This window comes from Acanthisitta chloris, unplaced genomic scaffold, assembly GCF_000695815.1.
Source record: "Acanthisitta chloris isolate BGI_N310 unplaced genomic scaffold, ASM69581v1 scaffold36650, whole genome shotgun sequence".
Taxonomy (NCBI): domain Eukaryota; kingdom Metazoa; phylum Chordata; class Aves; order Passeriformes; family Acanthisittidae; genus Acanthisitta; species Acanthisitta chloris.
In genome coordinates, this window is record NW_008651723.1 from 1 (window position 1) to 51,030 (window position 51,030).

The following is a 51,030-nucleotide window of genomic DNA, read 5'->3' on the forward strand; positions in this document are numbered from 1 at the left end:
TATCTGGTTGGATTTTAATTCTGACCCAATTTGTGCAATTATTTCTCAGATGTAACTTAAATTGGTGCCAGTGTAAAATTTCTTCATGGTTTATGGGAATAGCTGGAAGAGTTATCTTCTTAATTGGCTTGTCACGGTACAGCTTTTATTTTTAAAGGCTAAAACAATGTGGCAAACTAAGAATACACAAACTAGGTAATTTTAAAAGAAATTGTAAATCACTTCCAATGAGCACATGGGTGGAAGCAAAAATTGCACTCTGATTAGCATCACTGAAATGCCTAAACTGCAGTTAATGAAAATGCACAGTAAGTAATCCCTCTGATGATTAAGATGTTCCTTTAACAAAATGTATTTTCGGTGTTCCAGGAGACACTTAGTAACAGAGAATTGTACCTCCACCTACTGGCAAATAAGGTTAGAGCTGTAATAGCTGAACTACTGCTAGAAACCTGTTCCTAAAAGCAGGAAAATAAGTTTTAGTGTAAGCAGGAACTGCCTGTGCAGGATTTAAACTGCATGCATGGTGTCTCCTTAGTATAAGACCTGCAAGTGTTCTTTACTTCTAAGAGTTTCTTGGTCCTTCAAGAGGTTCTTGTGGCACCAAGAGCTGTTGACTGTTCCAAATGATACAAATGTAATTTACCATTAGAAAAAAAGTGTGAAACCTATGATCAGATGTTACAAATTTTTTTACTGGAAAAGGGCAATCAATAAAAGTGTTTATAATAGTAATAATTCCAATATCAGCTCCTTGTATTACAGATTCTGTTCAAAATAATATTCTATAATACAGAATTTTAGTTCTTTAGATTAAAATATGCACATATTTTAATTCTGATCATTTTGTTTTTAAATTTGAACTTGTAGCAATAGACCATTGAAGAAAATACACTTAGACTGTCTTTCTTTCCTCTCATAGTGATGTCTGCTGTATTTTTGCTTAACTTCAATGCATGCTTGAATTGTTTCATTTGACACTGAAGCCTACACCTCTTTGAAAGGATTTTTTAGAATTAGCATTTGAGCATAAGGCTGTAGACACAATTCAGCATTTAAAAATAACATCATACAAGCTTCTTGAATAAACAACAGTTATTCCTGGTGAAGATTTTTGACGTCTGGTGTTAGCAACAATGAGTTTGGACCAGATGACTTTGAGGTCTTTCCCAATCAACATCCCAATGATTTTGTATTTTTTGAACCATCCACACAGAAATCCTGGAAATCTCCAAGATATCAAATGGGAAAGTCATGCAATATTGGTTACAGCTTGTGAGGAAAGTGAACTAATGGCCTCTGCATGCTACAAACAGATTGTGTGTGCTACAAAATGACTAGTGAACACTAAGTAATCCATACTTGGCATAGTGTAGCATGTATCAGAAACATCATGCATGTCATTAATTTCAGTGATAACTATAGCAGAGCAGATGCAGTGGAGTAGCACCACTGAAAGGTTTTAGAGGATAAATGTCAGATTCATCAAACATTATGTATTATGTGATAGGCTTATGCAGAGATTTAGCTTCCCAAATGATAGAGATTAAGGAGGATTTATCATTTTGTCAGTCCTCGTTGGCTTAGGTTAGAGATGGCTTCTCAAAACATGCTGACACAGCTGGTCACTATCATCATTTTAGGTATATCAACTTCTCTTTAAAGCATGCACAAAGAGAAAAACTCCACAGGTGCTGGGTATTTAGATAAAATAATAACTCAAACTAAGAAAAGAGAATGAAACAAAGGTGGTAGAAAGTATCAGCTGTCACAACAGCCAGCCCATTTCAGTACATAAAAATAGCTCTTAGTAAACATGTCCCTAAGTATTTTACACTTTCCAGTTGGCCAAAAGGATGAACATCTGCTAACCTTCTCAGGCAAAAGTGTAGTAGCCTTCATGAAGAATGTGGCAGCTGAGACACAGAGCATGAGTGTGCTAACAGGGCAGTATCACAAATGGAGAGTCTCTTAGGTAGCAGGAGCCAACTAGCTGGGCCTAGGGTGACCTCAATCACTTACAGCTGTAATGTATGCTGGAAGGCAGAACATGGGAAAAAAACAGTGTTCCATAGGTACAGCTGACACACACTGAACAAGAAACACTGTATATTATCTCCACACTGAGTGTTTGCAAAGCACAGTTGACAGGTCACCAAATTGCATCCAGCCTCACTAAAACCAATGAAGGTATCAGTGCTGGTGCTAGGATAAGAAATACCTTGTTCTGAATTAATATGAATGAACCTAGCAGAGGTCATGTGTGGAGGAAACAACAGCTATATATTCTCCAGCAAAGCTGAATATAAATATCTGGCTTTAATCTCAGTGACCTTGCTTTAGCCTCACTTGCTTAGTGAGAAATAGACTCAACTGCACTCTGAACTCAGTGAGAGCAAGATGAAAGTCCAAAATCAGCAAAGCATCCTTATTTGGCAGAGTTTAGAAGCCTCATCTAGATTAAAAATTGGCTTAATATGGCCCTGGACTGCAGGGAAAGACTGCAGTGCATTTATTTGAGGGCTTTCTTAAATCAGAGCCATGCATTTGTGTCCTCAGAGTATTAAAACCAGCCCATTAATGACTTTTCACTAAAGCTCTTAATCATCTGTCGATCAAGAAGAAAAAAACCAAAACCAGGAAAATTATATTCATTAAGTATGAATTGTTGGGTAGAGTCTTTTCCAAGACTAACAAAATATAATTTGTATTCCATGCCTTCCAAAACACCACAGACAAAGCTGGAAGATTCAAAAGCATTCTGCTAGAAACATTAAAGACATACTGTTATCAAAGTATATCTGTATGTTTAAAAAACACTCTGAAGTTGTTTATCAAGCAATTTTTCTTTCTTTAATAGGCCACCCAGAAATCTTTCCTTTAGTTATAACTCCAAATACCCAGGAAATTTTTAATTGCCGAGTTGATGAAGATGTCACAGAAGAAAATTGTTTCAAATGTATTAAAAAAGAGGACATCATTCAGGACCTGAAAACAAGAGCTAAAGTTTCTGATTTCTACCCTGTGAAAAAAGTTGTCTCAGTATGTAGCTTATTTTGTTCTCTATGTAAGACTTCATGCTCTCAGAGTATATATTCTTTTAAGGAAGAGGTCTGTCCTTGTTTGGTTCTGTTTAAATACACTAATGCTGTAATATCCAAATGCTATAGGTCACAGACCATTGTAAACTCAAAGTTGCTCATGGCTTGCCATGCACCATTATTTTTTTTACTAACTTTAGATTGAAAATATGCTAAAAATAGCATAAATAACAGTAGTTTTGATTGTGTCAACTGGTAAAGCTTCACATATTTGGCTTCCTCTAAGTCATGGCCTGTTTATTGAGAATTGTTAAAACAGTTTCTTTTTCTGTTTAATTCTCTGTATAAAAGATTAGCTTTGCCTCAGACTTATTTTTATTACAAAATTAAATCCATCTGTTCTTTTCAATTAGCACATGAAATTCTCTGTTAAGACAACAAAGTTAACCTAAGGTACTAAATTTACACTAGTGGTAACTTTTCCAGTCATAACCTCATGTTTGGTTTTTGTGCTGTTTTCAATTTTCCACTACTTGTTTTAATCAAAACAGGAATATCCAGGGGAAGAACTCTTGCTAGTTTTTGATGCAAAGCTCCAGTATGGACAGAACTTTTACATTGTTGCTTCTGAAGAAGCCAAGGAAAACCTTTTAAAGGTAAAAGCCAAGTATACCACAGCATTGCTCTATCTATGGATATTTCAGAATCTAGTCTTAAACATATACCTCAGGAATGTCACTTTGTTCACAAGCATCTGATGTTTCTCTAATGGTTAATCTGATCATGGAAAAATTTGTGACTCACTGTAAAAATATCTCCTATTCTAAGAAGGACTGAATTAAATGTATTTTACTTCAGAAGGCCAGTATAACCCCCACTGCTGCTTTTTTATCATCAGCATTCATTTTCTCTGCCAAGACCCAGATTCCTCAGCCATAAAAGATATTATATTGGGAATCTTCAAAGAAATATTATAATTATTTTTCACAATGTGCATGGATACATTCTTCAAATCATACATTTAGATGCTCTTGAGTCCTAAATAGCTCTAGATACATAGATCATTCCCCTTCTGCATAGCACTATAGGGGAGAGTTTATAGGAAAATTATATAATTTTTCAACACGAGTTTGTCATTCAGAATCAGGAAATCAGGAGAAGTACCAATTAAAAAAAGTGAACTGCAGTTCCAGGCAGGAAGGCCTACTGTAGGAAATCACTATAAATTCTTGTTGTGTAAAAGTAATTTGCTTTCAAGACAACTGTCTCTCTTTAGTAGCTAAATATGTAATATTTATTGGAAAATTCTAATGCACAAATGAATGGGACCTAACCCAGTCCTACCCAGGGGCACAAGTGCAGCCACAGTCACTGCACTGTGACAAAAAAAAAGAACGTGTGAATGAAGACTGAAAACTGGGCTTCTAGTTCATACTTACATTTCAGTACCAAATCTTTGAAAAAGTACCATTTCTCACTGTTTGATGTCACAGCCTCCAGAAACTGAAGAAGAAGAAGAAGAAGAAAATATAGAGGAAACTCTAGAATTCCATCCTTGTAAGGCTCTTGTCCCCAAACCTTGGGTTTCTCTTGGGAGTGAAAAGGAAGTTGAAGAAGAATCTGTTAAAGACACTGTTACAAAGGTCAGAATCAACAGATGTTAGTCAACCAAATATATATAAACCCCCAAATTTATTTTCCTTAAAAATAAATCAGGAAACTGGAAGTTGCAAACCTAGTTTTGCTTGGGGTATTTCAAGAAAACTAACAAAAGGAGAAAGAGAGAAATACCTCATCTTTAACAAAAACTGAAAGTGCTTCAGAATTTTAATTTTTTTTAAACTCTGTTCTAAGTCCTGCCAATAAGGCATATGGGACTGCATGGAACAAAACTACTTTTTAACGTGTAAGTTCAAAAGTCCTGATCATCTTTGGTCATTGGCACCTCTGACACTTTTTGCTCAATTTTCTATGTGGTTGGATTACACATTGAGTCATTGCTCTGTTTCCCTGAGACTCAGTGAACTCTGCTTCATTTTATGGATGACATTTAAGCAGCATGCAACACTTTTAAGTGTTACTGACTACAGGTATTACAAGCTGACTTTACAGAAGGACATATTTTATTAATTACATCTACAAATTATACTGAGAAAATTGTATATCCAGAAAGTAGATTCACTCACAGGTGTCACCTAACTTGTGATGTTTGGGGCATCTCCGAACATCTAACTGCCCATCAGTGATTTTTGCTCAATACCTAAATCCCTGTTCAAGGAAAACTAACTAAGGTTTGATAGTTCTCAGCAACTCTAGCAAGTTTTGATTGGTCTCACCAACAATGTCCAGTTTCTGGATACTTTTATATGTAAATTTTTATACTTTAAAAGACATTACATTGTTATACATTAAAAAGACAGTATTTATACATTCATCATTACATTTTTATATATTAAAGAGACATTATTTATACATTAAAAAGACATTATATTTTTATACTTAAAAAGATGTCTGATTGTTCTGAAGCTAATTCACAGTCACTAAATTGAATACATTCCCAGTCCAAGTATTCTTTATTCTACCTTGCTGGCAAGGTCCACTCAAAAGTATTTTTAGCCTACTTTCCTTGCCAGTTCTGTGGAAGGTTCTGGGAAAAAGTACCTGGCTATAAATCCAAGACAAAGTAATACCTCTAAAGTTCATGAAATCAAATGCATACTTCTCTTTGTGGGCAGAAGTCAAGCCACAGCCCTTTTCCTTCCTAGTTCTCACTGTAAGGAACCTCCTTTACACAAATTTTAGTGGATCCTCTTTGGAGTCCTTTTCTCTCCTTAGACATTGCAAGGAAAGCTAAAATTCTTCACCCAAAGTTGAGAATTGCACTAAGAGGGAAGGGCTGAAAAGTCAGATCTTGGAAGGCCAATTCAGTACTAGGCAATTGCAATTCACATAGTATCAAAATGTGCAGTTTAGATACTGCATGAATTAGGAAATGTGATTCTCTTGTCCTACTAGTATTAATCCAAAAATATTACCTAAAGGCAAGTTCTTGTTTTAGAAATTGAAACCTGTCTTCTATTGCATATGTAGGTTATTTATAAGAGCACTTCAGAATTTCACATGCAGAAATATAAGTAAACTCAATGCAGAGATCATCAACATAAATAATTCTACAATTGTGTGAATGCTGCCATTCTGCAGAGTAAACTTCCTGAAAACTTTCTCTCCTGCTAACCACAAACATATCTTTTGCAGATTCAGTATAAGATTTCTCGAGCACGCAGGAAGTTTGGTGCACCAATTACATTTACTGATAAGAATGCTTCAGATGTAAACGATAGTTATGCTGAATGCACATCCTATCAAGACACAACTTTCAGTATTAAAATACTTCAAAAAGATGTGGGGATACAAATGGTTCCTAAAGTCAGAGAAGCTAGTACTCAGACAAAATGGTACGTGTGAGAAAATATTTATCAGCTTATTAATCTATGCACTTTCTTACCTCAACTAAAATTCTGAAGTTAGTCACTTACAAATTAATTAAGAGAACAAAACTGGATGTTCTGTTTGCATCTTTCCTCTTTCACTCTTTTCCAAAGAGATTCTAGAAAAACTGAATATATTTAGTTTTTAATTTTACACTTGAAATGGTTTCTATACTTACGTTCACATTTACTCCGATTGGTTAGGATCTATCGAAAAAATGCAGCCACCCAGTATTTCTCTAGGCAGTTGTCAAATGAAGAGGAAGCAGAGAGTCTGTCACCTGAGAGCCTGAAGGAATTTCTTACAGCAGTACATTTAAGGTAAAGTCACTGCACTCCTTCAGGCTACCTGAAATAATACAGAACACAGGCAAGAATTCTTGTCTGAGTGGATCATTGGTCTGGTCAAATACCTTTTTTATATTTTGTTCCTATATAATTTTTTCTTATTATTGTAGTATTAATAAATATTAACATGTATTTCTATGAAAATTAATATGAAGTCTATGCCATACGAATGTTGGTTTCAATAGATATTAGAACTGCTAAAGTTGATAGTGATACATCTTTTCAAACAACCTGCAAAGCTGATCTTTCAAGCACTGTTCACTCAAGCAGAGAGTTATGCAGTGAACAAAGGTGCTGTCCTACCCATGGCTATGTCTGTAGTCATGGGACAAATCCTATTTGCTGATGCTTTTTGCACAAGGATTGGACAGTTGCCCTGTGCTTGGTCCACACAGAGCTAGAGTTAAATTCTTGATACAACAGCTATTTCTAGTTAAAGGGAAGAGGGTTTCCTTGCAATGATGCATCACTGAGGAATTAATACTCGATTTTTCTAACTGCTGTGGTCATAATTTTGTGTAAAACAAAAGCTGCCTCTTTACAGAATATTTGTGATTCTACTACTGAGTAGTCACATCTGGATTACTGAGTGTTAAATGTTTTTTTTGCAAAACAGAATGGAAATTGCATTGCAGCAAAATGAAATTATGAATCCTTTTTTTGATGACTGGAAGGCCCTAGCAGAAGATGAAAGCGGTTCTGGTGGCAAGCCAGATGTTTATCTTAAAGCATACCAGTCATTTACAGATCTGCAGTACCTCAAGGACAGAACCATTAGCTGTGTTCGCTGGCATCCAACCCTTTATGGTAATGTGGTTACAGTACTGATTTGAGACTTCAATGATGGGTATTATATGACAGCTATAAAATACACATCTCTCATAAAATTATCAGCTTTCAAATTTAAAAACAAATCAAAACTGATTTGCTATGCCTGTTTGAATGGCCGATGAGACAGACAAATTCTTTGTAAAGCCATGCAAGCTCCTTCAAGCTAATGTGTAAGTGGAGACCATAGGAATGAGAAATTTCTTCCTTATGAGGCTCATTCAAGCAGGGCTGCAACCATGCCAGGTCCTTCGGGTGGCTCTGCATACCACTGTCCCTCTGCCCATGGCTGGCTCTTGTAGCACGCCTAGTCCTTGTGAGGAATGTTACAGCCACAAAGGGACACAGCTCTGCTGAGTGCCAGGGAGCACCACGAGACAAACTAAATGTCAGCTCCTGCTCCCTGCTGGGGATTATTGCTCTACACAGCCAGGCTTAAAGGCACAATTAAGTTCTATATAAACGCCCCGGCTGCACAGCATACGACTAGCCAGCACTGCAGCCTGTGTAGAAAATTAATTGGGTTACAAAAGATTTGTTTTCATCATGGGTGGCCAGGACTATATGCTTGTCACGTCGTTTCAGGTGCAGTATTGCACCACTGAGGAGCAAAATAAGCTGCATTTTATCCTGATGCTTAGGTTCTATGACTCATTCTAAAATAATTTTAAGTAACAAATATAGTTTCCTCAAAGCTGATCTGAAAAATAAAATAAAAAAAATAAATACATGGTTGGTTTGTTTTGGGGATTTTGAGGGGTTTTTTTGCACTGTATCCAGAAGATATAAATATAAGTCACTTAGAATAATTAACAGCCTGTTGAAACTTGAATTGTCTCTTTTGAGAAAATGATTTTTCTCTCTCAATCAGGGATTATAGCAGTGTCAGCAAGACAGCAGCTTTCTCATGAAAAGCAAGTTAACCTGTCTAATAAATCATTGCTGTACCAGTCAGTAATACTTTTTTGGAGTTGTTTCGACCCTACCTGCCCTCAGGTATTTAATCAAGACTTTTAAATATGCCAAGTGTTTAAATAACAAGGTCACAAACAAATGGTGTGACTGAATTTCTCGACTGTTTTGTTTTCTTCTTTCTAGTTAATGCTGGAGTGTCCTGGAGACATTTACTGCTTTCAGTTCAGTCCAGGCAATCCAAATATCATAGCTGGTGGCTGTGTCAATGGACAGGTATATAGCCTTTCAGTGGTTTGCATCAGACTAAAGAGAAAATCCTTCAAAGACTTCATAAATTCTAGTGCAGAGTGAATTTATTTTTCCCAAACCCTCCACGTTTTGAAAAAAAAAAGTGTATTAATAGACAGGATGAAATAATTCATAACGTACTAATTTCTCATTGCAGGTTGTACTGTGGGATATTTCTCAACATGAAGAAAAACTGCAAAATGCACAACCTATTGCGGATGAAATCAAAGTATCAGCTGTTAATGTGGAAAATGCTGGCAGTATATCTGTATGTCTGTGGGGGGAAAATGGGTGGAGGTATCCTGACTCAAAAGAGAGGAGTAGATAAACTTTGCAATGGGAGACTAGAAAGGATAAGAAACCCAATGAGTTCATGAAATAAAGCCATTATCACAGTATAATTTCTACCTGATTAGTCCATCTTACTAGCTTTACTGTATTTTGTGCCACATAGGCTTCAATGAGCCTATTCTACAATGGGCACCAACATACCCTCCTTTCGTGCCTTACGAAGCCTATCAAATACAGATAGTGTCTGTTACTGAGTGTAATGCTGAAAAGTGTTCCAGAAATTAATGGGCAAAGAAAAAGTAGCTTAAAAGAGGAGCAGCAGATTTCAGTGGAAGAACACAATAAAGAGGATAAGCAGAAGACAGACCTAAGAGCAGAGGAGAAACTAATAACACATGTGGATGTGTGTGTGCCTGTGGAGGCATGTTGGAATTCTTTTTAGTTTCATATCCAAAGGCCTGTTTTGATGCTTTTTTTTTCCAAAAGGGTAGATGTTAGACCCCTAGAAAGTCCTATAAACTGAACTGAGATGTGTGAAGAAGCATTAACAGATTGCAAAGTAACCTCTATTTTATTTGACAGGTATACTATTTTATTTTGGAAATACACTAAGATATCTCTTTTTAAAACATTTCTAGCCATCACCAGTGCAAGTCCAGCAGAGTAGGACAGAGACACCTCTAGTGACATACTGTGCAGTCTCTTCCAAGGACTATAGTCATAAAAAGCCAGTAACAGATATACACTGGCTGCCAGATCATTTTGAGGTGAGCTGAAAAATTCACTTTTCTTCTCTTTATTGTTTTCCTAATCTAATACCTCAGAAATTCTAGTGTAAGCTCAAGATAAAATATTAAAGAGCCAATTATTTGTAATAGCCTTCATTATTTCTCACTGCATTTCCTAAATATTAAATAATCTGGTGCCACTTGTCCTGTTCATTTGCTTTACAACTGTGCTGAGATCTCAGTCTGATATGAATCTGCTCATGCTGGAAGAAAGTTCTGTAACTTTAATGAAAATTATAATTCAAAATTGCAATAAACCTTCCATACCTAAAATGTGTAAAATTTCTACAATGAGAAATCTGGCCTGCTGCCAGGAATTCCAAGAAGTAACTCCAATTGCCTAAATATCTGGGTGCCCAAGAATGGTGTTACTGTAGTGACCTTAATTCCACTAGGTGCTGCCTGTGTACTCAAAGCTTACATTTCCTGGGATGGTTTTAAAGCTCCATAGTACTTAGGGTCTATGTAGTCACAGGGTCCAACACTTTTCCAGGAGTATTGGATGCTCAATCACAATCAAAGCATGGTTGCTAGATTAATATGTAATGCAAATGTAGTCAAAAGCAAAATAAAGACAGTGGAAAAGGAAACCAAGAGGAAAAAAACCCTGAAATATTTGAAAGGTTTCTGCAAAGTAATATATCAATAAATTTTTGAAAAGAAAACTTGTAGGACCTCACAGATATTGCAGTTCTTAGCAACATTACCAGAAGAGTGAGGAAAAGGGTGTAAATATATCAAAAAAAGAAAGCTGATACAACTGTTCATCATCATCTTATGCTACAGTAATACCCATGGATACTAATTGGTACCAGATGTAAAACATGAAGAAAGGGATTGGATAGCAGAACAGTGTTGTGGTTTTTGTTGTTTGGGTGGGGTGTTTTTAGCCAAGGTTTAGGCCCAGAAAGCTGTTTATATGTTTACAAAGGAATCACTTCCTCAGTATTTAGCAACACATACTGGAACGTACTTTTTGTTATATAATCATGGAATATACCTCAGCCTTTGCACAGCATTGCAGTTGTTATGGGGCAGTTCCTAAAATCAGCAGTTTTTATACTTATATATTAATGAAAAAGCATTCAAAATTATATCCAGAACCTAATTCAGCTTTGCCTGGTTGCAAGACTTGATTAAGACTCCAGGTAGACCAACTCGTGAACGAAAATTACAGTAGGATTTAGCCTAAAACAAAAAGTGTAGCTGAAATTTTGCCACATGGTTGACAAATACAGATTCAGCCAAAAATAGATGTGTTTTGCATATACTGGAAATTATATTTGATCAGGGCTTACCCTGCAATCACTTGTTACTCCTGGCACCTTTCCTTTATTTTTCTGAGTAATTCAAATTAATCTGGTATAAACCAATAACTGCTTGGTAAATAATAAGTGGTATAAAACCTGCAGAACCTCACATATACAAGCTATCAATAACTAACATGTGAAGGCAGCACTACTATCCCACAGTGAGGTCCAGCCAAGGGATAATTTAAGATAGATGACCCAGAGTGTGAAGTTGGCAGAGATATATCACTCCCATTACAATGAACTGTTTAAGATAAAATTTTCAGTGATTAGCTCTTTGGTTAAGCTGCGTAAAAGAAGTTACAAACATGGCAACCTAAGGAGGGCTTGACTTGCAGTGATGCCACTAAGGATTTATCCTGCTGAGTTGATGTAGAATTTTAGGTGAGTAGCAGGCAAAGCTGCTATCAGTTCATTTGAAGTATATTTGTAAACTAACATGACTTTATAACTACAAATTAGTAAGTCCTGATTTTCAAATCTTGCCCAAGCAGAAAGAGTGACTTAATTTCTAGTAGCCTGTTTTGTGTGTTGAAGTACTTGTGTAGCACAGTGTGATTTTTTTGTCTCATCACCTTTCCCTGTATTAATTATTACTGTTATTTTCAGAACAACCAAACGGGTGATACTTCTGAAAACAGAGCTGAAAGTTTCCTGCAGCTTGTAACCTGCTCCCCTGATTGGTATATACAATATATAACCTACAAGACGTTTTCTAGTTTACTTTGGCAAGTTTTATGGAGTATAATTCATGGTGTAGCTAACACACTTCTCGATTCCTATCAGCATATCCTGAATAGCTGAAATTCTGTATGCAGAAGACAAGCACTTCAAGTTCTTGTCCAGTTAAACCCTTTACAGTACTGGCATTAAGGGATAATTAACCAAAAAACCTTGCATATATACATTTATTTCAGTGTGTACTACCTTAAGAAGAGTGTTGATCACACATGCATTAGCTTGGAAAGCCACACCCCCACTTATATTTGATTGTGTGGCATGCACAAAAAGCTGTTAAAAGATGCTAAGGTGACAGAAATAGGGCAACCTATATATAAACTTTGAGACTTAGCTAGCAAAAATATTCTGTATGAATCTCATATTTTGTGGGCTGAATAGTCATGACAGTTATGACCAAATATTATCCTCTGGGAAAGATTGGCAAGGGGGCAGAATGCCAAAAGTGGAAAAAAATGTTTAGCTTTCATGATGTCAAAAGGCTTAAGGCTGCATGGCTGGGCTCAGTCATATATCCATTAGTTACATCAAAAGGAGTGTCAGAGAGAGCAAAATTAGATAATGATCCAAAGTTATTGTCCCTAATCAAATAACAGAGAAGGCTTTGAAGAATTAAGTTAGAAGAAAGATTGCAAACACAGCTGTTAATAAGTTTGCAGTGTAATGAAGTAATATACATAGAACAATTATTTGAACTACTCACACACTGAAAGTATTTACCTAAAGTAACAGAGAAGTCACTGTAATATCATACTTGAAGAGCACAGATCTCTGAGCAACTCCTGTTAGAAATTAACAATGAGGAAAGTTATCACTGACTATATCAAATCTGTGACTGAATATCCAGAGTAGAGCAAAAGGGACAATCAGAGGGCTGAAAACTCCAATGAGATGACAGATACAAGTGACCATTTGCCTTGAATGTCAGCAAATAAATTAGTACATACAGAAATTGGGACCAAACTTTAATTTGGATTACTAGATTGCCTTCTAGAGAATTCTGCCCAGTTCTTTCAGCCTCCAGTAAGTTCACCCAGGAACTGTCCATGAGCCAACTGTGTGAATACTATCTAGCTGCTTTAGTAGAAATAACTGATGAAATGATGAATAAAGAAATATATTCCATCATTTACAAAAGAAGCAATTAAGTATCTTGTATTTGTCTGCTTTTCAGAGTCTATATTGCACTACAAAGTTTGAAGATGAAAGGTTAAAAAACCCCAGACTTTAAAAAGTGTGGAAAACTGCATCTGACTTCAAATCAAAACCAGGGGATAACATTATACAATTATTTTTCAGCTCAATATTATTTTGGGATATTCCAGACATCAAACTTAATGAAGAACCTTCATCTGAGAACGTAAACGAGGAGAAAAACTTTTATATGCCCCCTGATGTTCCAGACACTTTTGGGCTTGCAGATCTCTGCTGGAAACCTCTCATAAAGGTAGTGTACACAAATATAGAGATCTAGCCAACTGTAGATATAGACAGAACTCCATAGGAATGTATTCTTTTGCTTCCCAACTCCAATTTTTCCAGCAAATTGTGACTTCTTGTGATTTTTCTTCTAATTATGAAACTAAACACTTCAACAATCCTTTGAAACGACAATAAAATGCCTTTTAAAAAGCTAATTCATGAGAAACAGCATGGCTGATTCTTAAGAACTGAAGTAGGTGAAGTTGTGTAAAAAGTGCAAGTTCCTGTCAGCCTTTCCAACTGCTCTGCTGTCTGTCTCAGTGGGTCCCAAATGGGTGAAACATGGTCATGGTCAACAGACCCATAATTACTGGCAACCCAACATTCAGGCTCATGAAAATGGTCAAAGCAGTTTGTGAAAAAAGTGAGGCAGAAAACAATGTTAGGTAACAAAAAAAAACCCAAACCCAACCAACCAACCAAAAATTATAACTGTGGGCATGCTGAACTGTGCTGCTCAGAATAGCTGCAGCTGGTACAGTTGTTGAACAAGCATGCTGACCACTGGAGCTGGGATTTTTTGATAGAAACAAAGCAAAATTCTTATAGGAAAAGGATAACACAGAGAAACCACAGGTTTGCATTTTCTCTGTGCTTGCACGTGAGGTAGCAAATACTGTTTGTGGAGTATTACAAACACTCTGCAGGCTGAAAGAACTGTTCCATTACAGCAGAGTAATGTAGAATTGTACCTTGAAGGTCTGACAAAATGGTTTAGCAAATGCACTTCTTTCTGAACAGATAGATCTGCGTGAGAGTGATACCAACACAGGGTACAGTCCTGTCAGAATTAGTTTAAGGGAACTGCATTATCATTACAAAACCCAAGGTAACATTTTTATTATACCTTATTGGGGAAAGTGTTTTCAATAAGCTTGTATTTCAGTGTACACATCAGGAAAGCTGGGGAACAAAATGTTGTATGTCTAAACACAGCTGGGGAAAAGGGTTTCTTAAATATAGGAGTATTCAAAGTGCAGCCTACATGTATTGACTACAAAGATATTCATGTGTGCTGAATCCAAACTGAGCAGTACCACAGTAACTCTACCTGGTTTCACTTAACACCCCATGCAAGTCTCCCACCCCATCCCTTTAGCCCTGAAACAGTATGCCCTTTCCAGCTCCTACAGGATACTTTTTTAGAAACATAACCCATTCCCCGGAACAGAGATGTTAGCTCCTGGTTGCAGCAGCTACAGCAGATGTGTAAGGCAGTTCCCATGAGACACTGGTGGTGTGTAAAACTGGTGAAGAACAGGATAGTGCTACCTTACGTAGTTTTCTGGGCATGGGAAGCACTGACTTCAGAGCAGCTGCAGCAATGGGGAGATTCTATTAGAAAACAGCTAACCTGCAGAACTGCTGCTTTACTTGGCAGTCTTTCTTCATCTCTTCTCTTGAAATTCCCCTTATCCATCAACTGCCTTTATAAGACAAAGGATTTGCTTGGTCTGATAAATTCCAGAGTATAACAAATAGATGCAACCATATTGCTTCCCAGGGAAGGGAGAGTCTCAGAACATGCTAAGAACATGCCCCGAAGAGAGCACACACACAGAGATGAGTGCTTCTTCAAGCAAGTACCTGAAAATGATACACAGTGTGACCACAGACTTTTTTGTTGGAAATGAAGTAAGTGAAAATAATGCATTACCAATGAAAATACTAGTTCAAGATACCTGAAAGACTGAACAATTAAATAACAGAGTTTTCACTTGCATGTTTTCTTCAGGAGTAACTTAAAGGATCTTTTTGAACATGCCACATTTTATTTCCATTTTAATGCTTTTAGCTACATGCTTAAAGTAGGTATTGAACCCCCAATATTTGGTATATGATGAACCCTTACTTCAAGGGCAAATTGGAAGGCATTTCCAAAATCTGTTGAACTGAACTACCCATCAGGAACCAAACAGTATTTCCTTATTCCAGAATGCATAAGACCAGTAAGATTTTTTTAGTGTTTTCCCAAATGCTAGGTGAAAACATTAACACGAGTTTCTGCCCCAACTTAATTTTACTTCGAGAAGTCTCAAGCCACTCATTGCCCTCTGCCAACCCTATGCATGCAAAATTCACAAACCTTTCCTAGTTTTGAGTTCCTATGGAAATATAAACTTAGCTTCTAGCTACCTTTTTGCTTCTCGTCACCTTGTCCCCAAATAGTGGAGCAAAGCATGAACAGGCACCAATTCTGCAGGAAAGAAGTATAGGTGCCTACACACATCATGGTAAGAAAAGCTGCTTTGGCAATACATACCTGAAAAATGGTGATCCAAAATTTTAACATGTTTTCAGTTACTAGCTGCAAATTCCAGTTTTAATTTACTCAGACTATATTTAATGATCATTTTAATTAGGTAAAATCACAGCTTAAAAACAAGTCGCTTTCATATAAGCCACCAAGCTCTAACATTGGCATTTACTTCATTTTTCTGGCATTACAGAATGGAGAAATTATTTATTCTGACTGGAAAGTGGAAATCAATACTGATTCAGCAGAACCAGTTAGTAAGTTCAAGTTTCTTGATACCTCTTTAAACCTTAATATATCACTAACTCTTTAAGGCTCTAGAGCTCATCAGCTTTAATAGTCTATCTCCCTGATGACACCTGGATTTAGCAGTACACCCTTAAAAGTGTGGGCAGTTTAGCTGGCATGACAGAATAGCACTAACTGCTTGAGTCTGACAGGGGCATCTCTCTGTACCTGTAGGCACAAATCATGGAAGTAACCAGATTTGTGGCAATTCTAATTCCCATACCTATAAGCAAAAAAATGAGGCTAGTATCTTCAAAGCTGGGTCCTGTGCTCTTGACTGTGAATCATTAAGGCACTGGTTACAAGCAGCTATCTTTTTCATCCATTAGGTCAGAAGCAAACTCAGAAGTACACCCTCCACACTGAACCTGTCAACACTCTCCAGAGATCTCCATTTTTTAAAGACATCTTTCTAAGCATTGGAGGCCAGAATTTTGCCCTTTGGAAAGAAGGGGTTACAGTAAGTTACTTTAACACAGCTGTGACATAAATGATAGACATACAAGACAGGGCTGTAACAGCCTCAGAGACTGTATTTTCAGAAATGTTTCTAAGTCACAAAACTTCATAGTTTAGAAACAAATCATGTATAAAAGAAGCTTTCCCTTCTTCACATCAGAAAACTATTTTAGAAATAGCTTTGTAACATTGTCTTTTGCAGAAAAAGGAAATGAAGTGACTGTCTTCAATTCCAATCTTGTAAAACCCATAGTTTCTCAACTAATTTCTGCTGCTAGGGAAACAAAAGAATAAAGGAAACAATGTGCTAAACAAGTCTGAAGAACTTGTATTTAGGATGCAGTCTTTTAATCACATGAAGACAAATGTGGGGGTTTTATACAGTTCCTCTCATGCAGGAATCCAGGTTAGCTGCCCCTGAAAAAATCTCGACTGCAGGTTTCAACAGCAGATAGGGACATTAGTAGACTGGAAGTGAGATACCAGGATTTTTACTTCCCCACAATTCTTTATCTGAGGCAGGTGGTACCAATTGTACCATTGATATTATTTTTGTAATAGGATCATTTAAATTGCAAACATTCTCAAAAGACAGGAGATCTGAAGTAGTGAACTGATGGTACTGTTTGGTCTATCTTTTGTTTGTTTTAAAAAGAATGGACCAATCCTTCAGTCAAGCTGCTCATCAGGAAGATACACTGCAGGACAATGGTCCTTAACAAGACCAGGAGTTTTCTTCATTGGCAGAGATGATGGAACTATAGATATTTGGGACTTACTGAAGAAAACTTATGAGCTGTCTCATTCCCAGAACATCTCCAAATCAACCATCACTTCCATCAGCCCCTGGATTGCCTCACGTATGTTGATGGTGATTGCACTTTACTGTGCTACCCTGCTAGCAAAACAGCCCATGACTCCAAGGCTCATAAATCTTATTACAAATGATCTCAAACAAGTGCATACTTCCACCAATTTAGCACTGCACTGTATCTGCAAAAACACATTCATCAGTTCCAAGTGTACTACCATGGCATAAAACCAACTGAAAGCATTTAATTAAAACAAAAATAAAAGATAAACTAGAAAGGGAATTTCATTAGTTAATAAAATAAGAGAGCAATCAGGGTGACTTTTTTGCTGCAGTGAACAATAAGCCAGAAAGACCAGAACAAAAATGAACCCTCTGTATCTTGTGCTTGGGTGGAGGTTTGCTTTGCTGTTGGAATTTGGATTGTTTATAAGTTTTTTGTCAAATATATTTCAGCAGAGCAGCATTTTTTAGTTGTTTCGGATGATCTTGGAGTACTGCATGTTTTGGAAATCTGTCAAACACTAAGTCATCCTTCGAGGAATGAGGTTGGTAAGAATTTTTATTAATCTCTGTGACACTTTATCCTGAAAACTCCAACACAGAAACAGGCCTGCCTGGAAAAACTTGCCTTCAAATGATAGCAATTAATTTGAGATCAATATGGCCTTATTCTCCAAAGAGCCAAGTTGGCTTTTCACAGAGCTCAGACAAAAGCCAACAAGGGAAACATCTGTGACACTTGGTAGAATTCCACTGTCCCAACCTGGCTACATGAAATCACAGTAGAGTCCAGCTCTTTTTGTCACATCCATAAAAATGACACCTGTTTTCATGCATCAAAACAATGCTATATAGTGCATAGTAATGTAAATAAACTGAATCTCTTTTTCTTTACACCTTCTTGCCCACATTTCCATCATTTTTTCCCCTGTAGATTTGGTACTTCAACTTAGATATCTTTGTATCTGCTCCTAAGCTTAGATAAAGCACATTTTGCAAACTGTTGCTAACATTCCCACTCGTTCATGCTCTTTTGAAATAAGGACTGTCTGTACCAAAATGCCATGAGAACAATAGAAAAGGTTTAATTTCTCTTTATCTCTACATCATTTTCAGTTGTTCTTCTCCCCCACCTCCCAGACAGTCTAGCTTCAGTCTAGCAGTCTTGCCTGCTATCTAGTCTATTATTTTTACATCACAAAATCATCTTCCCACTCTATTGCAGTTTTAAGTATAAGTAGGCACTTAAACAGTTTATAAACATCCCACAAAGGTTTGCCATGCAAGATCTGCATGAAACAATAAAACGTCAGGTCAGCAGCCTCATTTTAGTAAAAATAACCTTTCCAAAGCAAGGCAAGAGCTAACTAAGTGCTATAACATGAGGAAACACATTCTGCACAAGTCACCTGTGTTTTGGAACTACACTGTTCAGGCTGCAAAATTATTAACATAGGAGCAGTCACTGATATTCAGATTACAGTCATTCTAACTGAAGTATTCACTGAAAAATATGAGGCTGTTAAAGAGACTAAGGAAAACTAAACCACAGAATGACAGATAAATGCACAATAAATACTCAAGTATGGTATTTCATAGTTTCTTTGTGTCTGAAGTTGGACACATCTTTATATTGTTTTGCTGCAAATTATTGGGATAACTGTAGATTTTTATATTCCAAATGAAGATAAACTAATAATATTCAGATCATCAGCAATAATTCTGTGTCCTTGCATGTGTAACAACCCTTGTTTGTTATTGTGTTAACAGCATGGCCACATACTTGATTACTTCGAAAGAGAAGTCAAATATCTGGAGTACTGTCAACAGGAGTTTCAAGAGTATCAGAAGTTTCAAGCCAAAACAGAATTGAAATGGAGCTGGAGGCACAGAGAGAAAAAACAGTATGTTATACTTGGAATTAAGAAAATTTCCTATGTTTCTTTGGGTCTTTGAAATGCACCTGTTTTGGTAGGCAGGATTCCCCATTTTCAGAAAATCAGGATGGACATAATCAAAACAGCTTAGCAGCACTATATTTCATATTTGCAGTTGCCAAGAGTGGTAAGGATGGTCCTAGTTCATGTGAGTGCAGTTCTTGGTCAAGGGAAACTTCTGCTAGAACATTAAAGTCTATGGACATTCAACAGCTATAAATTTGCTTTTCATTTTACATCAGTTGCTCACTCAAAATGTCACATTTTGCCAACTTCCCTATAAACACTGCTTCTTCAAGTGAGGATGGACTCCAGCCATCCATTCTTTACTCGCATAAGGACCTGCCTATCCATTCTTTGGTAAATGGTTTAAAAACATTAACTAACTAAATTGTCAATTCTTTGGCTGATTGATGTAGCCCTAGGTAATGCCTGTCTTCATTAATTTCTGACAGCACTGATCCACTGTGCATGGGGTCACATACAGGTTTCAAAGCTTAGCAGTGCATTAATTATTGCCTGGTATGTGTTTTTCCTTCAGAGTATGACTACTCTACAGAGAAAAAAAGGAGAGATGGAGGAGCAAGAAAATGCAAACTATACTGTGTTTCTGGACCTGGAGAAGCAGATAGTGATGCATTCAGAGACAAGAAATACTTTCCTCACTGGATGCTTAGAGCCCATTATCACCTTTAGAACCAGTGAGCTGTTTTACAGCTCTCTATTTCAGCAGAACATTTGGAAATAAAGCACCTTGCAGTTAGAGATTACTGTTTTATTAACTTTATCCATTTGTTTACTCACAGTGTGTTTAAAGAACAGTTGTTTTGTGCACACTTCCCCCACTAATTCTGTTTAAATAATAGTTTTCAAAGTTCTATCTGTCAGGACTCTGAACCACTTTCACTTGCCATCATCAGATTACAAAATAATTGTTACTTAATCCTGGCAAATGCTTACAAACAGAAAACCAAATCCATTAAAATATATTGTTCCCTCAAATAAACCAGTATTACTTAGAACAAACAGCTTTTACCAAGCACACTGTGGCTGTGTATTGCTGTCAAAAGACAATTATTCCTCAGAGAGATCAAATGGTGTTCTACAGAAGTTTTAATATTTACAAGTGTAAATGAGTAACAGCTCATGAATATTAACGCTCATCCTCCATCCACAGAGACAGCTCTTTGGTAAACAGTTCTGCTGGCTGCTGGGTTTCAATAGCCAGGTCAGACACCATGTAACTGAGCAGAGCCTGTCAAGCAGAAATTAAATCTATCAGAGGAGGACAGATTAAACTCTATACGGGTGAGTTCACTCTTTACCATGACTCACTGTTTGAGGGTCACAGACTCCTGTCAAACAAATGTCCATGTGGTCACAGTAGACACTAAAGCACAAAAGACAACTGACACACAGGGGATTTGCAGAGAGGATCTTCGGCTGACAAGCGATAGCCAACCCCAGTGCTCTGCTTCGTCAGACTAAAGCACAGCCAAATACAAAACAGGATCAGTGCAAGGCTCCTGTGTCCCAAAATAAACATCACAGACTCCTGTCAAACAAATGTCCATGTGGTCACAGTAGACACTAAAGCACAAAAGACAACTGACACACAGGGGATTTGCAGAGAGGATCTTCGGCTGACAAGCGATAGCCAACCCCAGTGCTCTGCTTCGTCAGACTAAAGCACAGCCAAATACAAAACAGGATCAGTGCAAGGCTCCTGTGTCCCAAAATAAACATTGCAAATTAGTTTTAGGCAGTGTTAAATACATGCCCCTTCAATTTTCTATAGCTAGGAACCCCTCATCATGTGCTCTTACCACTTCGGTTGAACTTTGGTCAGATTTAAGAGAGGTTTAGTGCCACCAGTTAGGACTTGGTTTGAAAGAGTCTCTTTTGTTAGTATAAAGTTTAAATATTAAAGCAATATTCCTTGCCCTCCATACTGAACTACCTCTAAACTAAAACCAAGGAACACTCAACAAGCATGTCCTTGCCACCTGCAGCACAGTGTTGAACAAACAGGAAGAGAACACAGTTCCTCTGCTAAATCAATATTTAACTAACAGCCTGCCCTATACAGATATGTAAATATCACACAACCAACTAATTAAAAAGCTCAGCTCTCTGTTATCAGGCCTGGACTTTGTTAGTACACCACCTCAGATCATCTTCTGCAGATTTTTTTGATTAACAAGGCTGGAAACTACATATCCATTCAAGTCACCCATATGGCCATGGCTTACCTGGAAAGCACAGTCATCTCCTCTCCACTGCAGCTCTGTCACCTCCCCCAAAAGAGGCAGCAGCCTCAATGGGAGCCTTGTTCCCCACCACAGAGGCACTCCTGAGAGTTTTGATTACAAAAATATTCCAGAAGACAGAGAGATTTCAGCTGGGTTTTCCTAACACTGAGGCCAAGGAGGCAGTAGATCAGGGCTTTGCTTAGCAGATCCTCTCCCTCACTAGAGAAAAGTAGTTTGGGGAGCTGCAGGAATACCACAATGGAAAGAGAGTAGTCTCCTGAAAAGCCATTTCCTCCTCAGCTCTGTTCCCAAGTAACACCAGAGACATGAGATTATACATCCCATCACAACCTTCTATCCTCTCTAATACAGTTCTAGACATTCAAATACCTGGTGGGTCAGCTTCACGAGGTCTCATGTCTGACCACTCCAATTTTGACCACAAAATTCTGTTGTTAAGACACATTACAGGTTTTCCTGCATGGCTCTGAAAAGGTCAAACAGAATGAAACCAGTAAATTCATTGTGTAGGATAACACTTTAAAAACAAATGTGTCATAGTTACATCAAAGTGTAACATCAGTCCTCTCCCACTCAAACAAAATAACCATCTTTCAGCTGTTGCTAGCTCCACAATGTGAGACAACAGCTCCTTATACCAAAATGCACTTTTATTGTAAAGAAAACCCTTTAACTTGGGATGGGGAGGAAGGTGAAGGGTTAAGATCCAGCAGCAGAAATACCAGATATGTCTCTGGCTTACCAGATTTATAGGTTTATTCTGCAAAAAAACCTGAATATCTGTTGGGGATGTTTCCCTCTATTTTTAGAACACATCTGAATAGCAGCAGTTACATTCCTTGCCTGGTACATTAACAAATATACACATATGGTACACATTTGGGAAAGAAATCTAAAACCCTGAGGTTTCTGTGGATATAAGTCTCCAGCAGCTCAAGCCAGCCCAAGGTCACGCTGCCACCCCTACTGCTCAACATCCCACACCATCCCTACCCATCTCTTGCAAGCTCCTGTAATAAGCCACTTTGGGAAGCTGAAAAAGAAGAAGCAATTCAGTGTGAGACAGCTCAGCCATGCAGCCCCAGCAGCATTTGGAAAATCCTGTTTAAACAAACAGGAAAGGATGAAAACTGTATGAATGGACCTAGTCTATTCCTGAATCCACATAAGCATATCATATCCTTAACACCTGGCAGCAAAGAATTGCACAGACCTAACTTTGCATTTCTGCTTTTCCCTGGGGACTGCAAACAACAATTCTTGGTTGTGACCCAGCCCAGCACTTGGCCATCACTGGCCTATACTTGCATATATCCATTTACATGTGACTTTGGTGCAGGTCTGTAAAAGCACCTGCATCCATTTCCTTTACCTGGAAAGCAGAGGTCACACCTCACAAAGTCCATGCCCTCCAAGGATATCTGCTCTCTGAACTCCACCACAGGCTCTGCTCTCTGCTTTTAACCTCTTCTAGTCCCTGGTGAACAGGAGCTGTTCCTGACATCAAACCAAGTTTCACCAAGCAGACAACAGCGAAGGTCAGGGCAGTAAGGGAGGCTCCTGGCTGTGCCATGGGGTTTGACAGGAGCTCTGCCCTGTGAACCACACACAGCCCAAGGCTGCTCTTCTGTGTGGAAAAAAAAGTCCATTACTGCTTGGGTAGAAGCAGGTTGTTTGACTCTTCCAATTTCATGCTTCCAGATTAGGGTAATTCCCACAGGAACCCTATTCCTTAAGAATCTGTAACAACCATAAAAAGAATGCAGTTTGACCAGATTATAAAATAATTGTATGAAATATAATGATATCTGTAAGAATATATATAAGGGATAACATATAACAAAACCACCACTTGGGAAATATCTCATTAAAAGAGGATTTCTAAGATACAAAATGTGTTCTACAAATTGTCGTAACTAAATTAACAGCAAATGTTTTATTTGAATAACACAAATACATTACTATATTTTAAATACCTAACTAGATTAACATTAATATCCTTTATCAGGTCATTCATTTCTGCTGTTGTAAGGTTATAATAACCAAGCTGACAGAGCAGTGCATTGCTGCCCTGAGTTGCAGACCTCTCCTGCAGAAGCAGCTTCCATGTATTCAAGATCTTACATGATCTGCATTATTACAGGCAATGAAAACTTAGCCTATCATTTATCAAACAGCTTGAAATGCAAACATCTCTCAACTAGTGTCAAATGAGTAGTGGTTTGGCTTGCTTTTTAATTACCTAGCTCAAATGTTGGGTCAAAGACAACAGAACAAAACACCTGAAAAGCTAAAGGTCTTTATGGAATTAATTCACATGTGCAGCCACTGCAAATCGGTGGCATCAGCTTAGCCAGGTTTAAACAATCACTAACTAGGCATAGACAAATTTTGTTCTTAATTCAAATTTTATTTAGAATTTAAATTTATAGTTTAAAAAGTATGCACATTCTGTAGGTATAAAAGTTTAAAAAAATACATCGATTTATTGATAAATGCTTCAGGTTAAATTTACATTTTCATACATTATCATTATATTGCAATAATTGTTTTGCATCTTTTAACACTTATAAAAAATAAATTAATGAGATTGAATAAACCATTGGAACCATGCTAAAAGAATTCCTTAGAAAAGAGGGGTGAAGTTTGCCATAGCAATCCTTAATTCCTTGCTACTGTAAATAAATAACTCTTCCATTAAGCAGGATAAGGAAGTACAGTTTAGCAGAAAAGCACTTACCCACAGGGTGAATGAAAAGCCATGGCAGGCTGCCAAAAATTGTACCAAAACCATGTAGAATTAATTCCTACCCTGCCAGCTGGCAGCAACTTGGTGTTTGACCTCTCAATATGCAAAACCCTCTCACCCCTGCCCACCCAAATCCCCTTTCCTCGGGAGAGGGGAGGGGTGGGTGTGACCTGTAGTGGACAAGGAATGACTCCACATTCCTTCTGGTTAGAGGGACTATCAAAACATCCGTATGCAATTTGGTAACTCTATTTCATTAAATCAAGAATGTGTTTCCTTAACATGAAGTGTTAGTTGCTCACCATAAATGACTAAAGATAAAAGACGGAGCAGATGGTGATAGTTGAATCTAGTAAGATCACAGTGAAGTGAAATCCCACCCAAACTCCCCAGGAGTAGTATCACTCAACCCATTCAACCTCACGGGACAACTCAGGTTTTGTGCAGAACTTGAGTCCTGCATCCCCAGAACCACAGCCCTTCAGAGAGGACTCCAACAAACCTAACTACCAACAGCCAAAGATTCTGCAACAAATGTACAAGGAACTCTGGAGAGAAAAGAAACGTACAAAAATATGAAGAAAAAAAAGTAACAAGTTACAGAGACAAACCAGAAATATTTTTTGAAAAGTAAATAACCTCCAGACATTCTTTATATATATTAAAAAAAAACATGGAGGAAGAAACAAACAATGAATAAAAAAAATCCAAACAGAAAGTGTGGTGTGTGTGTGTGTGAGAGAGAGAGTTAATAGTCAACACCTGCAAGCCAATGTCCCTGCAATACACAAGGTCACTTACATTAATCATTCACCCTGCTTTCTCTCTGCCCATGTATCTGTGCATAAATCAAACGTTGTGCTACCCAAGGGGCAACCTCCTGGCACTACTAAACACATCTTCCTAGAAACGAGGACATTTCATAATTCTGAGACCTCTCTGAAGGTGACTTACAGACACATGCACTTTTATACATAGATATATACAAACAAGGTTAGAAAAATATTTATTTTTTGCTTGTTTAAATAATTACTGAAAAGTGTTAATACAGGAATATGTTAATATTTGTACAATTAAAACTTTATATATAAATATTATATAAAGCATTTTTCATAGCAGCCATTGCATATATAGTAAAACAAGTCTATCTGAAGTCCATGCTGCAAAACTCAGGCCAAGCAGCGTTCATCCTCTTCCCAGAGGAACGTCTGTACCGGAGCCAAGATTTCAGGAATGAGGAGTTCTGCTGCCATTGACAGCAGAGATGTTGCTTTTACCTTCTACCAGGTATTGTCCAGGCCACCTAAGTGCATAGTGTTTTTGGGAGAAATGCCACTATGTGGAATCATTTCACAGCCTCTAAGTTTGTCTCCAACACTCAAACCAGGACAACACTTTCTTCTAACAAAAAGGCAGAAACATTAAGGAATGGCTTAAAATGTGCTAATGCAAGGTGGGCCATGGCCTTCCTTACCACAAGGCGCTGAGGGGCACCATCTCTCCTCACACAGCTGGGGGAGCTTGGAGGCACGAGGAGGAGACGTCATGCAGGACAGGATTTAATAACTCATGTTCAGCTTGTTTTTATTGAGTTCCCTTTCCAGGTTTCCTATCAGCGTATCAATACTTTCCTGCAGATCTTTGAGGTTTGCTCTGTGATCCACCGCAGAGTCTATTGCTTGCACTGTCAGATAGCTCTGAAAGGTGTGATCTCTGGGGATGGGCTGAGGGTGTCCTCCTGGGGCTTCCATCTCCTCAGCTTTGCTGCTGTCATCCCCACTCTCTGTATCTTCTGAAGGGACATCATCGTAGTCTGCTTCACTCAGGCAGTCTTTGGGGTTTAAGAAGTAGTTCTCCCCACAACTGCTCCAGTCCCCAGCGTAGCGGTTGCTCGATGGGCTGTCTAGACCTGCTGGCCTTGGTCTGAGTACCCCAGACATCTCGGTACCACTGAGATTCAGCATCTGAGGTCTCTGCCTCTTGGGTCTCAGGTAATTCAGGGAGGATGGGTGCTCAGGAAATGCATTCAGATGGGCTGGTTCTTTGGCAGGCACGTGATGAACTAGAAGAGAGAAGTTAAACCAGTCAGGACAGAATCCATGCTGCAATAAGAGAAGCCCACGACAGATGCTCACTTTCCTTCCTTGATGTCACAATGCTAATAGCATGCATGAATACATGCAAGCTTACAGCCAACACATTCCACTGTTACGGGTTTTTGCCAGTGTTTGATACAAGATAATTAGAAAAACTACTGTAAAAGGTCAGTTCTGAAGATTCATGCCAGGTTCAAACTGCAGTAGAGAAGCCTATCTGAAAGTAGAAACTCCCAGAACACCAACTGAATTCCCCATGCGAGTTAATCACCATCCACCTCTGGGTCAAAGACAAGCAAACAGCTCAGCTCACACACTTCATCCAGGCTAAAGGAATCACAGAAGCAGCACATCAGAAGGGGTTAGAACACAACCAAAATATCACTGCTGAGAAACACCTAAAGAAGCTGTGACACACCAAGAGCTGAACTCTTGTGCTTCTCTTTTGCCCTCATGTTCTCTGCTATGAAAGAAGCTCATTTGCATCAATTTTTCTAGGCAGCCTCTACCCCATGGCAGACGTACACTCACAGAGGTTTGATGGCAATGTTACCTGAGCTCACAATTAGACAGTGTAAGCTACTAACAGGCTCCTCCGCTGTAACCTGCTTCCTACAGCAAACAGCACAACTGTTTTTACTGACCTGTGCTTATTACCTATCTGAGCTGCAAAACCCCTTTTGGTTTTATAGACCATTGCCTCTTGTAATAACCAGCAGACACTTTTTATTGCCATTCACTGCTGAAAAGGTGGTGCAGACAAACCCATGCAGTTCACAATCTGCCCCCTTCCTTGTTTGACTCCTCACACACAAGCACAAAGGCTCAGTCCTGAGATGTGCTCAGTCCTCTTTCTGAGTCCACATTACAGGTCTCTCCAGGGGATTTCAGTCTTACTTTACATCTTGCACAGGAACATGCAATAACTCTCACTGCTTTTTCTTCCCCTTTTACTATAACAAAACCCCTTCTGTTTAGACTATGCTCCATTAAAACAAAGGGCCATGGGTTAACAATAACTTGCCAGTGTTACACAGTTTAACCAAACAAAGGCTATTTGTTTTCAGTTGGAAATATACGGAAATTGAAGTATTGCACAACATGTTGATTATCAAGCTGTCTCAGTCTACAGAAGATTAAACGTAAGGGACCAGACTGTGATCATTCTATTCAGTCCAACTGTTCTGTTTACACTGTGTGGTGTTCACCTACTCCCTCACGTCTCTGCATTTGTGTTCTACCTTCCTCTTAGCACAATGTCCTGTACAGTTCTTGCAAGCCAAGGGAGAGCATTCAGCTTTTTCTTCAAAGTGAAGGAAAACTCTACCACTTACCCTACTCCTGCCCTGTTACAGCAATGCACACTCCTACGGGCAGAACTACATCCACTTGCTTTTGTGCCCCACAGCTGCCAAGCCATAAGCCTTCCCCAGGGTTTCATCATTACCTCCTGCACAGTATGTGCTCTTGGTCTCTCTCTTTCTCCACTTCCATTTCCTGTCTCTCCTGAACAAACTCATTGACCTGACTGAAAGCTTCTTTGAATTTTTGGTGGTCAGCAGCACCCTTCAGGGTGGGTCATCACAATCCCCAAACTCCCTCATTCAGGTGTGGAAACCTTACTGTCACTGGGGTTTTTTTCCAGTGTCTTTACTCACATAAAGTACACTTCACCATTTCTTACGTTACACTCAAACTCTGCCATCTGGTAAGAAAGCAATTAAAACAATGAACTTCCCATTAAACAAACTGGCCAAATACAAAGAGTAGATTATAAAATTCTCATTATTTCTTTCGATTAATAGGTGATGCCATTGTACCTCAAGTTTTAAGAATCCCAATGCTGCTCAGTCATCCTGTGAATTAACATATACTGTCACACAGTGAAAACACAGCAATGCTTTGACTTTTTCCCTTGATCAGATTCATGCAACAGTACCTGGCCACAACTGGAGTAAATAGTGAAGAACCTCTATGTGCTTTTTGAAGTCCAGGGCACTAGCAAGTTCTTCTGAGTCTGTGAAGACTCTGTTGTTGTGGTTGGTGGTCTCCTGCCTCTGGCTCAGTAACACAGGCCCAAAACATACAGCTAAATTCTGGCAGGTCATCTTATTTACTTCGTGGTAAGAAGCCACCAGTTTCAGGTGATCCAGCAGCATCTTCAAGGTAGCCTAAAGAAACAAAAAACTGCTCAGGAAACAAATACTAGACAAAGACAGTGCTGACACACTAACGGCACTGCCTCACCAAAATGGGCTAAGTGAGGTTTTCTACAGAGATGAATTTGGCAGGTAACAGTGCACAGCACGGAAAATAAAGGCTTTATTGCACATACTTAGGAAAGATGAATGCATTTTCCCATGCAATAATGATATACAGATCAGAGAGACCCACAGAAGTGGAGCAGGACACCACACAGCAATCACCATTGATCTAACAATGTTAAAAGTAGTGTTCACAGCTTTTCATTCAGTTTTACAGAGGCAATATAAAATGAAAACTAGAATACATCCAGCAATGCAGAGCCTCTAATTCATGCAAGCACAGAAGTATTTCATGTGGCACATCCTATATCCAAGTGAACCATTAAGTCCCATTAAACAGGCATACACATTTTGAGACATTTTATATCCAGTGTGAAAATGTTCCTTTATTTTCTGAAGCATGCCATTTACTCAAACCTGCTAACACTGCTCACCTTCTCAACATCTGGCAGGCAATCCAGAAGGGCTGCTGTGTGCTCAGAGTCACTTGGGTCATTCTCACAACCACTTGCTGTCATTTTCAAGGGATTTTTCACCATGGCATCCAACACTGCTTCGTAGAGCTGCTTGGTTATCAGGGGAGAGGGCAGCTCTCGCAGATAATCCTTCAGGACACCTTCACAAAAGACACAAGAACAGTTGCCTTTAACAAGCTGCAGATTTACTTTCCAGCATTCTTTGGGAGCATTAAGGCACAACAGCTTCAACCATCCCATGAGAAAATCCTCTGTGTCAGTGACAAACCTTGCCCTCAGGAATGAGGCATGTGAGGACAACAGCAAAAGGGCACAGCAAAGAGGGGCTGGGGCACAGGGGCTGCTGCCTGCGCAGGATGGGGATGCTGGGCACAGGGTGAGCATCTCTCCAGGCCTCCCTCATGATCAGGGTGAGGGAGAGGCAGGGTAAGGGCTCTTAGCAGTCCAACATCCATCCAAAGAAAGGAGCTCCTACAAACACCAAAGTCTTCAGCTTGATGACCACTCCACTTTTATATACGCCTGGCGGTTAGTTTTTCTGTTCCATTTGTTTTCAGCTATAAAATTATGAGCAAACATTCCAGTGCCAGTGGCACATACAGTAAAGCACACAGAGTCTTCTCACCTACCAAAGCATAAACCAAACAGGTGTTCTCATGAGAGGGAAACACCAATTCCCCGTTGCCTCGGGGGAATGGGGAATTGGTGTTTCCCCAGCACACTACTCACTTTTGCCATGACAAATACAATTCACATCCACAGGAGACACTGGCTAAAACACGCAGACACCGAGCCCTCTCTGTTGCAGACATACTGCTCCATGTCAGAAACTGGGGATATACAGCAGGAGAGGCTGTTCCCAGGGGATGCAACAACCAGGCAAGTACCTCACTAACTCCTGTTCCTTGCAAACAACCAAAAAGGAATTAGCATTTGCATTCTTGTTAAACTGGCTTTGGAGGCTGGCTGATACCTCATTTTGAGAAGGGTTTCAGTGATTTTTAAGAATAATAATTAAAACCCCCAACACATTAAGATTTCTAACAGCAACCTCCAAAAAGGACCTAACAGGACACTACCCAGGAGCAACGTATCCAATACGACCAACAAAGAAAACCAGCAAAGAAGGCTGCTTCCCAGCAGCTTTTATTTGCCTCAACATACATGCATTCCATGCCACAAATATCTACACATTTCAGCTAGATCACAACCGAATTCAAATACTTTGTTAAGAAGAAATGATGGATTAAGAAAGATTGTTTTTAAGCAGGCACTGTAGTTAACAAAGCAGGTACTGTAGTTCTCCAAGCAGGCAGAGTTGGAAAAGTAGAAGACTTTTTAACATGCAGTCCTCCTAGCCTTGTAAAATCCCACATCACAGCAACGACCATCACTCTGCTATTTAACAAAGCAACAGTGTTCATTAGCTCAGTCTGTATGACCATGCTGTAAAATGAACTGCACAGCAGTGGGCTTCGTGATGAGGTTGTTTCTAAAAAACATACAGGGAATGGAAGTTAACGTTTTGCCCTTCGTAGCCATACTGGCACACAGAAAGCAAGCCATAGTTGGCTTCTACCTGTACATATATTTTAATTTTAAAACAATACTGCACACAGCAGTAGTGCAGGTACTGAAGCTGAGTTGTGGAAGCATCACTACCTGAAGCAGCATCCCTCCCTGGAGCTGCCAGACCATCTCCCTCTGCGGCATAGGCACGGGGCAGTCAGGCAAAACTTCTGTCTCTGCAGAGCACCACACAGCTCCCAGGAGCTCACTCTGTGCTTAAAATAGGAACACCCCACCAGGAACAGAATATATGCAAGCAACCATCCACATATTTTCCTAAACGACTATTTCCCCTGGTGGTTAGGTGGGTGTTTGGTTTGTTTTAAAAAGAATATGCCACTTCTGGTACCGTTCCACTTAAGTGGCTAGATTTGTTTAGCAAGTTACTCAAATTCCTCCCTCCCCACCAAATATTATTCCTTCCCCGGATTTAAAAGCTCATGTTCCATATGTGGATTAGCTGGTTAAAATATTTATGAGACAAATGTGGCAGATGCTGGTGCTGTACAACACAGTTTGGGATATTGTTCTTTTTTCCTAAGTAACACACTAGCAAGAATTGTTGACTTTTATCAGGAACTTTGATTCAGCTGTGCTTTTATTTTTTGGAGGGGGAGGCTGAAATCAGGATCAGCTTACAGTAGGAAATGGTATGTTGTAATCAAATCAGCTTATACTGTTGAAATACAACCATCTATTAATAATTATTTAGCAGGAATTCCTGTAATAGCATCCACAGTCATAGGACTACCACCTGCCAAAGGCCTTGCTCCTGTTCAGCCCTGAATAACAGGATGGTTTGGGAGCCATGAATGCCCCTTGACCTTTCTAAATCCTTTTGCTATTCACTCAGCTAAATTAGCCCTGTAAGAAACTGCTGTTATTTTTTTTCCATGAATCTCTGCTTCCCGCTGCTGCCAGCCCACTAGCACATTCCTCTTGACACCACCACACACAACAAATTTAGACAGAGAGCAGAAATTGCCATCCACTTCATTAATTCCTCATTTTTCTGACCCACTGAACTGTTAAAGAGTATTGCAAGCTTTATGCAGAGATATGAATTCACGTGGATGTGACAGACAAGATGCAACAACATGACTACTGGTCAGCTCCAAAAACCAGCTGCATGCTTCAGTCTGAGCCACAAGCACACTTAATTGTGTGTAAGCCTGTGCCAATCCCAAGAGCATTTCTCAGTCAAGATTTAATCATTAAATGTTCATTCTTTAGTCTTTGGAGAGCTGTCAAAAAAAATTTTTTTTAATCTTTTTGGAACAGAGAGCTACTCAAATTTCAAAAGGACATAAGGCAGCACTTCTCTTCAAATCAGCCAACATGTATGCTGAAGATTCATATTTTATGCAACACATGTTTTGGCTGATAGAAATATGAATCATGTGCATCAGCCCCTGCATTAAACAATCAGGGGAAAAACTGCCCTTCAACCCAACTCCTCAGCATACGCAGTAAGTTTGGTGGGCTCTTTTATTCCTAGTTCCACTATCAATCCAGACTAAACAGTTTAAAACAATCAGAGTGGGCTGCATTTTGGTCTGCAGAAATGTTGGGTGCAAACACCCCTTCCCTCCCTGCTCCCCCAAAACCCACACAGGACTCCTGTTGTCAGTCCTTTCAACACAACACTGACGTGGGCACTACAGACAATCATACAGCACAACTGCAGGGCTCCCGGGGGAAGGAATTAAATTTTTTATGTAATTTCTTAAAACTATTCTTCCCTTGTAAGGAAAGCAGCATGTAAGTAAGCTCTTGCAACAGAATGCTTACAAAAGCATAGCCAGTAGTCTGTTCCTAAGGCAGACACCAAACTTGTAGTCTTTTCACTCTTGCAATACAAACTCTGCATGCAAAATGTACTTCAGTTGTACCACCAACAAGCAAGACCTGCATGGTCACCAGAAGTTCACCCCCAACAATGAGGCTTGCAGCAATGAATATTCTAAACTTTCCTATTTGACCACTAAAGCACAAACGTGTGATGGAAAGATCAGTCAAGGCTGTGCTGCTGCCCTTTCAGGGCTTTGCATCAGTGTTGGGCTCTCCTGCAGTTCAGGCTTTGGTTTCAGCCAGTTCTGGTTGGTACTGAGTGCACAATGTGCTTGGGAAAATCAAAATGCTTAGCAAATGTTACAGGTTCTTTTGTATATGGATGAGTATTAAATTCCTATACCCTTTCCCTGGGATACTCCTGAGCCATTTCTACAAATACTGTTTTATTTCCATGATGACTTGTAGCATGGGAGTGCAATGTCATTTTTAGTATTCTAGAATTTTAAAAAACCCAACAAAGTCTTCCAATAGCCCAAAGTTTACAGAAACAAAATAGCAGTTTTCCATTTATCCGCTCACAAGTCAGTATGAGACAGCTTCTGATGCTAGGCAGAAAGCAACTCCCTTTTGAGTTGATTTACAAAAATTGAGAAAATAGGACTTCGGTAATTTCACAGAACAATCTGATCTTGGAATTTCTCACCACTTTTTGTCATTAATTTATTTATAAAGAGAAGAAAATTGTCCAATTTGAAAGACCTTTTATACTATTTACCTTTACCATACACCTCATATAGGTGCCTGTATAGGTTGTGTACCATGAGGGTAAAACAGTGGTGGGTTAAAGGTTGGACTTGATGACCTTAAAGGCCATTTTCAACTGAAATGACTCTATATTGTATAAATACAAGTTTCTGCTGCTGTGAATGCTGGTACTTGGGAACAACACTGAAGTCCACAGCAAAATTAGCCAAGGCAAGTAAGGCAAACCAACTAGCTGCACATTCTGAACCCAAATGTTTATGTAACTCAGTAAATGTCACCGAGTAATACCTTCTGATGCTACAATGTGCAATTATAAAATATAATGAACAAAATTCATTCTAAATACACTGAAATGAAATAAACCACTGAACAGGGTATAACTCTTCCATACAGGTGGATGTTGGATGTTACAGAAAGGGCTTTGGCACAGAAAATTTATACCCCAACTACTGTTGTTACATTTTCCATCCCTTGATATACAGGCAATGAATGCTTCCGACTAATTTCCCGGAGCAATTGGCTTACTCAGTGATGCTTGAAATTAGATCAACTTTGGATTACATAACAAGTATCAATAGTTATAAAACTGTTCCACTTTTAAGCAAACAAAAAAAACCCTCAACAACTTCAGTTCTGCAGTGCAACTCCAGTGAAGAGACCCACGTAAGGAGCTCATGGAGACAGGCTTCCCAGGGCCTCATGCTCCTGCACTTCCAGCTCTTCTTACCCATGCTGGGAGCTTGCTGCATGGCACAGCAAGTAAAGGGCCAATCCAGGAAGCAGAAGAAAATTGCTACTTAATAAGGTTTAAAAAAGAATGTTATCAAATGAAGGCACTTTCCTGCAGGTCTAACCAGCCTGTACAAGATCATGGGAGATGTGTTTCCATAACTCCTGCAATCACCAACATAAAGGGGAGAACAACAGTTGATCCAAGATGGGCCTTGGGTCACAAGGTCTGGAGCCACCAGCACAGCAGAGGTGCCTGAACACAACCAAGTTTTCCCAGATGCTCAGTCAATACAAATCAATGGCAGAGGTTTAACCAGCTCCTTTCAGATTCCCACTTCGCTCTGTAACAGGTGAAGCAGGTACTGAGTGCAGCTCCTTCGTTGTTCTCCTCCCTACAAGTCTCTGCTACTTCATTCATACTTCCCCAGTTCCTGCACTCGCTCCCACCCAGCTTTCAGCAGTACAAAGCAGCAGTTAAAAACTTGTCTAAACGACAGCAGAAAACGAGTTCAGAGCACGACTTCAGGTTTTAAAAGGCACATTAGGTAAAAGGCACAATTCTGTATTAAAGAAAGGCAAGTAAATGTGTTACCTGTTATGACATTAATATCTGGGTACTGGCTCTCACAGAGGGTAACAGCCTTGCTGTCCCTCTCAAATGCCTCTCGAAGCTCTTTCTTAACGGCGGCTGAGCCACACAACCGGTACAGTCCTACCACCTGGAAGCAAAAACAATGACCCCACGTCAGTCATCTGCCTGCAGAGGGGACCCATGATTGACATCACGTGTTGCCTCATCCAGAGAGTGCAACAAAAACAACCATTTGGAAATGCATGTTAGGAAAACCCAAACAGTGCAATCATCAGTGTCCCCATACACAGTATGGGACATTCCACAAGAGACAGCTGGGGCTGTCAAGCAATAAGTGAATGACGCTGGTATTTTCACAACACTGAACACGCTGAGCAGTGTTCTATTGACAGAACACAAGGTTTAACTTGGAATTGTTCAATGTTTTGCTTTTACAAAAAGTCAGGGAAGAAAGAAATGCAGATGAAATGTAGTTGCTTCTTGCCCTGCTCATTCAGATCACCATAATTTTTCCGAGGATAATTGTTTAATTATACAAGACAGAATTGGAACTTCAGCAGAAAGAGGTATTTAGAGCTTTATGTAGACAAAATTAGAGTACATCAAAATACAGTTATTAATCATGAGCTAACTAAAGCAGTCATACAGCTAGCTACTAAAAACATGAAATGCTACAAAGCAATTAAAAAACACAAACCCAAAATAAACTAAAAATGTTTTCCTACAATATTGTTACATAGCAAAAGCATTTAAAGTTTAATTTTATATCCGCAACCAGAGTTTCAAGAAAATAATGAATACTCCACTATTACACCTATAGTATGTTCTTTTAAACATGACAAGATGCTGATTTCTGTGTTTCAAATTAGATTTAAAGTTTTCTGCAAAGTAGAGGTTATTTAACATGCTTAAGGTGATAGGAATGAAACCTATTCCACTTTTGAACTGAATTACTAGTTAAATCATGTGTTTTCCTGCATTTGAATTTTACATTTTATCATTATTTTTCATTTTCAGCAACAGCATTTATACAATGCACTTCAACAATCTTTAGAAACTAAGTCTTAAAATAATCATTTTATTTTAGTCAACTTTATAGGCAACTGTACTGAGCAGTAAATGGTTAGTCCAAAACTACCATGGAGTCAAGACAAAAAACCCCACCTGACTTAGCCTTTACTGGCTTATGACCATGACAATGTAAGTCTGCAAGCAAGAGTTGTCTGGTCATACATTAATTTCTGTTTAAACAAATGGAAAGTTACCCAATGGAAATTGTACTCCCTCTTTCTCAAAACTGAGTATCATCTAGAATATGCCTAAGACATTTTCTCTTAACTTTCAAGTTTTCTAATGCCACACCTGAAATTCAGGTGGAGATAATGCACCATGACAGTAGTCTGCAGTCAACAGGAAAGTCAAAAATGTCAGACAAGCACGTGGTTAAAAGAAGAAGTTAACAGTATATTTTGCATTTTTGGTTCTCCCTGTGCAAATATAAAAATAGATTTCATGCTCAAAAGCACCAGGTACATTCAGAAAACTCAGATCCCAATCGCTTCATTACCACTCCTGCCTTGATTACCCAATATCATTTGCATGACTAGGTGCTAATAAGCCCAAAATAAAATGCTGAAACCATGGGTCACACACATTGGAAAGAATAAAACATCTCTTTTCCACTGATTTGCAAAATGTTAGGAGAAGCATTCACAGGAAGAATTATACAGTTATTATCAGCAGTGAATTTCAGCAAAAGAACCACAACCAAGTACCATTTCTCTCTATAGTTTGTGGCCCAAGTTATAAACAGCAGAGTTAATCTCATCACACCTGGAAGTATATCCAACCTGTCAGCAATTTAAAATAGTAACAGTGGTAGGTGTGATTACTTCTCAATTTCACCTGAATGAGAACAGGTGTAACAGATAATAAGGGCTCATACATGCTGTGGAACGGCATGCAAGAGTTCTCCCACCAGTTTCACATCAATTGCCAAGGGAAACATCTGAGCTTAGGACTCTGCACAGTCTTCCCTAACAGACTTCTTGTCTATCATCCATAACTGGTGTTTTGTTTCCATACCTCGTTTCTCATATGTACTTTGGTCTGTTAGATTACATCAACCAAGAAAACTATACTGGGATGAAGAGAAGACACTGGGCAATGCTGCTTTACAGCAGTCCTATTTGTGAGAACAGCCTGAAGACAGACAAGGAGCAGTGCTGTGGAGAAACAACTAATTCAGCCCTTTGGGGTCTCCTCCTCATCTTAATGCTGTGTACAAAGTGATGGCAGAGACAGGTCTTTGGCACATTGGCTTCAGACTGCACACGTGTGAGTCAAGTTTTGACAATAGACCTGTTCCTCATCACTTTGTGCCGCTGCACATGGTGTCTTGGTTTTGGGTAGGAAGGAACAGCATACCACATTGTTTTTACATTTAGACACATGTCTCAGCAGAGCAATCTGTGCCTCAGGAATTGAGCACATACAAGTTCTCATCTCATCTCTACACACTGGAGACTGCAGGTTCACTTCACTATCCCTACTCCTAAAGCACTGCTGGGAGCAGCTCCTGTGACCCAGGGCACTTTTTCTCTACAAAGGCCAAGCTGGAAGCACTGATTGCACACAGTCCTGTTATTTTTCCCACATTACAATGGCCAGTGCACAGCACACAGAAGCAGCAAAGGAAAAAGATTGACATGTAAAGACGTTTTTAATTTCCACTCACCGCTCACACTGCAACAACAGCTATCTTGACACAAAAATATTGACAAAAGAAACTGAAACATGGACTGTACCTGACAGCCTCTCTTTTCAATCTCCAGAATGCATTTCTGCAGCAGAAGTGGCACCATCAAGCCTGCATTTTCCTTCTCCACTACTTTTCGGGCATCTACCCCAAACATCACAGGCTCCCGATCTGCACCAAGGCCATCGAGAGAGTTCTCCCACTGCTCCATGAGAGACAGCTTGACATAAATAAGCCCCCTCGGTTCCAGTTTGACAGCCAGCTGATGCGATTTGGTGACTCGAAAGAGAGTGGGAAGAGCCACAGTTCCATGACAACATACTCGATTTTTCCTTGGGGTGGGTTCCCAGCTGAACACCACCAGCTTTAAGTGCTGAGCATTTTCAATTTCTATGTTGAATGTGTGGTCCATATCTAGAAATGCTGTCCTACATGTAAGCAGGGCAGTTCTTGCTTTGTTTACTGAGTCAACCTGTATTGCACAAAAGACATCTTTTGAGTCTATTCGTGGTGGTTTTAAGTCTTCAGCACCATAAAAGTGAATGCTCATGAGTCCAGAGATGTACTGAGAGCACTTGGGTTGATCAGAAAAGTTGTAGTGTCTGAAGGCATCGATATCTATTTCAGTTTTACTGCTGTTACTTGGAAGGCTCTCCTTTCCTTTCCCACATTTGCTTTCATGCCTGTGTTTACCTGATTTTGTTATAAGTTCAGGAGAGTCACCATCACTGAGGTAACCACCTTTGTTGAAGGATTTGGAGCTCCTTGAGCTTTTCTTTTTGTAGGTGTGTTGGGATGACACGCTGCTGTCGAGATGGTAACGACTTATCACTGCTGAAGTTTCCAGAAGATGGCAAAGACACTGTATGGCTTGTATCCCGGCAGCTACCTTTCAGCAGGGAAGGAGCATTATCTGAAGTATGGCTTGAAGTTCCCTTGACACTCAGCTTTCTGCTCAGCTCTGGCAGTTTTTTCATTTTCATGGAAAGCTTCCTCACAGTCCTGGGTGACTTAATTCTATCAGGGAAAGGCCAGTTGATTGATCCACTTTTTTTCAGAGGATTGGGACTTGGAGGAGAAACCTCTGTGGAGGGTATATCAGCCTTGTGCGCAAGAGCAGCTCCAGACCCTTTTAAAGAAAAGAGAAGGAATAATAATTTTCAAACTTCTCAGTAACTGCAGTTCTCAGCACTGAAAAAATAAATCTTGATCTAGGGGAAAACATGTTGATTTGTCATAACTTGATAAGAACAATTCATTGAGACAACCATCACTCATTCAGTCAGATGTACACGAGCACTCAAAGCTGTGCTCTGCTGACTCGTTCAGCCAAATTTGGCAATTCATTGTCAAAAGCCAGATTTGTTCTGCTTTATGGAGATGAAAGGGTCAGAAATTACATATAAACAAATGAGCGATCTCACCCGCTGCATTCAGCTCCATCCATTTGTGCTGCCTCCCCCAGAAAGCACACATGGCTGCATTTCTGGGGCATAGGTGCAACGAAAACAGGCTTAAATGAGAAAATACAGGAATACGGCAAAGGCACCTTTGTCTGCAAAGCAGTTAACTATATAGCCACTCCTCTTAGGTCTAGAGGAAAAGCACTCGACTGTAGTAAAGAATACGGCTCTTGTGTCTGTCCCTCTATTACCTCAAAGAGCCCTAAATCTCTCCTGTGTAGATGCAGGCAGTGTCTCACAGCTTTTCTTCCATTTCTCTCAGCTCCTCCATTCTGCTGCAGGATGGAGGAGAAAGAATACAACCAGGATTCATTCCTTCCAAAAGCTGCATCCTACACTGCCTCATTTCATTGCATGCCAACAACCTTCCATCTTCCCTGGCACCACCATCCCACAACAGGGCTTAAAGTTAGATGGTTTCCAAGTGAAGTCCTCAAGGAAAATCACCCAGCTTTTCAAGGTACCCAAAAAAAAGTTATAACAGCAAGTACTGATGCTAAAGAAGGCAAATGAAAAAGACTCCCTCAATTTAGCAGTAAATACTAGCTAATTAAGGCACACAATCAGACATAAGCCAGTATTGCACACAGACAGGAACCTGTGGTTCACCTCACGTTTCAATACTCAAGGAAGTGCAAATACGAAGTTATAGCTCAAGCCATTCTCACTTTTGCCAGCATGAGGCAGTAATGACTGTAGGAAAGGCAACCAATTTACTTGAGTTAAGGAAGCATATAAGAGGGAAACTGAAGACAAAATTATAGATATTAACAAAATTACATGAGTACTTTCACTTAGAGTCACTTTTCTCTCTCTCAAGAAACCAAGAGTGGCTCTGCTAGCAACAGCCATCTCATTCACATATCACTTTTCAAACCTTAGCAGCTCCCAACAGGACTCATGTAGCCTTGTCTGTGCAGGTCAGGGAGCTCTGGAGCCCTGAAGGACACTAACCCATGGGATGCAATTAGCACAGACAGCTCACAGAGCCTCAGACACCTTTATCCATCCGTCATCCCTCCCGCTAGCCAGGGAAAGGGAGACTATCTACAGCACAGAAAAAGAGTGTTGTTCTCACGACATACTCAGCAAACTATACTTCAAAGAGGTTTCTCTTTCGTATTTGTCAAAGACTTACTGCTTTAATTCAAATTGCTTCAAGTCCATACAGCAAATGATTCTTACAAGTTCATCCAAACCAGTTTTCACCATTGGGCCATAACTTACTTTTTATACTTCACTTAGCTGAAACAGTTAAGTCAGGCAATCTGGTCTTTCATCAAAGTCAAAGTCATCTGCCATGTTCCCCCAGCCCAAACCAAACCCTAGAAAGACTAGTTCTAGTCCCAACAGAACTTTAGCTTAAATAACTTTTACAGATAGTTGCTTGAAAGAGTATCTTTATAAAAGAAAGCTTCAGTTATGAAGAATAATGCATAGGATCTGTTTTCCAGAGCAACAGAGGAAAATTCATTTAGCCCTGCATCTCATGGAAGTAGTTCCCTTGCAGGGGAAGGGCTATTTCTAGCACGCCTGCTGTGCTGTCCTGGCAAGCAGCTAGTCAGAAATGTGGTGTTTGATAAAAGCAGACAAAGCCTTCCCTTGTACTGCAAATCACCGCATGGTCCCACTGGTGGGCTGGCCTGGAGTGCTCTATAGCAATCCGTGCCACACTGCAGCTTCTAACATTAATCTTCCCTTTCTGTCAAAAGTTTCTGGCACAGCTTTGGAAAAGCAGGCCAGCAAATTAAACTTCCCCCTCCAGCTCATTAAAACCAAAGAGTCAATCTAACACTATGACTTTTATGTGTTCAACTTCTGCTGCGTTCAGCACTAAACAGTTAAAGTGAAATATGTGGCTGGAAGAAACTTAACAGTCGAGTATTATGCAGGATGGTATTCCCATCAGCACTGAGCCACATGTTGTTCCACTAAAGCCAGCAATGTGCTGAGGTATGCATGCAATTTTAAAAGAGTGTACATGACAACTCTGAACAAGCTGCAGAAGGAGCTGCAGCACAGTCCAGTAACACTTCAGTTCCCGGCCTAGACACCCGACACAGCTTTCTCACAAGGGTGACAGCTGAACTGAGCTGCACCTCTTTCCTTGACCAAGTTACAGGACTGTGCTGCAAACAGGCTCCATGCTGTCCCTGTCCCCACTCACTCTGCCACCACACATCCCATCTCAGCAGTCAGACATTAAAAATATCATTACAGAAAGGTGGTAGAATGAGATGAAACACAAGCACCTACTGTACCAAAGCAGCATGAGATGGTCAGTTTTACATATGCACCTATCTATAAGAGAACACTCAATCACTGCAGCAACCTTGCCAAGGACGTGGTAGAGTCCCCACCACTGCAGGTTTTCATGATGCAACCAAACAGGGTGTTAGGTAGTCTCATCTAGACTCTCTTTCTACTGAAGGGTGGGCAAGATGATCACCTGATGTCCTCTCCAACCTGGGCTGTTCTGTGAGATATTGTCTTTACTGCATTTACCTTATGCCTTCTGGACGTTTTAGCAGTATGAGTAACGGGGGGAAAAAACCCAACAAACGTTTGAGAGCCCAGAGTGCTTCACAAACCCAGCCCCAACACCCCATCCATCCAGGTGTCCACAGGAAAAATTGCTACTGCCCCCTCAGTGGAGCAGGCTGGCACTGACAGACTGTACCCCTACTGCCCCACAGGAAGAGAGGAATCAGACTATCTTAAGCACTTACAATACAGCCTCTGCCAGAAATATGCTGTGATTCAGCACACTAAAAATGTTTGTCTGACCCTGCTTAATGCTGTTTACATGTACTTGGGCACATATATCACTGTCACACCCACTGCCAGCAACACATACTGTTTTACAGGCACATTTGATTACCCTATTATACATGTCACGTTCTTTATCACTTAAGGTGGAGTTTCTGAGTTATTTTAAAGTTCCTCAGAAAGCCTGTAATTTATTTTTGGGACAACAAGTTCAGGTGAATGACTAAGTCAGAAAGCTATCAATTGCTTATTACAGCAAGCTATTGAAGTACCAAATGGGTACTCTCGTAACTAATGGAAATGCTGAATTCCCACCAAAATAAACCTGATAGGTAATTTAATTTTTCCTACCATTCTCCAGACATACTTAATAAGTACACTACACCTAACACTGAAAGCATCCCTCTAGAATAATGCCATTATAGCACTGAAGATCTAATCCATTTCATTTTGAAAAAAAACCCAACATTCAGTTTACACTGAATGGTTATCACTTTCAGAACCAAAGTCTCCCTTCTGCCTATATTTTTCCTGCTTTTTTACTACGAGTATTCTTTTTTCTAAAATCAATCTAAGGACTATGTGGGAAAATGAATTAAAAATGAAAAAGCAACAGCCTTTGGCATAAGCTCTACTGATGACAAAGGCTGTTAACTTCCTCCAGTGCAGGCATAGTTCTAGACCTGTTCTGATACAAATTTCAAAGCAGAACAGTAAATGGCATTGAGATAAGAATTCATGCTATATCAAATTTCAGCAACTTCCATTTGGACATAAGGAACACATCACCTCTACCTACATCAGCAACTGGGCAAAAAGAAAATAAGAAAAAAAAAACTAAACAGAACTTTCAAAAACTGAGATAGACAGGAATTATCTATGTAACATCTTAATGACTTATCTAACTGAATGGAACAATCTCCTCTTTTAAACTGTAAAAAAAAAAGGGACCTTTACCACCATAGTCTCTGAGTTCTATCTCATATAATGCTTCAGAGTCAAGGAATGGAGAAGTTATTAAAGAGGTAAAAAAAGATCTTTAAGAACTCTGTAAAGACAGTTGGTTTTCTTTGTATACTATTCACACGGACCTTAACTAGCTTGTGATGAACCCATCAACCCAGGGGTCACTTCTATGGAGCAAAAGATATAAAATCAAATGCTTTAAATAGCACATTAATTAAAATGGGAAGTGACTACAGCATAACCCCCCAAGGCTCATGCACACCAAGAGGTGAAGGGGCTGACCACTGCCTGCTCTTCATCACAGCTGCAATCCTCAGAGCATGTTTCACTGAGGCACCTCATCACACAGAGGAACAAGCACATGTAACACCACTTTAGATCTCTGACCACGCTTACTAAGTTCAGTATCTACAAACAAGCATGAGTTTGTTGCAGGTATGTTTAAACTTTAATGATCCTGTGATGCACACAAACCACAGTTGGCTCTATTCGGGCGCTGGAGCCACACCAAGGCACTAGCAGCAGCACGTGGCTGATGCCAAGCACTGTCTGTTCAGGCCGCTCTCACAAAGATTTCCTCTCCTCACTGTCTTTCGTGGCATGAAAAGCAGCTCTGCCCCTATTTCCCCTGTCAGAGGATACAAACAGTTACTCAGGACAAATCAGAAACTGATAAAGGCAGCAACTATTTTAATTTAACTGCTCCCCTACCACAGCTGCTACATTCTTTTGCTCCTTTCACCAGCAGGTCTCTTTATGGCATTGTCACCCTATGGATCAAAGATAAATGCATTAATAAGCCCCTGACCTTCTCAAAAGCATATGCACAACCTCCCCAAAAGTCCACTGAAAAACTGGCTGGGCCCTGAAGGAGAAAGAGGGAGCAGAGGAACCTTTCTGCCACACACCTAACCATTCTGATATCTCAAACATCATGCAAATATTTCACACGAATGCTTTTCTGCCTTGTGAAACCAAAGCTCCTTGCACCTGGAAACCAGTTAAACCACAAAGCATCTTCCATCTGGGCAGAAAAAAATTATGAAAATAGTATTTGCAACAGAGGGAAATTGACAGATAGTACTTGCTGCCCAGTATACCCTGTGTATATCACTGGAAGCTTGTTTGCAACATGTAATCATGCAAAATATGTGTCTGCATGGGCCCCAAAAGATGTATTTGGAAACTAGGATAGTGGTCACAGCCTAAGTGGAGAAAGAGACTGTAGTTTTAATACGATTTCAGCCAAGCTCCAGTTGGCACATACCAGGGTTAAGTGGGAATATGGTATCAATCTTCACCTGCCATAGCACTGAAATGGAATTGTTTACGACAATTCGTACCAGGACTTTCCATCCAGACAGCTAACACAAGTACATTTTCAGTAGCAAAAGCACAGCCCAGATCCTGGGAACCTACAATGCAAAAGTCCTACCAGGATGTCTCTGAGATAAAGATACTCATGAGATGATTTCACTGATTAGCTGGACACTTATCCCAACAGTAATCCTCCCCAAAAGCAAAAATATTACGAATTCTTCAGAAGGCACTATTCAGAGCTCCATGATGTAAATCTATCACAGGAGCAAACATTACAAAGAGGGGTTTTCTTCAACAACTTGCAGGTGATACACAAATCTATAAAAACATGCAGTCACAGTTCAATCCTAAAAAGTTGTAAAGAAAATTTACTTTCACATTTTACAGTGCAAAAAAACCCCTACATATGAAAATTCTCATATTGCATTTTTAACAAAAAATATTCCTATTTTTCAATCATAACCAGTTTGCCTGTGCAAAGAGACATAATTAAAACAGCCTTCAGGGTCCTTTCCACTTAACTTCTTCTCCCACAAACTGGAGAGCATGAGAGGGCACTATGTTTCTACATTACCAACTTGGAACCAAGTTCCCCTCTTACTCTTGCCTTTTGGGTACTTGTTATAAACAAAATACATGGATTATTTTCCCAAATTCTGCTATAAGGGCGCCTTATTTCTGATCAGGTTCTTTTTAAAAGCCAACTAGGCTAGACTAATGCACTAAGGTATTACCTGACAAATCCTATTAGCATAAATGGCATTTACTGTAGAAAGTAGCCAGAGTAACACCAGGAACTAGCAATGTAAATTAAAACTATGGGACAAATTAGCACCTCTACAACTATGACCCATTTTATCTGTAACATTTACAGGAAATACCTATTTGCTGCTCTGTTTGGAAAGACTGCCAACAACCGAATTTTATAATTTATATTCTGCCTAACAAAAAGCCTCAAAAAATAACCAAAAGAAAAAAACTCCATGACCACTTTCTCTGTACAAACTTGGAAATCCAAATAAGGCAGCAACGTTAAAAGTTTTAAAGGTAAAATTGATTCCATTTTCCAAAGAGGAAGAAAACAGCAAATGACAAAACGAACAAATATATTTCCTTGGGTTTTGCACTGCACATTTTTTTTGTCTATGCTTCGCAAAATCTAATATTTAGGCTCTGATGCTGAACAATATTGACATAAATAAAATCATTTCAATTAGAAAGGCAAGCAGACTTTTCCCCAAAACAGTAATTGTTTATTTGTCAGGAGTTACTGCTCAATGTACCCAGCTCTCTATGAATACAGACATCTATTTCATACCAGTTTTGTAATTCAAACAAGGTCCTAACACAAATAAAGTTAAATTGGCCATGTTGCCATTCATGCAGTAATTTTGTATGGATGAGCTGTCATTTTAAATTTGACTGAAAATAACTGTAGATACCTTAACTGGATTAAAAAGAAGAACTAAGCCACTTCTCCATAACAAAGCCAATTACTGAGCAGCAGGGATCCACTTCATCATCAATTAATCTATTCAATGTGATCACCATCCAATACGTGCAAAAGGAGAGCTGCATTTGAAGTACCTTAATTAACTCAATGCACAGCAAACAAATCAGGAGAAATTCAGAACTTCTCTCCTGGTTTCATGAGACACTTGAAATGGGCAATTTTGCTTTCAGAAATAAAGGCTTCTTCAGTATAACAAAAACTTTGGCATTTTTCTTCTTACAGAAAGGGATTTATTTTTTTAAAAAAGAGTCGCCTATGTATTGAGAGATCCTAAAAGGGAGTCAAACACTCTGCAGGACACACATGGCTTCCCTAAATAACCATTCTTACTGACCTCTACAAACCGTCTAGAGTCCCAGCAACTACAGAAATCTACCAAAGAACATGACACTTCATCTGTTTTGCAAGCAAATAAAATTGGTTTAAGTATTTAACACATCTATAAAGTAAGCTATTTCTAACAAAATGTCCAAGAACTCTGACACACTTCACAACTACAAATATGCTTGTGTCTGCAGCACTTCCACAAAAAGAACAAAATGTGAGCCCCCAGAAGACCAAGTGCTTTTTCTTCTGCTGTTTACAGTGGTTGCTCTGGTGCCTTTGAAAACAAACCCTGTTCCCAGAAGTAATGTCCGCTCCGGGAATGCAGGCACACAGGGACACAGGGCCAGAGGCTGACAGGTCGGCAAGGCTGGATGGATGGAAGGCTCCTCCAGAGGGCGATGCACACCTGGGCTCCCATGCCAATGTTTCAGGACTCTCCGATGAGCCGGGCAGAAACACGGGCTCTCAAATGTCAGCGCAAAGAAAGTGTGAACTTTCTCCGAAGAGGGGAACCTGGAATTCCATGTCTCCTCAACTTTACGCTGTTTCTAACTTTCGACAGGATACTACAGTTAAGGTCAAGATAATACAAGGCATGTAAGTAATTTAAAATAATACCTTTTTGGAAAGGGTTAGGGGTTTTTTTTCTGCTTTTGTTTGGTGTGGTTTTATATTTGTTTGGTTTTGTTTAATAGACTGGGGAAAATCTTTAATAAGATTCTGAATTCACTCACTAATGGAATTATGGAAATGAGACTATCAAACACTGAGCCAAAGATAACAAGGAACAAAGAGGCTGGCTTCTGAAAGTGAAAACCACTCTTCTCCAGTCTATTAGATTAGCCTGAGACAGTCAACAAGACAGTAATTACAGACAGTGACGTGATGAATAGCATTTATATGGTCTTCCAGAAAGTCTTTATTAAAAAGTTCCAGACACCAAGTTAAAGAAACTTCTGCAGACATGAAGTAGCTTTGAGGCTGAAATTCAAGGCCAGGACTAGACACTACCTGACATAGGAAACCCAGTGTGTCCACACATTACCAGGCTTCATCAAGCTCGCTTTGTAAAACCTTTGTCTTCTGCAAGGTGGGGGCCAAAGAGTACAGAGGCCAACCATACCTGGACATGCCATGAACAAACTGACTGAGAAACAACTATGCAGCCATACATTTAGCAGTGTAGAGCATGTATCAGTCTCACAACCTGACTCATTTTCAGTGAACCTGATGTGCATTTGCTTGATAACATAACTGGAGAAACAGAAAAGAAAGACACAAGGTTTATTATTTGTCCAAACGACAGCAGAGGACATCTGAACGCTCTTACCTGCTGAAGGGCACTTAAAGGCAGGATTGTCATCTGCTGCCTGCACACCTGGAGCCTTGCAGGCAAACCTTGGTCGGTGCTCCTGCATATGCTCCCCGGGATGCACACCATCAGCCTGACTCGCTTCACTGCGCTGCACCATCTGACCGTTCCCGGTGCCCTCCACGGAGCGTGTGGGACCCTCATGGGGACTTAAGGCCATCCCAGAGTCACCTCCAGGGTGGGGCTTGTACCGAACTGACGGGGAGCCCACGGCAACAAGGCTCTTCACAGCAGCAGGGCGGACCCCTGGCAAGTCAGGCTCATCATCTTCAGGGATAGGGTTGTACCATATTTCTCCTTCATCGTCCGTGTCGTTATCCTCCCCCAAGTCCAGAGCAGTGCTCCTCAGCGCAGTGGGGCTCGTGGTGCTCGGCAGGGCACAGCCTCGCGCAGGGGATGTGGAGGGAGCCCATGGCACTGCAGGTTCAGGCAGCAGGATGGGAGATTTGGGTACCTGGATAACAGCCCCGTGCATTTCCTTACAGGCATTTTCTTCTTCCAGAGGAGAAGGTCGTCTGTGTGTGCTCTGCTGCAGCCAGCTGCGTTTCTTAGAAACAGTAATGCTGTTCACCTGCGGCCTGTGCTCGGGGACCTCGCTGGCCTGGGGGCACTTGGGCTCCTTCCTGCTTCTCGAAGCTATGTAAACATTTTCTATTAAATCTGCTCCCAGAAAGAAAGGCAAAAAGAGAGGGAAAGACAAATGTTTAGAACATTGTTTTGATTTTGACAGATGAACACATCTATATGCTGCTGTATAACATGTGAATTAGACCTCATCCAAAAGGACAAAAGATAAGTTGATACGATCAAAAAAATTAGATTTCAGCCTGTCAAATCAGAATGTGTACATAATTAATAAAGAGTCAGGCTTGTTTGGCTGTATTTTTAACACCATGTAATTTAGATAAATGGCAGTGAGATAACTCTGCTGAAAGGTCAGGCGTAGTTACGCAGAAATGGCTGGTTTTTTCTGCCAAGTTCAGGTACAATCTGTTTGAAAAGGTACTGCAGAGTATTTCTCCAGCTTAGTTATGTCAATGAAGAAACAGTCCCTACTTCTGGTGTAATGTACTGCTTAAATGGCTACAAAAACCCCACACAGATTCACTTCCAGATTTCTATATAAATAAAGGTGAAAATATCTCTTGCACAAAAACCTCCAGAAAGACTGTCCTTACCAGCTTTATCCTACAATTAAGACAGAAGCATCCCCTGATTTGGGGAGAATAAAACAAAACACACCATTGCAAAAGGAAGGAAGACGAAATAAGAACTGTAGAAAACTTTCTACACAGCAAAAATCTCATGCAACAACTCAACAAATTCCACGGACTGCTCCCAAAACTTTACACGGTTTCTTTAAAGCACCAGCCAAACATTTAATTGTGCATGGAAAGAGCCACTGGAGTGCCCTTGTGCCCCTGTCAGTGCACACCCGAGCCCCACGCGGCAGCAGTGCTGCAGGGCACCGCAGCAGCACATCCCGGCCAGGGAGCCGGGAGCACTTCACTAGGACTGGAAGGAAAGCTGCAAGTACATCCACATTAAAAACAGAGAACTAAGGTCACTGAACCCTTAAGCTCTTCAGCACAAGGGGACAAAACACAGACAGGGTTTGCTCAGCCACTACGGCTGAATGGGGATAACTGGGTTCTCAAAAAACAGACAACTTGTTTTCATGCAAAGCTCTCTACAACTGGAAATTCCAGATGGGAGCAGCTAATTGTTATTGCTTGAACATAATTCTCAGCAAAGAATTATTTGCACACCAATAATGGATGTTGAAATATGGACACCTCTCTGGAGGACTCAAGGAGCCCCCAAGTGTATCCAGCCAAGTTTGCTGTAGAGAGGGAGACAGGAAAAAGACTCATTTGAACATCTTTCCTTCGACCCTGTTTTTAGGTTTGTACTTTAAAGGCAAAAGAGATCCCTGATAAGGTCTGAAACACCACCATTATATTTGATGAAATATTCATCATTTGGTGATCTTTCAAAACAGTAAGGTGTACTTGTTTCGCTAAACTGCAGTATAATCATTGTTTCTGATTTGAAGAACTGACTTGTTTCAAAAAATTAACAAAATTAACTGTGCTCATTTTGAAGCCTGTGCACACCTCGGCCGAAGTGTTTTGCTACACTGGTGCATAAGAGATCAGTTAAGAGAATCTGAGGAAAACCTGAACACAGATCTCTGTTAAAAGTTTTGGTGATTTGGCAGCAATTATATTCCTTCACCCACCCACAGCCCGGAAATTTAAGCATACCATTCTAAAAGTTCCCCTTTACATACTTCCACCACTATTTCAAGTAAGAACTAAGCACAAGGATAGGAAACTAATCTGCAGTGGGCACAGGGCTATGCCTACATTTCCGAGAAGTCTGTTTGGATCAGGGACTTCTTGGACAGGCATCCTCCTGCTGGTGACAACTATCCCACAGTCCTTGCTTCGGCCCGAGAAGCAGTCCCTGCTTCAGTGACATAAATAGATGGAGCATCTGAGAGCTGCATTTCCAGAAACAAAAATATCTGCCACTTCCTGCTCTGCTGTAGAGACATGGTTCTACACTTACTCACTAGTTAAGACAGCCTACGATTCCCAAAACAGCAAGCTCCTAAGAAGTACAGTGTGCCTAAAGATACGCCCAGTGACACATCTGGCGTCAGCCTCGGGCTGCTCTTTGGTCCCAGTGATAGGAAACTCAGCTTTGTTTTCAACATCCATCCAGGCATCTCGGTAACAAGCCATCTGCAAAAGCTTACTGCAGCAACATCAATAACCACGAACCTCCAGCCTCCTGCAGCAACACTGCTGCTTGCAGAGACATGCCACCCACCACACTGCTCCAAACCACCCCGTCTCCGAACCAGCCAACGTGCTGCCAGAGGTCAATGACTGTAAATGCACACTGAAACTCTTCCAAGTGATACACTTACTGGTACATCTCCCAACTGCAGTTTCTGCAATTGCTAGCAGTATTTGCAAGCACTGCTTCCCCTCTATTCGAACTTGGCCCTGATCCTGAAAGCCCTTATGCCTGTGTTTATTTTAGTAACAAACTGCTTCACATGCAAGTATCTGCACAACCAGTGGTTCAGTGTCACACAGCAAGTCTTCAATGTCGCTAGCTGTTATAGGAACAAGCTGATTTTAAATAAATGCAAAGCTTTGAGAGTCACACTGGTCAGGCACATGCTTTTTACCTTAGAGGAACATTTCGCTTAGAAGAATGCTGCCTACTACTAACTACTAGTATTTTAATTTATATCTTTAATATTACATTTAATATAGTTAAGACCAGGCCTCCACACAAGTACAGAACATGACAATGGTTCCTTCTCAAAAGGCTTCAATATGGTGTTTAAGATGAAAAACAAAGTCAGGTGTTCCTTTCACCTTCCAGTCTATCTACAAAAAATTAAGTAAATCAGTATTTTAAATTAAGACATTATGGTAAGAATACGTGTATGGTGAGAAACCAAAGCTCCAGTGCTTCAGCTCAACTGAGTTCAAAACTGACGCTCTGCTCGGGCACAGAGAATACTCCACCAGCATACCATGCCCTGCTTTGCAGATCGTAAGGAAGCAAGGAACAGCTTTTTCCAGCCGCTCCATATATGGACCAAACAACCCACAGTTCTTCTGGCTGATACCTAAACACGTTCTCTTCCACTAAGTTTCCTGGCAAAAGTATAAAATGTAACTACTGTATTTGAATGGAACGACGGCAAAGCTGAGAATTGGTCTATGTAAGCTTTCGAGGGCAACTCTGAAAAGCGAACAAACAAACCAGTCCCAGAAGCAAACAGCAGCCAACAGTGACAAGCGGCTGCAGCAGCGAAGGAGCAGGAACGCGCGCTCAGCGCTGAGCTCCAGCACCGCTCGGCTCGGAGCTGGCGCTGCCCAGCGGAGCAGGCACGGCCGGGGCGGTGGGACCGATTCCACACCCGAGCTGGAG

At 40.0% G+C, this 51,030-nt stretch overlaps 2 protein-coding genes across 2 annotated transcripts; one reads left to right on the top strand and one right to left on the bottom strand.

Annotated features, from left to right (window-relative positions):
• Positions 1-2,839: 2,839 nt before the first annotated feature.
• On the top strand, positions 2,840-19,291 carry WDR63 (WD repeat domain 63; the record flags this gene model as incomplete). The annotated part of the gene is made up of 19 exons (XM_009074422.1): positions 2,840-3,042; positions 3,593-3,697; positions 4,535-4,684; positions 6,297-6,496; positions 6,734-6,850; positions 7,494-7,684; positions 8,577-8,701; positions 8,804-8,893; positions 9,066-9,176; positions 9,838-9,966; positions 11,907-11,980; positions 13,335-13,482; positions 14,259-14,346; positions 15,022-15,152; positions 15,968-16,031; positions 16,392-16,522; positions 17,177-17,381; positions 17,789-17,880; positions 19,106-19,291. Coding segments are annotated over 19 exons (2,540 nt in total), but the record flags the coding sequence as incomplete, so codon positions are not given.
• Positions 19,292-25,853: 6,562 nt separating this feature from the next.
• SYDE2 (synapse defective 1, Rho GTPase, homolog 2 (C. elegans)) lies at positions 25,854-47,730 on the bottom strand (the record flags this gene model as incomplete). The annotated part of the gene is given in 7 exon segments (XM_009074433.1): positions 25,854-26,356; positions 28,330-28,561; positions 29,089-29,270; positions 34,583-34,709; positions 37,390-38,182; positions 38,184-38,469; positions 47,029-47,730. Coding segments are annotated over 7 exon segments (2,825 nt in total), but the record flags the coding sequence as incomplete, so codon positions are not given.
• Positions 47,731-51,030: the final 3,300 nt, after the last annotated feature.